The sequence below is a fragment of the Drosophila miranda genome (genome assembly GCF_003369915.1).
Source record: "Drosophila miranda strain MSH22 chromosome Y unlocalized genomic scaffold, D.miranda_PacBio2.1 Contig_Y1_pilon, whole genome shotgun sequence".
Taxonomy (NCBI): Eukaryota; Metazoa; Arthropoda; class Insecta; order Diptera; family Drosophilidae; genus Drosophila; species Drosophila miranda.
The window spans coordinates 4,425,805-4,497,893 of NW_022881603.1; the positions used below are offsets into that span (position 1 = coordinate 4,425,805).

At 46.4% G+C, this 72,089-nt stretch overlaps 1 long non-coding RNA gene and 1 pseudogene across 1 annotated transcript; both read left to right on the top strand.

Moving 5' to 3' along the window:
- The first annotated feature begins 26,820 nt into the window (after positions 1-26,820).
- Positions 26,821-35,312, top strand: LOC117190584. The gene is made up of 2 exons (XR_004473763.1): positions 26,821-27,639; positions 34,014-35,312. It is a non-coding gene; the product is annotated as an uncharacterized LOC117190584 (long non-coding RNA).
- A 164-nt stretch (positions 35,313-35,476) lies between these two features.
- On the top strand, positions 35,477-38,517 carry LOC117190583 (annotated as a pseudogene).
- Positions 38,518-72,089: the final 33,572 nt, after the last annotated feature.

Sequence of the window (72,089 nt, forward strand, 5' to 3'; positions counted from 1 at the left end):
TGGCCAGTGTGTTGTCGTGAGGTATTATAATACATGTTAAATAGAACACTGTGTTATGCCGACGGGTATTTTAAACTATTACTTAAGCATATTTCTGCAACTGAACATTCTCCCGGCCGTTGAAACTGTGTTCAACCATCGTTCAAGTCGATGGCAAACCGGTGTGCAAGGGGTATAGGGGTTGATGACATGGCTGGATCGGGGTTTGATGGCCTTGGTTTCCATAGTTGATACTTCTCCCGGAAAATGAAGGCAGTGATCAATAGAATTGATATTGCTAGGGCTGCATAAGCAGCGAGTTGATGGTGCTGCACGGTGGTGAGATGGTGTGGCAGCTCGTGATGATTGATGGCTGATAGTTGCTGGCGTAGATCATCAAGTTCTTGAAGAAAGTCTGATGTCTGGTTCTTCAGTTGCCACATTGGTGGCGAGGGTGATGTCTCCGGTGGGCTCACGTCACCAAACCGAGTGTAAGTCGATTTTACTTCGCTGATTGTGGTGCTGAAGGTGCTGATGCTTACTTCAGTATTGCGAGCAGTGCAACCAGGGGACATGGAGAGTAGACCAGTTCCTTCCAGTGTTATGGTTGACGGAACTCCGTTGCATACTGCTTGAAGTTTAGTTGTAGAATGCGTTGCGAAGATCCATTTATTTGGATGCTGAGTTTTTAGCCCCACCGTGTCAGCCTTTGTGTGTGTTACCTGACACAGTGTTTCTGTTTTATTGTTAAACAGTTGAAACTCACAGCGATTGTCCACATTGAAGATTGTCTGATGGTCAAAGCAGATGAACTCCTCGCTGTGTACTTTAAGACAACGTCGGAATTCCTCTTGGGTAGTGCCCATGAACTGGTCTCGGTGGATGTTCACCGTTACTATAGTGGTTCTGAGGTCAAATAGACTCCAGCTTGTTGAATCCCAAAACGGAATTGGGATGATGCTGAAGACTTCGAGCTGAGCTGTTGAGACCAGCGGTAGCGTCAGCTTGAAGATGACGTGTTTTGCAGTCAGGGTTCCTTCGGCTCGCATGATTCTGTATAGTTGAATCACCTCCTTCGTTGTGACCGGCAGCATTTGATCTTGTGGCAAATGATCCCGTATCTGGTCTAGTTGGTCTATTAGTTGCTCGGGAGACACCAGCGTGGGGCTTATTCTCCGATGATGAATACCGATTAGGACATCAGATATGTCGGACTGCATTCGTTGGAGAGTTGTTGTGAGTAGGGTTAATTGTGCTATTAGTCCTAAGTACGCTTGAGTCAGATGAACGCTGTGATATGACCCTCTTTCTCGGTTGATAGTAGCCATATGCTGTTCCAAAATTTTTAGGCGATTATCAGTTGTTACTTTGTCTTTTCTGACTACGTTTATTGTCGCGTCGACAATTGATGTTTGGTTTTGGAGCAGATGTAGTAGAAAGTCTTCATTGGTTTTCACTTTCTCAATTACTTGAGTCATCTCTTCTGCGTATTTTGCGTCGAGAACACTAAAAAGACTGCTTGCTACATTTCCTATGATGTCCAGCGGCGATCTGCGTTTTCGAGAGGTTTTCATTAAAACGCTTCCTGCTTGTAGCTCGTTATACACATGTTGAAAGTGTTGAACTATGGAGTTACATGCCGGAACATTTTTTAGTTCAGGGCACATGTATCGTAACTCTGAAATTCCAGCATACATTAGTTGCATATCCTTCCAATATGGGTCCAAGTCATAGTATACGATCATGGTCCACTCAGACGTTGCTATTCTTGATGTTCCAAGTTTCTCATAGAATATTCCAGGCTTGTTTGCGAATTGTGTCACATTTATTGACTGTGACAATGCTAATGGAAGCATGAGCAACAGCACCACTAATGTTGATGTTAATGTAGGTGACAATTTTGTTGTTCGCTGTGTGGGTGGCTCATCACTCTCCGTGGTGTCACTGATCACGTTGTGGGAACGTTTGATTGCCACATCTTCTGGAAAGAGCGGCGCTAGACGAGTGATCGGGAGCTTGTATACGCCAGATGCTGTCTTAACGTCAACCACTCGTACGTGGTTGTCCTGTCCAGGATATGTCTTAATGATGCGACCCATTGGCCACTTCATTACAGGAAGGTTGTCTTCCTTAACGAAAACTAATAATCCTTCAGGTACGTTTGGTGAAGCGGTCTTCCATTTATGCCGAGCTTGCAATTCTTGGAGGTATTCTGTACACCATTGTTTCCAGAATGAATGCTTTAGGCGCGATACCAATTCCCAGCGCTTGACCAATGTTCTTCCTTGATGATCAGTATTGACTTCAGGAGGCGTTGTCAATGGTTCACCAATCAAGAAGTGTTCTGGGGTGAGCGCTGTTGTATCAGTGGGATCATTTGACATTGGAGTGATGGGTCGAGAATTGAGAATTGCTTCAATTTCGATTATCACTGTGTTTAGTTCTTCAAATGTCAATGAGGCTGTGTTGGTGGTTGTTATCAACAGCTTTTTTGCTGATTTTACCGCCGCTTCCCAGAGGCCGCCAAACGATGGAGCCCTGGGAGGAATGAATTTAAAATCCACTTGTTTTTTGTTACAATGATTCGTGATCAGAGCACTTGCCTTTGAGCTGAATATAGTCTTCTAATTCTTTAAGCTGGTTGTTTGCACCCACAAAGTTCGTTGCATTGTCGCAATGAATGGTTTGGCACTTCCCACGTCTGCTTAAGAATCGACGCAGGGCGGCCAAGAATGCATCTGTGGTCAGGTCGCTTACCAGCTCCAGGTGTACTGCCTTTGTGGAAAAGCAGCAGAACACGGCGATGTATGCCTTATCTGGTCTTTTGCCTCGGATCTTATGGTGGATCGAGATTGGTCCACAGTAGTCGACGCCTGCATTAAGAAACGGGCGTGCTTGTGTGACTCGTTGTGCTGGGAGATTGCACATGATCTGGTGCATCAGCTTTGGTCTAGCCTTGGTGCATCTAACACAGCTGTGGATGATGCTTCTAGCCATTGTCTTGTCATTGATAATCCAATATTGTTGTCTTGCAATTGACCTTAATGCTTGAGCACCACAATGCATGTTCTCCTCATGTAGCTCCCGCAAAATCATTTTGACGATTGGGTCATTGTAAGGCAGCAAAACTGGGTGTTTTGCGTTGTATGGAAGTAGAGCTTCTTCAAGTCTACCACCAACTCGGATGAGCTCATCGTCTCCTAGGACTCGGTTTGTGAGCTCGACACCGAGGACTGCAGCACAAAGTTCTAACCGTGGTAGCGATTGTTTGGCTGTCGGCGCCACACGTGATTTCGAACAGAGCAGTCTTACTGACACTTGGTTGTTTTTGTATGTAGCGCGTACATATACTGCTGCGCCATATGCTCGTTCTGATGCATCTACAAACGTATGGAGTTCTTGGGTAACTGGAATTTTACCATCGTAGATATGCCGGGGAATTTGCATTTTGTTCAATGTTTGTAAGTCGTCCCGGTATTCTTTCCATTCGGTTTGGTGTTGTAATGGAGAAGTTGCTCATTGTTGGAGCACCACTTGCGCAATTTGAATCCGGACGGTAGCAATATCTTATTTAGTTCTTGTCGAACATGAATTGTCTCTGGAATCGTGTTTGCTCCAGTTACACACTCGTCAACATAGAAATCGGTTTTTAATTTTGTTGATCCTACTGGTAGTCTGCCTTTGTATTGTATTGCCAAATGATCCAGACATTTCGTTGCTAGGAACGGAGCAGCTGTTGTCCCATATGTTACTGTTTTCAGGCGAGAGTACCTGATCTCTTCGGATGGATTGTTTCTCCAGACTATCATCTGATGGAATTGATCCTCCGGATTCATCCACACTTGCCGGTACATCTTTTCTATGTCCGCTGTGAGTACGTACTTATGAATTCGAAATCGTAGCAGAATGGACATAAGTTCGCTCTGAACGGTGGGTCCAGCCTGCCGAATGTCGTTCAAAGATTTCCAGCTTGTTGATTTGCATGAGGCATCGAATACTACCCGAAGTTTTGTGGTGGTGCTCTCAGGTTTGAGTACACAATGATGTGGAATGAAGTAGTGCCTTTTGGGAACTTTTGATGCTGGCACAATCTTCATATGTCCTAGTCCTTCATAGTCTTCCATGAAGTCCACATAACTCTTCCAAGTTTCTGTTGAGCTTCGCCGCTCCAACGCTAGGAATTTTTTTGTTGCGGTTTCCAACGACTCCCCCAGGGCTGAAGGGTGTTCGGAAAATGGGAGCTTTACAATAAAACGGCCGTCTGAAGCTGTCTGAAGATTTTCTATAAAATGAGCTTCACACCGTGCTTCCACTGGAGTGCGTAGTTTGTCTTCCGTCTCTAGATTGTCCAGAGTCCAGAATCTTTCCATGAGCTCGTTTACTCCCGTTGCACAAATGGGTGAGGAATTGTGGGCAGATTTGACTTTTCCTGCCACAATCCATCCCAGTTTCGTGTTTTGTAGCAACGGGCCTCCTGTCCTTAGCTGCTGTTGATCTGGTAGCAGCAGCGAGTAGTAATGCTCGGCTCCGATTAGCATGTCGATTTTGCCTGGCTTATGGAAGTTTGGATCTGCCAGTGAGATCTTGCTTGGTATGTTTAAGCTATCTGAATCGAGTGCCTGAGCTGGTTGATCAGCTATTATCTGTGGTAATACGAAAGCTTCAATTCTTTGCGTAAAACCATTGTGAAGGGATTTCATGAGCACATTTACTCGTGCTCTGCTGGTCTTTGATTGACCTCCATTTCCTTCGATCCGTAATGTTGTGTCTTTTAGTCTGAGTGACAACATTGATGCCATTCGTTCAGATATCAAGTTTATCTGTGATCCTGAATCTAGCAGTGCTCTGAAATTAGCAACCTGCCCGTTGTTGGCTTCTACTGCCACCTTTGCTGTGGCCAGAAGATTGTAACTATTGTTACTTGCTGCACCAACCGTCGGGCCTCTTGATTCTGTAGCTGCGCCTGATGCTGTTTCCAAATGTAGAATCGTGTTGTGCTTCTTGTAACACTTGAAGCAGTTTCGACCAGGGCATGCGTTTGTTTTGGGATTTGTTCTAACGCACATTTTTTGTTTTTGTACCCAATTTAGTCGTTCTGATGGAGATTTGGAGCGAAATTCTTCGCATCCGTAGAGCTTGCTTTTTGCAGAATGTGCGTAAGGGTGCTCGCGTTCTCCCTGTGTTTGCTGATGCACATGTCGTGCCTTTTGGCTCTCTCCTTGATGCTGGTGGCTTCTTACTGGTTCCTAGAACCCGAATTCTTTGCTCCAAGAACTGAAGCATCGTATCCAGCGCCTGAATGTCCTTTGAGCTTCCCAATGATTGCTCATACAAGGCCTTATTTGTTACATCCAGTTTGTTTCTGATAGTGGCAATCAATATCGGATCCCATGTAGATATATTGATGCCCAATCCCTTTAGTGATGCAAGGGATTCTATGGTTGTTATATACAACTCTTTTAATGACTTGGGATCGTCATTAATTGTTTGGTGATTGAGGAAGCGGTTCAGTACCGTGTTCGAAACATCTCTGGGATTGTTGTATGCGTCAACTAGTATTTCCCAAGCGGCTTCATAATTTTCTTCCTTTAGATCGATATGTCGAATCAATCTTTCTGCCTCGCCGGTAACGGTGGTTTTAAGATACCACATCTTTTTCACCGTAGGCATGTTGGTCTCATGCCCCATGCATGAGAACAGATCGAAGAACTGGGTCCATTTTAATAGATCCCCATCAAACTTTGGGATGCTGATGCGTGGAAGATGCACGTTATCCGTGTTTGGTGTGGCTGATTTTGTCAATGCTCTTTGGACCTTACTTTCCAGTGTTAGGTAGGATTCCATGTCATATCCTCCTTCCACTGGGTCCTCGTATTCCTCATGAATTGTGAAGTGGACTTCCTGCGCTTGAGTCCATAATGATTTTATCAAACGATTGGGGCAATTTGACCTCCGCTATTGCTTTGGCCCGCCACTCAAATCCGCACTCCACGTCTCGCACTTCCCCCTTAGCTTCCGCCGGTAAATGTGGATCACCTCTTAGCTTAGACTCACTATGGGGGCAGGCGGGGCCTGTCTTCCTGGTGCTGTATTCACTTCACTGCACTTCTTCGAACCGTACCGGGTATCACTCTTACGTTTCGGCGGGGTTTAATTGTGCGCGCGCGATCCACGAAATAGATCTCGTTTCGTCGCTGCAGCCTCCTTTTATAACCCCGCCTTAACGGGACCCGGCTCGGCGTCGGTAATTTTCCATCGCCGTCTCCTGGTTTCCACGGCCTTCGTAACGGGGCCTGGCCGGTGGCGTGATCCCATTCCCTTATTTGGTCATGCGTCGGATCACTGCCGGCCCGATCCCGCCGTCTCCTCTGCCTCTCGCGTGTCTCTCTCTCTGAGAGCGGGACACTTCTCCTCTCGGGGCCCTTGGCCTCTTCGCCGCATCCGGATATCCGTGGGTATGCGGACTGACCTTCGCCTTATCCGGCTAGCCATCAGCCTTTATCCGACCGTTCCACAGCCTTATCCGGCTGTGCTGTGGTCGAATTCGGCCTGTGGGAACCGCGGTTCCTTACACCCCCCTCCTTCTTCCCGTAGCGGAATACTCCCGTTTTCCGCGACCTTGCGACGGAGTGTGCCTTCCCTATTCAAACGGCCCTATTCCGCGCGCGCTCTTTATTGCACCTGGGATCACGGCCGCCCTGGCGCCCTCTGGCGACTTTGCTCGGGCGGCGCAGCCAGCCACTTGTAGGGGCGTTTATGCGAAAATGAGTATTGGGGTATATTAGATTTGTGGTAAAAGTGGATGTGTGTAACGTCCAGAAGGAATCGTTTCCGACCCCATAAAGTATATATATTCTTGATCAGCATCAATAGCCGAGTCGATTGAGCCCTGTCTGTCTGTCCGTCTGTCCGTCCGTCCGTCTGTCCGTCTGTCCGTCCCCTTCAGCGCCTAGTGCTCAAAGACTATAAGAGCTAGAGCAACGATGTTTTGGATCCAGACTTCTGTCATATGTCACTGCTACAAAAATATTTCAAAACTTCCCCCCGCCCACTCCCGCCCCCACGAAGGACGAAAATCTGTGGCATCCACAATTTTAAAGATATGAGAAAACCAAAAACGTAGAATTGTAGAGAATGACCATATCTTTAAGACTGCGGAATCTGAATTGGATCGTATTATTATTATAGCCAGCATCAAGAAAACAATTTCATTTTTTCTCGCCCTGTCTCTCTCTAACACACACGTAGCATAGGCGGCTTTGCTTAGAGTAAAACATTAGCGCCTAGATCTCAGAGACTACAAAAGCTAGAGCAACCAAATTTGGTATCCACACTCCTAATATATCGGACCGAGATGAGTTTGTTTCAAAATTTCGCCACACCCCCTTCCGCCCCCGCAAATGACGAAAATCTGGGGATATTCAAAAATCTCAGAGACTATTAAGGCTATTAAGACTATTAGAGTAACCAAATTTGGTATCCGCACTCCTGTTACATCTTACTATAAAACGTGTTGGACGGTTTTCTAAGGTTTAAACTACAAAGAGAGTGAGAGCGCTCTAACTGCGATTGCCCACTCGGAGAACGGCGTCGTTTCATGCTAGGGCGGCGTAACCTCGTTTCCGATCACCATGAAGAGTCTTCGTTTGCGTTTCGACGAAATCACAACGACAATTAGCAGTTGCAGCCGGCCGCGCTTAAACCCGTATTACCCATTACATACATACATACTCTATACGCGATTAAGATTAAAGTTTAAGTTGATTGAAGTCCAAATGAATAAATCTCGAATTGTCTATTTCGTGTAGTACATTATTAAACGCAAAGATTCCCCAGAGCATTTCTGCTCAACATTGAAATCTCGTATCGAGGATTTCACAACATTTTTGGTGGCCCATGAGGGGAACCGCGTTTAATTCGTACTATACGCATATGATTCTACCTCGTTCCGCGTTCAGTTAAATGTACAAATAAAATCATATTTTACCGGCTGCAACTGTAAACGGCAAACACAACGCAAACCAACGGTTTATCCAACAGCCGCTATCTCTCGCACGAAGCAGGGACAAAGAAGACCAGACGATAGCTCTGTGCCTGTATAGTAGCACACAACAACAACACAAGCCGACGGTTAGACAGCAGCCTCTCTCTCGTGCAAAGCAGAGACCAAGAGACCAACGAGCGTTCTGTTGCTGCACATCATCTCTAGACACAAGGCCTCAACTCAACGCTCACAGTAGCACAGTTTCTGCTCTCCGCTCGGACAACACCAACAACAACGACTCGCAAGTTCTCTTAAGCTACGCTTTAAGCAAAGAGAAGCACTCCCGAGTACCAGAGTAAGTGTTTCGTTGTGGGTATTTTGTACAAGGTCAAAGAGAGTGCAACTAAGGGTGAGAAAGGTACATACACATATAACAGCAACATGTCAACAGCCGAGTCCCACGACCTCGAAGCCGATCCTCAGGTGGAGATCGACAATCTCAGTGTTATTCAGACAAATCTCATTGCGAGGGTTAATCAAACGGTGCGTAATTTCAGAAAGGATGGCGCAGATCGGAAAACAAAAGCTTATTTTCAAACGCGCTTACAAACTTTGCAACGGTTCTTAGGTGAATTTGAGCAAAATCATCAACGTTTGCTAATACTTCGATGTCCAAGTAAGAATAGTTATGTGTCAAGCGAAGTGGCCTTTCGCTTTGATGAAGACTACACAACGGCATTCAGCATCATATCAGAGGCCTACGAAAATGTATGTCCAAGAGCACCACCGGTACAGCAGAATCCGGAGCCAGCAAATCCATCTGTATCATCAGTGCAATTGCCCAAGCTACCTGTACCGACATTTACAGGCAAGTTTGTGGATTGGCCGGCATTTCACGATGCATTTGTTCAACTCATCCATAACAACCAGAAACTGTCCGACGTCCAAAGGTTTCATTTCCTGAAGCAAGCTCTTCCTTCGGATCGCGACGAGGATATTCAGCAGATGGCGCTTGCGGGAAATAACTATGCAACAGCTTGGAGTCTCGTCCTCAAGCGATACGACAACAAACGGCTGCAGTTTATGTACCATATGAACGGTTTGTATGACTTGCCACAGTTGACAAAGGAGCAGTCTGCTGATATAAAACATATGCTTAATGTTGCGACGGTTTGTCTCAATGCTTTCAAGAATCTAGATGTTCAGCATTGGATGGCTCATCATCTCACTTCCAGACTGCCAAGCACGACACTGCAAGCTTGGGAGCTCCATCTCGGTAGCTCTGCCGAACTTGCCACATTTTCTCAGCTACAATCATTTCTCAACGACCGTCTCGTCAGCATCGATGTGTTCGAAAATCGAGGCCACTCCACGACGCGGACACCTGTGCCGCAGCCTGTCAATCAAAGGCACCCGAAGAAGTCAGTTGGCAACGTAACATACAAGGGCAACAGTTTCCACGCCATGACTGCGGTTGCCGAACACACTCGCTGCCCTCACTGTAGCGACAGTCACAATCTTCGGCATTGCCCGGACCTTTTGTCCAAGGACTGCTTTGCAAGGAAAGCCATCGTCGATCATGCAAAGGCATGCCTCAACTGTCTGAGCCGTTCCCATGCACTTTCAAAATGTACCAGTAAAAGGAACTGCACGCAGTGTGGTCAAAGACACCATACACTGCTGCACTTCCCAACTCCTGCTCAGGTGGCAACACAACCTCACGCAGCCTCCCATTGCGCTCGTTCCGGTAACTCCTGGCAGTATACAACGAGCGACTCATCTGGCAGGGCTACACCTACGCAACACTACGCTAGGACCGCACTTCCTACTCAGAGCACTGCACAGCCTCTCCCTGTTGTTCCCAACACTAGTTCCGGTGGTCATCCACAGTCTGCAGCGACCGACTCGTCTGTGAGAACACACTCTGCGCAACTAGTCTCCGCTACGGCAACGCATCACGGACCCAGCACTGTCCTTCTGGCCACTGCCCTGGTCACAATCCACAACCCCCACACTGGCCAATCAGCAGTGGTACGTGCGTTAGTGGATTCAGGCTCGGAAGGAACCCTCATTACAGAGCACACAGTGCAGGCTCTCAACCTCAAGCGGCATCCAATTTCGGCAGAAATTGCTGGAGTTGGGACCACCTCCAAGAACAGGTGTACCTACACTACAGAATTGGCATTAAGTTCTTGTACTTCGCAGTTTACCATTGATACTGCGTTTATACTTAAAACGCTTACATCGCAATTACCTTCAAAATCCATCAAATTGCAGCAATGTCCTCATTTGAACGGAATAGAACTCGCCGATCCCAGGTTCTACAAATCACAACGGATTGATCTTCTGCTGGGAGCGGACGTAATCCCACAGATCCTGCTTTCAGATATCCGCAGAGGAAAGGAGAACCAACCAATTGCACAGCACACCCAGCTTGGCTGGATAGTCTTTGGTCGAGCCACTTCCACACGCTCACACGCTGTCACCATTAGATGTCACCACAACAGGCTAGAGAATCTCGTCCAGAAATTCTTCGAAATGGAGCATCTCGGTTCTGCAAAACAGCTCACACCAGAAGAGCGATGGTGCGAGGAGCATTTTAAACGAACTCACATCCGTCAACGAAACGGCAAGTATTTGGTACGGTTACCACTTAAGCGTTTGTTTGACCCTTCGCAGGTGCTAGGCAAATCACGTCAAATCGCGATTAATCGATTCCAAATGCTTCAACGAAGATTCCAAAGGCAGCCGCAGCTGCAAGCCAAATATTCGGAAGTCATGAAGGAGTACTTTCAACTAGGCCAGCTGACCAAAGTAACAACCAAGGAGCAGCAGCATTGCATCATTAGCAAAGAGAATGGAATCGAGTCCACATGTTGCACCTTGCCTCATCACGCAGTATTCAAAGAGGAAAGTGTCACTACTAAGGTTAGAGTAGTATATGACGCCTCCTGTAAAACGTCAAACGGAAAATCGCTCAATGACGTCCTATGCACCGGACCAGCGCTCCAAAACGATTTAGCCGGCGTGGTCCTGAATTGGCGTTTCCATCGTTTTGTTTTTGCTGCCGACATTCAGAAGATGTATAGATGCATTGACATGAATGCAGAGGATTCGCAATATCAACGCATCTTTTGGCATGACGAACACAACCAAGTAGCTGAGTATTATCTCAACACAGTTACGTTTGGAACCGCTTCAGCTCCTTACACAGCCATTCGTGTCATACATCAACTGGCGCAGGATGAACGCGACCGATACCCACTCGCGGAAAGGGTCCTTCGACAAAAAATATACGTTGACGACGTACAAAGCGGAGCTTCCACTCGCGAAGGAGCATTAGAAATTCAAAATCAATTGATCGGAGCCTTACGATCAGCAGGAATGGAGCTTCGAAAGTGGTCTGCGAATGACGCTTCTCTGCTACAAGAAATACCTCCAGACCATTTATCTCATAAGACATTATTAGAGTTTGAGTACCAAGATCCCGTTAAAACCTTAGGCCTCTATTGGCATCCACATCAAGACTATTTTGGGTTCAAGATAAATTTTGAAATCAGTCACGCACATACTAAACGTTCTTTACTTTCCACAGTCGCCCGACTGTACGACCCATTAGGTTTCATCACGCCCTGTGTCATGACCGCGAAGGCGATACTCAAGGACTCATGGATGGCCCGCATCAAACGCAACGATGGCAGCCTAGCACAACTGGACTGGGATGAACCGCTGCCAACCGAACTGCTTGATAGATGGCAGGGATTCATACAGAACTTGCCATATGTCGAGCAAATTCAAGTACCACTATGGCTGCGCTTCAACATCCACGAGCTTGCGTCATTACAGCTACATGTTTTCTGCGATGGATCATCACTGGCGTATGCAGCATGTGCATATATTCGTGCAGAGCTACCAAACGGAATGATTCAAACTCATTTGCTAGCTGCACGCAGTCGAGTCACACCCACGAAACCGATCACAATTCCACGAGTCGAACTTTCGGGTGCGCTGCTGGCAGTTAACTGGCAAAATGGATCCGGGACCAACTTCGCACTGCAGGACCACCTATGGCTACCTTCTATTGGTCAGATGCTACTATCGTTTTGTTTTGGATAAATGGAGATCCCCACCGATGGCAAACCTTTGTGTCAAATCGCGTTGGACAGATTTTGGAGCATAGTACATCAACTCAGTGGAGACATGTACCTACTGCGGTAAACCCAGCGGACTGCGCAACTCGTGGCTTAACACCACAAGAGTTAGCAGTACATCCATTATGGTGGTCTGGACCATCATGGCTACAGCAGCCGGAAAGCCAATGGCCGGCAAACGGAGTTCCCAGTCAGGACATCGACAGGACTATAATCGAGGTGAAACCATCAGTTTTGTTCCAAAATGCTGTGCAAGTCTCGGAGGCTCCAGAAGCCTTCATCCAAAACTCGTCCTCATACGACAGGTTAATATCAGTCATGGCATATGTTCTACGGTTTATACATGACATTCAAGCCAAAGGGGACAAACTGTCTGGACCACTGAGTGTGCAGGAACTCGACAACGCTTTAATTCATCTCGTTCGCAGCATTCAACAGGAGGTCTACGCGACAGAGATATTGAGGTTGAAGGGAAACAAGGCACTATCGGGCACACACAAGCTGTGTCAATTATCCCCATTTCTAGATGACCAACAAATTCTACGAGTCAGAGGTCGACTGCGAAATGCAATGCACCTTCCTATAAGCCAGCGACAACCAATGATCATTCCCAATCATCACCGTCTCGCACTCCACGGCGGCACCGAATTGACGCTGGCCACTATTCGACACAAGTTCTGGATAGTCAACGGAAAACAAACTGTCAAACGCATTCTTCGACAATGCGTCCGATGTTTTCGTCACCGACCGAAACCAGCAGCACAATTGATGGCCGATCTTCCCCTACATAGAGTCAATCCGCCAACTCGTGCATTCATCGCCACCGGAGTGGACTATACAGGCGCGTTCGAAATTCAAGCATCCAGATTCCGTGGACACACAAACTACAAGGCGTATATCGCAGTTTTCATCTGTTTGGCTACAAAGGCAATTCATCTTGAAGCGGTCACGGGCTTAACCACCGAACACTTTCTCATGGCCCTACAACGTTTCATCGCGCGTCGGGGCTACTGTCAACACATGTATAGCGACTGCGGCACGAACTTCATTGGTGCCGACCGGGCTCTTCAAACCTGGCAAATACATTTGAAACGAGAGCTACCCTAACTGTAATACCTGCTTTAGCGGCCCGAAACGTCCAATGGCATTTTAATCCACCGCATAGTCCTAATTTCGGAGGCCTTTGGGAGGCAAATGTAAAGTCTGTCAAAACACATCTCTATCGAGCCTTTTCAGGATATAAAATGACCTACGAACAACTTGCTACCGTGCTAACACAAATTGAAGCCTGTTTAAATTCCAGGCCATTATGTCCACTAAGCGCGGAGCCGGAGGACCTAGCTGTCCTCACCCCGGCACATTTTCTTATTGGAGATTCATTATTAGCACCGCCGGATGTAACGACAAGGGATGTTCCACTCACAGTCCAATTTCTGGAAGGACAGAAAATGATCCGGCAATTTTGGAAACGTTGGAGTTCGGATTGGCTATCACATCTTCAAGCCCGTCCAAAGTGGCGACATGAAACCGACAATCTACATGTCAGCGATCTAGTAATTGTCAAGGATGACCGACTGCCACCCAACGAGTGGAAACTGGGAAGGATAATAGAAGTTCACCCTGGAGCTGACAGTTTAGTCAGAGTCGCAACTGTTAAAACAGCATCAGGCGTATACAAACGATCGGTCTCTAAACTATGTCGGCTACCGTTGCCACAGACCTCAGAATAATCCTACCACCGTTGCTAGCTCTATTCGACCATACATGTACCATAACGAACACTTTATTTATTCACAGAGCATTCACATGTGACATCCTTTGGTTTCTAATACTGGTCCCAGTATTGGGGGCGGCATGGACGGTTTTCTAAGGGTTAAACTACAAAGAGAGTGAGAGCGCTCTAACTGCGATTGCCCACTCGGAGAACGGCGTCGTTTCATGCTAGGGCGGCGTAACCTCGTTTCCGATCACCATGAAGAGTCTTCGTTTGCGGTTCGACGAAATCACAACGACAATTAGCAGTTGCAGCCGGCCGCGCTTAAACCCGTATTACCCATTACATACATACATACTCTATACGCGATTAAGATTAAAGTTTAAGTTGATTGAAGTCCAAATGAATAAATCTCGAATTGTCTATATCGTGTAGTACATTATTAAACGCAAAGATTCCCCAGAGCATTTCTGCTCAACATTGAAATCTCGTATCGAGGATTTCACAACACGTGTATCTCAAAATTTCGCCCCACCCCCTTCCGCCCACACAAAGAACGAAAATCTGTTGCATCCACAATATTGCATCGAGAAAACTAAAAACGCAGAATCATAGATAATGACCATATCTATCAGATTGCTGAATCTGGATCAGATCAGATCATTTTTATAGCCAATAGGAACAAATCAATTTGCAGTGGCTACGCAGCGCCCGACGTCACGCTCAGACTGATTTTCTGTCTCTCTCGCACGCACTCTTTGTCGTGTCGTTCAATATTAGCGGCGTCTGCCGGAGGAGAGCCATACTGACTAAGTATCGGGTATAACTGTAGAGTTGCGGTGTCCGCAGCAACTCACAACGTTCCCCCTCGTTTTTGTTTTGATCTGTGCATGGAAGGTTATCTATTTATGGATTTGTTTTAGTTTCATATTCACTCTTCCTCTTGCCCTTCTTTTCCTACTCTATGCTCCCTCACTGCTGTTCTTCATTTCTGCATTTCTTTTTTATGTATATGTATGTAAACTTAAATAGCTGTTCTGCTTCTCGGTACTACTCTGCTTACTCTTATGTTAACTTATGTTACTTCACTCGGCTTATCGCCAGCCCCCTTCGGCTCCGTTGCTGGCGAGCGTTTTTATAGCTCGCTCGCTCTCCTATTGGGCTCTGCCTTTGCTGCTTGCGTGTTATCTCTCTCCCCCGCTTTCACTCTCTGCCTATGCGCGCATCACCTTTGGCTCCGCTCGCCCTCTTTATTTTTTTGGTGCATTACCCTTGCAGCTCTGAGTATTGAACTCCAACAACACACTAACTCTTCCCTTCCCTATGTACTGCGGATCTTAATTGGGCCTTGTTAACTGTATTTGCCATACGGCACGTTTAGGTAGGATTTGCGCTATTTTCCTCCTTTTTCTCCGTTCGTATTTCGCCGGTGCTGAACTTTCCGCTATCGCGGATTATCGACCGTCCCGCTTTGTGGCCGCCGCCTCACCGACGTCGATCCGGCTGCCCGCGAAGGTCTGAATTTTTTCTGCGTCTCTGCTCCCTCGCTCTGTGCTGCGACGGATCAGCTGCTTGGAGCGCCGCTGCTTCGCCAGCCCAAATTGCTAGGCGCCCAATCTAGTGCAGGGAGAAAGAACCGTCTAACGTATTCGGCCCCGAAAGATCTGTGGTATCCCACTTTTTGTTCCTCTTACCCGTCAATCTTGGCCCCAGTGGCCGACCTAGCTTCAGTTATCGTAGTCCCGCGACTTTTGCTTTGCTGCTGCTGGATACCACTCGCGCTTTGACAATATTCTTTTCTTGACTTTGGAACTTTTTCGTTAATGATTTTTGCTGAGCCTGTTCGGGGCGATGTTGGTCGCTCGACATCCAAATTCCAAAAGGAAGATGGACACGCTCCCATCCACTATGAGACCGGTCGGATCCGCTGGATGACGTTCGAATGTCATCGCTTTCTCCTCTTTCTCTTCACCTGCCATCAGCGTTAACTCACCCCCAGAGGGAGCCAACCTTTTTGGCATACTAAGCTGGAAAATATTAGGAAGATTGGGTTTCCGAGCTTTGGCGACAAAGCAAAAACAAGTTCTCGCAGCAGTCGGCGGTTAAAAAAATTCTGGGAGTCAGTAAAGTACATAAATAGCATTAGAAGAAACAAAGGGGACAAACTCCCTTATGCTGAAGTTGGTCTTCTGGATAATAAGCGAGTGGGTTTGCTCGATACAGGAGCTGCTCTGACTTGCATCGGAGGGAAACTGGCCAAAGAATATATTATCAGCAGGAAGCCGTTTAAAAAGGTGCTGTCCAAGGCATGCACCGCTGATGGAAGTCATCAGAAAATAGTTGTTAAATTTAGGACTAGTATAGAGTATAAAGGTATAAGTAAAGAATTAGATATATACATAATCCCTTCGTTAAGTCAGGATGTTTATTTAGGAATTGATTTTTGGATGTCGTTTGATCTTTTGCCCCCACCCTTAGAGGTGGCAGAAATAGCAGCCGCCACAGAGCAGCACGTTCTGACAGACATTCAGGAATTGAAATTGCAGGGAATGGTCCAACGTTTTCCATCATTTGCGACATCGGGTCTCGGGAAAACTTCGGTGTTGTCACACTCAATAGACACTGGAAACGCGAAGCCCGTTAAGCAGCGTCATTTTCCAGTTTCCCCGGCAATTGAGAAGTTATTGTACACTGAGATTGACAGGATGCTTCAACTAGGAGTGATTGAAGAATCTGAGAGTCCTTGGTCCTCGCCAGTAGTACTTGTCCGGAAACCGGGAAAAGTCAGAGTTTGTTTGGACAGCAGAATAGTGAATGAGGTTACGGAAAAAGATGCGTACCCCCTTCCCCAAATAGATGGCATTCTCAGCCGTTTACCGAAGGCAAAGTAGTCTCGACCTGAAGGATGCATATTGGCAGATCCCCTTGGATCCGGCATCTAGGGGTAAAACTGCATTCACGGTTCCACGGTCGTTTGGTCTCTGTAATGCCTCTCAAACCATGACACGCTTAATGGATAAAGTCATTCCTGCGTCGCTTAGAAACGAAGTCTTCGTTTATTTGGACGACTTATTGCTGGTGTCAGATACGTTTGAGAGACATTTACTCGTTTTGGACACCGTGGCCTCGCGGATTCGGGAAGCTGGCTTGACCTTAAATATCGAGAAAAGTAAATTCTGTGTGCGCTCTGTGAGATACCTAGGGCATATAATAGGAGAGGGTGGTATTCGCACTGACCACGAAAAAGTCTCGGCTATTTCGGATTTTCCATTGCCGACGTCGTTGAAAGCGTTGAGAAGCTTTCTGGGATTGGCAGGGTGGTATCGAAAATTCATAAACAACTTTGCGTCTGTATCCGCCCCGTTGACCGACCTATTAAAGCCGAAGCAAAAATTCGTGATGACAACAGAAGGCAAGGAAGCTTTTGAGCGGTTAAAGGGCATGATTTGCAGTGCTCCGGTCTTGCAAAGTCCGGACTTCAGCAAACCATTTTGTTATACATTGCGACGCCAGTAAAAGCGGGGTAGGCGGAGTACTGGTACAGAAGTCGGTCGAAGGGGAAGAACTGCCGATAGCCTTTGTTTCGAAGAAGCTTAACAAAGCCCAAAGAAACTATACGGTTACAGAGCAGGAATGTCTCGCTGCTCTGGTGAGCATAAAAAGATTCAGAGCCTATGTAGAGGGTCAGGAGTTCACTGTAATTACGGATCACGCCTCGCTGAAATGGCTCATGTCTCAAAGTGATTTGAATTCGAGGTTAGCGAGATGGGCTTTAAAACTGCAAGGTTTCCGGTTCAGTATCCAACACAGAAGAGGGAAGCTGAATGTTGTTCCGGATGCCTTGTCCAGGGTCCCATATGACCAAGTGGCTGCAGTGGATTTCAGCAATGGCTTGCTGGTGGACATTGAGTCAGCTCATTTCAAATCGGGAGAATATTTGGAACTGATGGAGGGAATTAAGAGCAATATGGCTCAACTCCCCGACCTTAAAATAGTTGATTCTCTGATCTATCGGCGATCCGAGCATGTAAAAGGAGACATCCTTAACGACGCGTTTGCTTGGAAGTTGTGGGTACCCAGGGGATGGTCAAAGAAGTGCTTAAGAGAGCACACGATGATCCGCTGGCTTCCCATGGTGGAGTCCACAAGACACCGGAGCGGATTCGGCGTTATTATTTCTGGCCCGGACTCGTCAATGACGTAAAAGACTACGTGGCAGCCTGCGAGCAATGTAAAATGTCAAAAGCTCCAAACGCTCCGTTACGTCCACCGATGGGAAAAGCGGCCGAGTCGCAAAGGTTCTTCCAGCGTCTCTATATTGATTTCTTAGGTCCGTATCCTAGGTCTCGCAGTGGAAATATAGGAATTTTTATTGTCCTGGACCATTATTCGAAATTTGTTTTCCTCAAGGCTGTAAAAAAATTAAATGCGGATGTTGTGCTGAGGTATTTAGAGGAGGAGTTATTCCATACTTTCGGAGTTCCAGAGGGAATTGTATCTGACAACGGATCGCAGTTTCGATCCGAGAAGTTTCAAGGCCTGCTCAGAAGGCATCGAGTAACGCACACGCTAACAGCTGTCCACGCTCCCCAAGCCAATGCTTCGGAGCGAGTCAACCGTTCGGTCATCGCTGCCATTCGGTCGTATATTCGCAGTGACCAGAAAGACTGGGATGAGAGTCTTAGCAAAATATGCTGTGCGTTGAGGTCGGCGGTTCACTCAGGGTTAGGATCCACGCCCTACTATATGGTTTTCGGCCAGCAGATGGTGTCTTCAGGCGCAACGTATTCTTTGCTGAGGAAATTGGGGATGTTAGAGGACAAGGCAGCGACCTTCACACGGGAGGATTCATTGGATATCGTCAGAAAGAGAGCGTGTGAAGTGATGCGGAAGCAATGGGAGCGAAATCGACGGCATTATGACCTGAGGGCACAGGAAGTATCGTACCAGGTGGGGCAGGAAGTGCTACGGCGAAATTTTAAACAAAGCAATTTTCAAGCCGGCTACAACGCTAAGCTAGGGCCAATGTTTCTTAAGGCGCGAGTTAGACGGAAAGTGGGGAACTCGATTTATGAGCTGGAAGATCTGCAAGGAAAGCTCATCGGAAGGTACCACGGGAAGGATATCCGGCAAGTGTAGCTACAAGCCTTGTGGATTCCTCAAGGCAGGCAATATCCCCAAGTCTGACTTTGGCAGGGGGGATTTTGTAAGAGTCTTGTAGCTGAGGGCGTAAACTAAATTGACCGCCAACGGCGTTGTATGGGCAGCCATAGTCTCGCTGCTACAGGGGGTTTTGGAGTCAGGGGCTCTTAAACGGTGCTCTGAAAGGTTGGCTCCCTCTGGGGGTGAGTTAACGCTGATGGCAGGTGAAGAGAAAGAGGAGAAAGCGATGACATTCGAACGTCATCCAGCGGTTCCGACCGGTCTCATAGTGGATGGGAGCGTGTCCATCTTCCTTTTGGAATTTGGATGTCGAGCGACCAACATCGCCCCGAACAGGCTCAGCAAAAATCATTAACGAAAAAGTTCCAAAGTCAAGAAAAGAATATTGTCAAAGCGCGAGTGGTATCCAGCAGCAGCAAAGCAAAAGTCGCGGGACTACGATAACTGAAGCTAGGTCGGCCACTGGGGCCAAGATTGACGGGTAAGAGGAACAAAAAGTGGGATACCACAGATCTTTCGGGGCCGAATACGTTAGACGGTTCTTTCTCCCTGCACTAGATTGGGCGCCTAGCAATTTGGGCTGGCGAAGCAGCGGCGCTCCAAGCAGCTGATCCGTCGCAGCACAGAGCGAGGGAGCAGAGACGCAGAAAAAATTCAGACCTTCGCGGGCAGCCGGATCGACGTCGGTGAGGCGGCGGCCACAAAGCGGGACGGTCGATAATCCGGAATAGCGGAAAGTTCAGCACCGGCGAAATACGAACGGAGAAAAAGGAGGAAAATAGCGCAAATCCTACCTAAACGTGCCGTATGGCAAATACAGTTAACAAGGCCCAATTAAGATCCGCAGTACATAGGGAAGGAAAGAGTTAGTGTGTGTTGTTGGAGTTCAATACTCAGAGCTGCAAGGGTAATGCCCCAAAAAAATAAAGAGGGCGAGCGGAGCCAAAGGTGATGCGCGCATAGGCAGAGAGTGAAAGCGGGGGAGAGAGATAACACGCAAGCAGCAAAGGCAGAGCCCAATAGGAGAGCGAGCGAGCTATAAAAACGCTCGCCAGCAACGGAGCCGAAGGGGGCTGGCGATAAGCCGAGTGAAGTAACATAAGTTAACATAAGAGTAAGCAGAATAGTACCGAGAAGCAGAACAGCTATTTAAGTTTACATACATATACATAAAAAAGAAATGCAGAAATGAAGAACAGCAGTGAGGGAGCATAGAGTAGGAAAAGAAGGGCAAGAGGAAGAGTGAATATGAAACTAAAAAAAATCCATAAATAGATAATAGATGCACAGATCAAAACAACAACGAGGGGGAACGTTGTGAGTTGCTGCGGACACCGCAACTCTACAGTTATACCCGATACTTAGTCAGTATGGCTCTCCTCCGGCAGACGCCGCTAATATTGAACGACACGACAAAGAGTGCGTGCGAGAGAGACAGAAAATCAGTCTGAGCGTGACGTCGGGCGCTGCGTAGCCACTGCAAATTGATTTGTTCCTATTGGCTATAAAAATGATCTGATCTGATCCAGATTCAGCAATCTGATAGATATGGTCATTATCTATGATTCTGCGTTTTTAGTTTTCTCGAATGTGCAATATTGTGGATGCAACAGATTTTCGTCCTTTGTGTGGGCGGAAGGGGGTGGGGCGAAATTTTGAGATACACGTTTTATAGTAAGATCTAACAGAAGTGCGGATACCAAATTTGGTTACTCTAGCCTTAATAGTCTCTGAGATTTTTGAATATCCCCAGATTTTCGTCCTTTGCGGGGGCGGAAGGGGGTGTGGCGAAATTTTGAAACAAAAATTCGTCTCGGTCCGATATATTAGGAGTGTGGATACCAAATTTGTTTGCTCTAGCTTTTATAGTCTCTGAGATCTAGGCGCTAATGTTTTTTTTTTTTTTTTTTTTTTTTTCATGTGGAAAATTTGTATTTTATTGTAAACAAGTTTACTGCTACCTTTCGTGGCAACTTAATCTAGTTTTACATTTAAGGGGAAAAACAATTGATCACAGGAGATACATACTTAAACTTAATGTTACATATATGGAGTAGGTACATACATTATTTAGAATATTTACAAAAAGTTAATGAGATGTTATAGGAGGGATCCTCCTTTTGAGTCTTCTTTTCCTTGGCGGGTTAATTAGACGTCTGGCTAGCGCATTAGGGTGACCACCAAGTCGTTGCAAGTACCTTGCTGCATGTAATTGTATAACATCGCCCACTTTGGGAACCTTTAGGTCCCTCTCGATGTCGCTGTTTCGTATGTACCATGGAGCATTGCATATTCGTCGTAGAATTTTTGACTGAGCAACTCTAATTTTATTTAAGTTGGTTTTTGACGCGATGCCGTAAACTTGAAGTGCGTATTTTCATATGGGGCTGAGGATGGACTTGTATATCGTAGCTAATGTTTTACTCTAAGCAAAGCCGCCTATGCTACGTGTGTGTTAGAGAGAGACAGGGCGAGAAAAAATTAAATTGTTTTCTTGATGCTGGCTATAATAATGATACGATCCAATTTAGATTCCGCAGTCTTAAAGATAAGGTCATTCTCTACAATTCTACGTTTTTGGTTTTTTTGGTGGGCGGGGCGAAGTTTTGAAATATTTTTGTAGCAGTGACATATCACAGAAGTCTGGATCCAAAACATCGTTGCTCTAGCTCTTATAGCCTTTGAGCACTAGGCGCTGAAGGGGACGGACAGACGGACGGACGGACAGACGGACAGACGGACAGACGGACAGACAGACAGACAGACAGGGCCCAATCGACTCGGCTATTGATGCTGATCAAGAATATATATACTTTATGGGGTCGGAAACGATTCCTTCTGGACGTTACACACATCCACTTTTACCACAAATCTAATATACCCCAATACTCATTTTGAGTATCGGGTATAAAAATAACAAGAACCAATATGTTTATAACCGAAATGCAACAATAATACACCCGAACCCAAAATATCATATTAACCACAGTTTTGCAGCAACCATCAGAAAGCGCTTTCGACGGTGGATCCGCAGTTAAAGTGAGTTTATTTACTAGGTATTTGATTACAATCATTTGGGCATGGAAGAAATTGTGTATTCCGACCAAATTGCCTCACCGTTTCGTAGCCCGTAAGAATCAACATTTATATTCTATCTTTAAATTTTAATCTTTACCATTGCACATTTATTCAAATACTAGTTTATAAGTTTACCTGATCCTAGTTCAAGGGAACCAGGCCCAGGTAGCCTATGGGAGGGAACATATACCCCGTATTTTTATGTATAATTTAGTTCCAATAAATATCATTATAATGTTTAACTAAACCCTTCTTATGATCTCCCCTTCCAAGCCCCTGTAGCGCGTGTCGGCACACCAAGGGGTCATGGCCGACAGATAGATGTATGGAATGGCATGACCAAGGTAGGGTGGGCAAGGGATCCTCGAAACAGCTGAGGATCGTCCGTCTGTCTTTTAGGTAATCGTCCGTGTTATGTGGTCATTTGTAGTGAACTCTGTCCGGTGAGGTGTATGGCTTGTTTTTTTCTTGCACGTTAAATTTAAAATAAAGAAAGTAAAGGGCCTCGGACTATGACAATAAAACAACTCCACCCCCTTGCTGACGAGCCAGCAGCCGGAAACAATACGTGCCGGTCATAGCCGAGTAATACCATCTCGCCCAAGTACTCGTTACCCATTACAATATTTAGGACTAAGCAATTACTACAAATCCAACAGTGGAATACTCCAAGGGTCAGATTTATGACGGTCACAATGGTTATCATGCAGATGGTGTGAGATTTGACCACATGCAGGTCATCCAGAATGTGTTTAATGATAGTGCTGTAAATATCTTAACAGTGTATGTACACAAGTGCATGCGGCTGTCCGTTGTATATTTATTTAGGTCAGTAGTGCATGTCACATATTTATATTTAGCATAGCTCGCAAACGACGGTCAACACTTTTTCCCTTTGCTGTCTCGTCACTGACAAAACCGAAAAAGACCACGAAGACACGGTCTCTCACTGAGCAGAACACTTTTTGTCTCTTCGCTTGTGTTATGTGTTTCGGGTTTTCGGGTGGGCCCGACACACGATCGTGTCTCACAATAACAACTTAGAAAGACACTTTGGTCAAGCGCTCACAGCAAAAGTGTCTTTAGATGAGCAGAACCAAAAAAGTGTCTGAGTAAAGTGTTTTTAGTTTTTTTTTCGTGTATATGTTTATTTATTCATGTTTTCCGCATCTTTTGGGCTATTGTATTGTAATATGTATATTTATTTGCAAAATTGGTGTTGGAATACGCCTATTCCCACTTTCAAATAATAACATTAAATACTATTAAATAATACTATCGATATATTAAGTATTATTATGTAATGTTAGTCTGGTCACACCTGAAGTGTCCACTTCCTCTTTCTTTTCTGATCTCGAATCGAATGTACGTGGTACTTTGTTGCAGTGAAAAAGTAATCAATAAATACATAAATAATCTTTAAAGAAAAATATAACTTGCTACTGTCATTCGTTTACTAATTGTCATAGCTAGTTATCCAATAGGTTATGGGCCCAGTCCACGCCAATTTAAATAAATTAAATTAGTAACAAATAGTTGTGAAATTAGTTCCGCGTGCGTTCTTGTGTAGTTTTTATACCCGATACTCAAAATGAGTATTGTGGTGTATTAGATTTGTGGTAAAAGTGGATGTGTGTAACGTCCAGAAGGAATCGTTTCCGACCCCATAAAGTATATATATTCTTTATCAGCATCAATAGCCGAGTCGATTGAGCCATGTCTGTCTGTCCGTCTGTCCGTCCCCTTTAGCGCCTAGTGCTCAAAGACTATGAGAGCGAGAGCAACGATGTTTTGGATTCAGACTTCTGTGATATGTCACTGCTACAAGAATATTTCAAAACTTTGCCCCGCCCACTTCCGCCCCCACAAAGGGCGAAAATCCGTGGCATCCACAATTTCGACGATACGAGAAAACTAAAAACGCAGAATCGTAGAAGATGACTATATCTTCTAGAGTGCAAAATCTGAACCAGATCGTATAATTATTATAGCCCGAATCAAGAAAACAATTTCATTTTTTCTCGCCCTGTCTCTCTCTAACACACACGTAGAATAGCCGGCTTTGCTTAGAGTAAAACATTAGCGCCTAGATCTCAGAGACTATAAAAGCTAGAGCAACCAAATTTGGTATCCACACTCCTAATATATCGGACCGAGACGAGTTTGTTTCAAAATTTCGCCACACCCCCTTCCGCCCCCGCAAAGGATGAAAATCTGCGGATATTCACAAATCTCAGAGACTATTAAGGCTAGAGTAACCAAATTTGGTATCCGCACTCCTGTTAGATCTCACTATAAAACTTATATCTCAAAATTTCGCCCCACCCCCTTCCGCCCCCACAAAGGACGAAAATCTGTTGCATCCACAATATTGAGCATACGAGAAAACTAAAAACGCAGAATCATAGATAATGATCATATATATCAGATTGCTGAATCTGGATCAGATCAGATCATTTTTATAGCCAAAAGGAACAAATCAATTTGCACTGGCTACGAAGCACCCGACGTCACGCTCAGACTGATTTTCTGTCTCTCTCGCACGCACTCTTTGTCGTGTCGTTTAATATTAGCGGCGTCTGCCGGAGGAGAGCCATACTGACTTAGTATCGGGTATAACTGTAGAGTTGCGGTCTCCGCAGCAACTCACAACGTTCCCCCTCGTTTTTTTTTGTAGTGTGTGTGTGTATAATATATACATACATAGAAAATGGACAGAAATAAGCAACATATTAAGCCTTTTTGTGGCGAGAAATATTCTATATGGAAATTTAGAATCAGAGCTTTGTTTGCTGAATTAGAGGTGCTCCAAGTAGTCGATAACATAATGCCTAACGAAGTAGATGATAATTGGAAAAAGGCAGAGCGATGTGCGAAGAGCATTTTAATTCAATATTTAGGCGACGCATTTCTAAACTTCGCGGCAGGCGACATTTCGGCACGTGATATCCTGAAGAATTTAGACGCCATATATGAGCGTAGAAGCCTTGCGTCGCAATTAGCTGCACGTAAACGTGGAATTGTGCGGCTGCACAATGGACACAATATCACACTGGAGGTGGTGTCTCCATATCAAAAAATGGAGTAATTGTTGTTAAATATACAGGTATGTTGGATATACCTGTAGTCAAATTCCAAGCATACAGTGTAGATGCTAGGAACAAAAATAATTATCGATTATGGCATGAGAGGTTGGGGCATATAAGCAATGCAAAATTGCTTGAAATAAAGAATAATAATTTATTTAATGACAGTAATCTTCTTGTTACTTTAAAAATATCAGATGAAGTTTGTGAGTCATGTTTAAATGGGAAACAGGCTAGGTTGCCATTTAAGCAATCTAAAGATAAAAGTTATATAAAACGACCCTTGTTTGTAATACATTCAGATGTATGTGGCCCCATTAAACCAGTTACACTAGACGATAAAAATTATTTTGTGATCTTCGTAGATCAATTTACACATTATTGTGTAACCTATTTGTTAAAATATAAATCAGATGTATTCAATGTATATAAAGATTTTGTAGCAAAGAGCGAGGCTCATTTTAATTTCAAGATTGTCAATTTGTACATTGACAACGGTAGAGAATACCTGTCGAATGAAATGCGTGAGTTCTGCGTTAATAAAGGAATAAGTTATCATTTGACAGTGCCACATACACCTCAGTTGAATGGTGTTTCGGAGCGAATGATAAGAACCATTACAGAGAAAGCTCGTGCTATGGTAAATGGTGCAAAATTAGACAAAAGTTTTTGGGGTGAAGCTGTGCTAACTGCAACATATCTAATCAACAGAATTCCAAGCAAAGCACTTGGTGATTGTAAAATGACCCCATATGAGCTGTGGCACAATAGAAAGCCCAATTTAAAGTTTTTAAGAGTGTTCGGTTCAACCGTGTATGTGCACAACAAAATTAAAAAAGGTAAATTTGATGAAAAATCATTCAAAGCTATCTTGATAGGGTATGAACAAAATGGACTCAAATTGTGGGATGTCATTAAAGGAAAAGTTATTGTTGCAAGAGATGTTGTCGTAGACGAGACTAATATGCTTTCTTCTAGAGAAGTAAAATTTGAAACAGATTTCCCGAAAGAGAGTAAGGAAAGAAGTCAACAAGAATTCCTGAATGAGAGTAAGGAATCTGATCAGCTTAATTTCCCGAATGATAGTACGGAATGTGGAATCCTGAATGAGAGTAAGGAATGTGATCAGTTTTATTTCCCGAATGATAGTACGGAATGTGGAAGCCTGAATGAGAGTAAGGAATGTGATCAGTTTAATTTCCCGAATGAAAGTACGGAATGTGAAATCCTGAATGAAAGTATGGAATGCGAAAAGCTGAATTTTCCGAATGAAAGTAGGAAAAGAAAAACGGATTTCCTGAATGATAGTAAGGAATTATATATCCCGAATGAGAGTAAGGATTGTGAAAAAGCTGATCAGCCAGATAATTGTCGTGAAGAAAATAAGGATACTATTATAATTAGTAGAAAAAGTGAGAGGTTAAAGTCTAAGCCGAAGGTGTCTTATAAAGAACATGATGAAAGCTTTAACAAATTTATATTAAATGCCCATATAATGTTTGATGAAGTTCCAAATTCTTTTGATGAAATAAATTTTAGGAATGATAAATCTGATTGGGAGGAGGCAATAAATACAGAGTTAAATGCCCATGAAATTAATAACACCTGGACAATTATAAAGAAGCCAGAAAACAAAAATATTGAAGGAAGAAGATCTGGATTTTCCATTAAATATAATGAACTAGGAGTCCCAATAAAATACAAAGCTAGACTGGTTGCAAGAGGATTTACTCAAAAGTACCAAGTAGACTATGAAGAAACATTTGCTCCCGTTGCTAGAATTGCCAGTTTTAGGTTCGTAAAATCATTGGCAGTCCAGTTTAATTTGAAAGTCCATCAGATGGATGTTAAAACAGCTTTCCTCAATGGTACATTAAGTGAGGAGATATATATGCGGCCTCCTCAGGGCGTATCATGCGGTGCTGGGCATGTATGCAAACTGAACAAAGCCATTTATGGGCTCAAACAAGCAGCTAGATGCTGGTTTCAAGTATTTGAGCAAGCATTGAAAGAATTCGATTTTGTAAACTCTCCCGTGGATCGTTGCATATATATTCTTGATAGAGGTGACATAAAGAAAAACATATATGTATTATTATATGTTGATGATGTAGTAATAGCGACAAGGGATATGGATAGAATGAATAATTTCAAAAAGTATTTAAGCGAAAGATTTAGAATGACTGACTTAAATGAGATAAAACATTTTATCGGTATCAGAGTAGAAATGTTTGAAGAAAAAATATATTTGAGTCAAGCTGCATATGTGAAAAGAATAGCAATTTAGTCAGTACTCCATTACTAAATAAACTAAATTATGAGTTACTTAACTCAGATGAAGACTGCAATGCTCCATGTCGTAACCTTATTGGCTGTTTAATGTACATAATGCTGTGTACACGACCAGATTTAGCTGCCGCTGTAAATATCTTGAGTAGATATAGTAGCAAGAACAATGCTGAGTTATGGCAATGTTTAAAAAGGGTGTTCGGAGCAGAACCCAGCCGATTAGCTGCTTGCCAAATAGCACCTAATTCTTGGCCCTCAGCCGCTTATTTTGTTTGTTACTTATGTCTATGTCACTCATTTGTTTGTTAAAGCTCTGCGCTTGCTTGCCCTGCTAAACGCTCTCTGCCAGCTCGCTCTTCGCTATCTCCGCTTTGCGTCTGCCTACCGACGTCGGCCGAGCGAAGCTGCGCTTAGCGATCGGAGCGGCAATGTAAAGGGCAGGCAAGCCACACTTGCAATTTGGATGTCACGCATTAAAGAACATATCGTAATTTTATTTCTGCGCCGAGTTTTATTTAATTCGAAATAATTAGTCGGCCGATTGGGGATAAAAAACATTATCTCCACATAAAATTTGGTGACCCCGACGTGATCTCTGAGTTGCAGTGTCAATTAATAATCATTCGCGATCGACATTCGCTAGCCCTAGCAAATTTTCGGCGGTTAAGCACAATTCGGTGCTAAAACACCCTTACATACTCCTACATACACGCATTGCTGGCTATTAATTTCTCTGTCGCGACAATTCGGTCAGTGCAGTGCGGTAGGCAGTGCAGCGAACTCACTAATACACACAAGCGGAGTACAAAGCGGAATCGGACAGCTCGCACAGCCGCACAGCTAAAGGCATTAGCTGTAATCCCTTTGCTTTCGGTTCCCACGCTTATACGTATACAGGGTGTCTTTTTCGGTCGTGCTGAGTGACTCTTTTAAAACCTCAACATGGCAGCACCTGAGCCTACCAATGTCGCGAACGCAGCAATGCCGAGTGATGTAGATTTCTACAAGCACAAGGCCGAGTCCATCGCGCGCCAACTAAAGGCCATGGATCGCTTTCTCACCAAGGGAGAGCTTGCCGAGTTAGATGAGGCAGAACTTCAAGCTCGCTTAGAGCAGATCGAGCGAATGAATGCGGATTTCGATGCCGCTCAAACGAGCCTTGAAAGGCTGGATTTCCTGCAGTTAGCCCATGATGCCCGGCTAGACTTTTCGAATGTTTATGTCAAGGTTAGGTCCAGGCTGTCGCGGGAGTTGATGGCTGCTCGCACGGTAAATGTTGCCAATTCAACGGCTCGGCATACTCTCGAGGGGAATTCGTCGTTGTTCGCCTATAATAGTACAGGCCGTTCTCGAATGCCCGAGTTGCAGCTTCCGCGATTCAGTGGGAGCTACATGGATTGGCCAGAATTCCACGCGATGTTTTCGACAATGGTGCACAAAGACCATCGTATACCAATCATCGAAAAATTCCAATATCTTCGTGGATGTCTAGATGGTGCTGCGCTGGATACGATTCGTTCCTTGGAACTTTCTGAGGAGAATTACGACAAGGCGTTGAATTTACTAATGTTGCGATTCGATAATAAACTGTTACATTTTCAGGCACACGTCAAGGCTATTTTCGGGCTGCAAGGGGTGGAGAAGGGCTCGGCTATCGGCTTGCGCGCGCTCAGCGATAAAATCAATTCGCACTTGCGTGCACTTCAGACCTTGGCGACCCCGCAGGAGATTTCCGATGGGTTGCTGATCTTCATCATAGGCACGAAATTGGACCACAAGACCAAGGAGAAATGGGAAGAGAACTTGCCGACGTCAGGATTGCCTCGGTGGTCAAGCATGGCCTCATTCTTGGAAGCAAGATGTCGGATGCTGGAAAATTTGGGATCGGCTATGGTAACAATTCCTAGCCAGCAGGTGGGAGAAAGTAAACCTAGCACCCTAATCACCTCCATTAACGATCATAATAGCTCAACATGCAAGTATTGCAAATCCTCCGATCACTACATATCCCGATGCCAGGCATTTATAGATCTCCCTGTTTTTTCTCGATACAAGGAGGTGAAGAAGCGCCATTTATGTCTAAACTGCCTCAACAAAGGCCATTCATTACAACGCTGCAAGTCAGGGGCATGTAGAAATTGCCAAGCCAAGCATCACACACTGCTCCACATGCAGTCGGGCGCTGACGCTGAGTTGCCGTCGCCGAGCACGGAATCGACCCAGCATGATCCTGCAAGTGCCCTAGTAGCAAGCAAATATATTAGCCCTCCCCCTCGAGTCAAAAATCTCTGCCTAGCCAAAACGTGCTGCTAGCTACTGCAATCGTATATGTCAGGGGCCGTTTTGGATCGCTTATTCCATGTCGTGCCATTTTAGATTCCGCTTCTCAGGTTAACTTTATAACATCGAGACTCGCCAATCAGCTGCAGTTAGATCCTCACCCGTCTCACGTTAAAATCGCCGGTATTGGAGAGTCAATTCTACCATCCAGCAAGGCTGTGGACATCGTCCTGCAATCTCAAGACGAAAGCTATCGCGGTTTCCTCTCTGCAATTATCACTGCCTCAATCACAGGAATGCAGCCTAACTTCGGCCTAGACGCAAAGGATTGGCCAATGCCAAATAACCTAAAACTAGCTGATCCTAATTTCGCCAAGCCCCAGCGTGTCGATCTGTTGATAGGTGCTGGTTTGTTTTTCGAATTAATGTGCGTTGGACAGATTCGACTGTCAGACCAATTGCCAACATTGCAGAAGACGAAACTTGGCTGGATAGTGTCAGGAAGTATTAAAAACTCTGAGAAAGCCCGTGCGGCGCTAGCAGCCGTTGAAGATCCCCCTGTCATCTCCGCTTGCGAGACTAATTTGTGCGATATTGTAAGGCGGTTTTGGGAAGTCGATGGAGATTATTCGCCCTCATCAATTTCGGAGGAAGATGTTCATTGCGAACAGCATTTCGTCACAAACTGCATTCGCCTAGAGTCCGGAGCTTACTCCGTGCGTTTGCCAACCAAATTCAGTCTAGAGGAATTAGGAGAATCGTATCAGCAGGCGCTACGTAGATTTCTCAATTTGGAGAGGAAGCTAGCAAAAAATGCACAGCTTAAGGAAAAATATATGGAGTTTCTTCAGGAGTATCGTGATTTAGGACACATGTCGCCAGCTTCGCGGCAGTCAGACCTCCCGCAGTACTTCTTGCCTCACCATTGCGTCCACAAGCAGGATAGTACAACCACCAAATTACGCGTAGTGTTCGATGGATCTGCCAAAACAGCGTCTGGAGTATCACTGAATGATGCGCTTATGGCTGGACCCACCATCCAACCTAAAATTCTGATAACTCTGCTTCGTTTCCGCTTTTTTAAAGTCGCCTTGTGTGGCGATATCTGCAAAATGTACCGCTGTGTACGCGTTTCCCATCCCGATACGCACGTGCAGTGCATCCTATGGCGCAATGACCCGAAGGAGGAGATTCAGGTGTTCAAGTTGGAGACTGTTACTTACGGAACCAAACCTGCCGCTTTCTTAGCAATTCGTGCTATGCATCAATTGGCAAATGATGAAGAGTTGCGTTTTCCGCTTGGCGCTGATGTTGTTCGAAGAGATTTCTATGTCGATGATCTCATATCTGGAGGGGACAGCATTGATTCTGTCATCAAAATTCGTCAGCAGGTAAAGGAGCTACTTTCGAAAGGATGTTTTCCCATACGTAAATGGTGTTCCAATGAACCCGCTGCTTTGGAAGGCGTATCGGAGGCGGATCGCGAAAAGTTCCTTACCTTTCATGACGGGACTGAAGTAACCAAGGCGCTTGGTCTAGTTTGGGATCCCACCACGGACAATCTTCTGTTTAGCTTCGCTCACGTCGGAACCGCTGCAGGCCCAATATCGAAGCGTTCGGTCCTGTCTACACTAGCTAGGTTCTACGATCCTCTAGGGCTCATCTCTCCCATCATCACAAAAGCTAAAATATTTATGCAGTCGCTATGGAACGAAAGCCTAAAATTGAATTGGGACGAAAGCCTGCCCCAGGATCTACATACGACTTGGATTGAGCTGACTTCGCAGTTGTCGATGGTTAAAAACTTTAAGTTTCCACGTTACGTGCTTCGGCAGCAAGCCAGATTAGAAATGCACGCGTTTTGTGATGCGAGCCAAGCAGCATATGGCGCCTGTGTATACATGCGTTCGGAAGCTCTTGGCATTGTGCAAAGTCATCTCTTATGCTCTAAATCCAGAGTCGCGCCCTTGAAAAGTATGACTATCCCCAAGCTTGAGCTGTCCGTTGCCCTCGTATTAGCCGAACTAGTGTCCACCATAGTTAAGGGATTATCAGCTCCATGCCAAATACATTGCTGGTCGGATTCGTCCATAGCCCTTGCCTGGATTCGAGAATCACCATTGAATTTTAATATATTTGTTTCTAATCGAGTTCAGCGGATTCAGGAGCTCACCGCTGGAATGACTTGGCATCACGTGCCCACAAAGTTGAATCCTGCCGACATCATATCACGTGGAGCCACGCCCGCTGAACTAATGGATAGCAGCCTTTGGATCTCTGGACCACCATTCTTGCGTCTTGAGAGCTCAGAGTGGCCTGCAGGCTTGCAATTGCCGACCGATGTACCAGAACGTCGTCATGCAGCATTGGTTGTTTCAAGCGAAAGGGATGTATCGTACGATTGCAAATTTCAAAACTCATTCGGATCCATGCAGCGCGTCTTTGCTTACATATATCGATTCTACATTCTCAAGGACAAAGGCATAGCGCGGTCGAAGGGTCAACTTACCGTAATCGACATCAAAAATGGTACGCATTTGCTCATAAGGGCAATACAGCAGCAACAATTTTCGGAAGAGATAAGGGCCCTCGCCAGCAAACAGGCCCTACCCCCAAAAAGCACAATGGCCTCACTGAATCCATTTCTGGATAGCTTTGGATTGCTGCGTGTTGGAGGCTGCCTCCAAAATGCCGAATTGGACTACGACGCGAAGCACCCGATCCTGCTTCCTAAGGGACATCCTGTCACTGTCTCTATTATTATCTTCTTTCACGAAAGGTTTCTCCACGCAGGAGCTCAAGGATTGCTCGGACTGCTTCGGCAAAAATTCTGGCCTATTGGCGGACGCAAATATGTTGCGGGAATCATTCGCAAATGTGTTAGATGCTTTCGTTTGAAGCCAGTGCTGAGGGAACATATCATGGGAAACTTGCCTGCGGATCGCGTAAGGACTAATCCAGCATTCCACACAACGGGCGTTGATTTTTGCGGACCCTTTTATCACAAGTCGGAAGTCAGAAGCAGGCCTCCTATCAAATGTTACATCGCTGTCTTCGTATGCTTTAGTACCAAAGCAACTCATTTGGAAGTCGTTCGGGATCTATCTACAGAATCCTTTCTGGCAGCATTAAGGCGTTTTATAAGTCTACGTCCCAAACCTCGAATCATCTGGTCAGACAACGCTACAAATTTTGTAGGAGCAAAAAATGAGCTTTTGGAGCTTCGGCAAATGTTCCTCAGCGATCCTCATACGTCGGCTGTGTCACATCTCTGCGTTTCTAGTGGAATCGACTGGAAATTCATCCCCCCTCGCTCACCTCATTTTGGGGGTTTGTGGGAGGCGGCTGTTAAAGCAGCTAAATATCATTTTCATCGCATCGTCGGGACCTACATTTTTACTCTTGATGAAATTCAGACCTTGGCTTGTGAAATCTCTGCTTTGTTAAATTCCCGTCCGCTTTATGCAATTACAGAAAGTCCCGATGATCTAGATGTGCTCACGCCAAACCACTTTCTCAATGGAGCCCCGAAAGCTGCATTCGACGAGCCAGATGTGGCGCATCTCCGGGTCAACCTACTTAGTCGATGGCAGCGGCTGTGTCAAATGAAGCAGGCGTTTTGGAGAAAATGGAGCACGGCGTATCTTTCGATTCTTCAGGAGCGGAGCAAGTGGCGGTCATCGTCTCCAAACATCAAGCTAGGAGCGCTCGTCATGATCAAGGAGGAAACGCTGCCACCATTAAGGTGGCCGCTTGGCCGCATTGAGAGCGTCATCCCAGGAAAAGATGGAACCATCAGAGTAGCCGTCATCCGCACTCAAAAAGGCCTTTTCAAGAGGGCCGTTGGAAAAATAGCGGTTCTGCCCCTTCAGGATGGATCTGTTGAAAGCCTTTGCCTTCCAACGGGGGGTGAATGTTCGGAGCAGAACCCAGCCGATTAGCTGCTTGCCAAATAGCACCTAATTCTTGGCCCTCAGCCGCTTATTTTGTTTGTTACTTATGTCTATGTCACTCATTTGTTTGTTAAAGCTCTGCGCTTGCTTGCCCTGCTAAACGCTCTCTGCCAGCTCGCTCTTCGCTATCTCCGCTTTGCGTCTGCCTACCGACGTCGGCCGAGCGAAGCTGCGCTTAGCGATCGGAGCGGCAATGTAAAGGGCAGGCAAGCCACACTTGCAATTTGGATGTCACGCATTAAAGAACATATCGTAATTTTATTTCTGCGCCGAGTTTTATTTAATTCGAAATAATTAGTCGGCCGATTGGGGATAAAAAACATTATCTCCACAAAGGGTTATTAGATATTTAAAGGAACTATTGATATGAAGCTTATATTTAAAAAGAATACATCATTTGAAAATACATTAGTTGGCTATGTAGACTCCGATTGGGGTAGTAATGAGATTGATAGAAAAAGTACAGCGGGTTATTTGTTTAAAATGTTCGATTCCAATTTAATTTGTTGGAATACAAAAATACAGAATTCAGTGGCAGCTTCATCAACTAAAGCTGAATATATGGCCCTATTTGAAGCTGTAAGAGAAGCTTTATAGCTAAAGTCTCTTCTAAATAGTATTAATCTTAAACTCGACAGACCCATTAACATTTATGAAGACAACCAAGGCTGTATTAGCATTGCAAATAATCCCTCATGTCATAAAAGAGCAAAGCATATTGATATAAAATATCATTTTTCAAGAGAAGAGATAGAAACTAATGAGATTTCTCTTGAGTATATTAATACAGACAACCAACTTGCTCACATCTTCACGAAGCCACTACCTGCTGGAAGATTTGCGGAACTGCGGAACAATTTAGGACTACTACAAGAAGAATGATTCCAATTTAAGGAAAACATGAACATGATGCTTTATTAACAAATTTATTACATTAATTCATTTTTAATTTTTTTTTTATTTTTTGATTTGAACCAAAAGAACCAATGAATTGTTAAAGTAATTTAATTTTATGTTAATCTAATTTTAAAGTGATCTGATCGGGTTTTTCTGGGTTTAGAGCAAATGCTAGATCACATAACACTTCCCAGAATGCACACCAACCACATTAGAATAACAATAGAATGTTACCTTTTTGATTTAATGATGAAAAAATTTTTTTTTATTTTTATGATTTTGATGATTAATGTTATTTTTGAGGGGGGCGTGTTGGAATACGCCTATTCCCACATTCAAATAATAACATTAAATACTATTAAATAATACTATCGATATATTAAGTATTATTATGTAAAGTTAGTCTGGTCACACCTGAAGTGTCCACTTCCTCTTTCCTTTCTGATCACGAATCGAATGTACGTGGTACCGGTGTTGCAGTGAAAAAGTAATCAAGAAATACATAAATAATCTTTAAAGAAAAATATAACTTGGTACTGTCATTCGTTTACTAATTGTCATAGCTAGTTATCCAATAACTTGCAAACGAACATTTTTGTTTTGCTTTTCACGATTCATTTTAAGCTTCAATAGTCTAACCGTATAGAATTCACAAAAATTGATAGTTGCCATAAGCATCACACGTACAAGCACGCATACATACGCAAAAGACACTTTGTTCGTTCACTCGCGACAAGATGCTCAGTGAAAAACAGGAACAAAAGAGAAGTGAAAAAATCGGTCTTTGCTTGAGCGAAGAGCGAGTTGAGCAAAAACAGATTTGATCGGGTCTTTTCAGTCCATTTGCTCAATGTGTCCGTCAATAAGAGGTTTTTATCAGACACGCCGAAAGTGTCAACAGCTATTTGCGAGCTATGATATTTAGAGCATATTATCGTTTATTTATTTAGGTGGCTGGGAAATCTTAACCTTTTATGGCTAGCTATTTGTCTAGGTCTAATCATACGATTTTGTATTTTAATTGAAATTGTACACCCCCTTTGACCGATTTTGCTAAAACCGTATTTTGTAAGCAATGCAATAAAGATGAAAACGGAAATTTAAACGGTCTTGTAGGAAATTGATGAAGTAATTGGATAATAATACGAGTATTCGACGAGTATATATATCAGACGTCATACGTATATTTCGGTATTTTTCTGTGGGTCGGACGGTATATTTGAGCGATAAGTCCGCGGTCACACTGCAGACGCGCGTCGCATTGCCGCCATTTGAAAAAAACGACTGGAGAATCGAGAAAAAAAGGAATTTGTTAAAATTTGTGTAGATTCTCATTTGTGCCAAATGGATGACATGTTGGATATAATGCAGCCGCTGTCGCGGCTGCAGCTGGAACTGGAGGCAATCCGGAAGGTATTTTTTTCGGCTGCAATGGACATAGAACACGGCGATCAATATGGCGGGGCGTTTGTTTTTTTTGCAGGCTCACTTTAAAGAGCTGGAAGAACTATTCTACGGCGTCAAGACCAAAGATGCCAAGGCTGCGGACAATGCCCCGGAGCAGAGCGAAACCTCCGCGGTGACACCACAGCAGACCAAGAAGCGTCCCAAACGGCTGACCGCTCTGACTGAGAACACAGATGATTCCGAAGGTGAGTTGTGCTGTGGGCCAAAGGAGACCAAGACTCACCTTGCACTCTCCCCAGATGCCCCGATGTCACGGCAGAGTCCTCGGGCCGCCAAAGTGCGCGGTTGAGCAACTCCCAGCTCTTGGCCATTGCCGAGGTGGAGAACCTGAAAAGCACAGCCTCGTTAATGCCGCCGCCACCGGCACCGACTCTAGCCGACACCACCATGAGCTCGGGCCGGCCGCAGCGGGCTGCCAAATTGAAAACGGTAAAGCTGCTCAAGGAGCACTCTCTCATCCGAAAGATGCGTCGCCCCAGCGAAGAGGATTCGATCCGGGTGAAGGTGGAGAGCGAACAGCGCGTCTCGCAGATCAACGGCAGGACGCACAACATAGCACCGGATCCCAAACCGTCAGTTGTGGAGGAGACAAAGCCACAGGAGGCACCACCAACACTACCAATAGAGCCCATCAAGAAGCCAGCCGAAGTCTTCGCCTCCAAGAATGTGTGCGTCAAAGTCAAGCGGGAGAAGTTTACCGGCGAGATGCCGCCGCCCCTACCGGCCACAGATACCACATCCACAATTTTGGAGACGGATGCTACCAGGTCGGATGAGACTGCATTCAGCCATACTACAACGGCATCCGAGATGTCCAAGAAGGGGCGAAAGAAGAAGAAGGATGGCGCCTGCCATCGGCCCATCAAGGTGGAGCAATTTAGTGAAATTGATCAAAACTCGCCCGTCTCCTCGCGGACACGGAAAAACAGCACCGAGTCGCGCAACCAGTAGCGCTCCATCTACAAAGACGCCCTCGAGGGGCCGCCCATCGAAGAACAGCAGCAGCAGGCTTCTGCTGGCGCCGCCATTAATGAAACGAACACCTTGTCCAACGCCACAATGGTGCTGGGTCCGGATCCCACCGATGAAAGTCCCAACATTGCACCGGCCGACGCCACCTTGGAAGTTATTACTAGCAGTCTCCTGACAGAGGATGAGTCGCTGGACGACAGGGTACCAGTGGCGAAATTTCTCTCAAATGTGAAGACCATGAAGCTGCCCGGCCGCACCCATGAGCTGTTTAAGTGAGTATGAGTAAAATCTGGAGACTATTTGAATTGAAGCATCAATACTTCCCTTTTGACCTGCCCACAGTCCGCTCTTGCAGAGTCCAGTGAAGATGCGCGTGGAGGCCTTCGAAAATGCGGCCATTGCCCAAAACAACTTACGCTCCCAGCGAGCCAAGGATACGGTAAGAGTGCAGTGCTCTCCCTCGTTTGTTCGGGAATTGATGATTGATGATCCTTTTTCAGGGCACGAACACGAGCAACACGCCCAAGATTGGCAAGTTGCAGCCACCGACTGTGGGGCGCTTTAATACGCCCACTCAGACCTCAAGTCTATTGCCCGTGAGCTCGGCCCAGCCCAAGACGGCCCCCATGAGTGCCTCAAAGGCAACGACGCTGCTGAAGACTGCCACCGGGACCAACCTGAAGTCCACCAGCTCTGCATCCACCAAGAGCCTGTTACGCTAGAACAGCGGCGAAGACTTCCGCAAGGGTCTGCACAGCCTGGCCGAGGAGCGCAAGAAGCTGCGTGAGCAAAAGCATCAGCACGCCGCCCAGCAGCGAGAGGCAAAGGAGCGGGAGCGAGCCGAACGCATTGCCAAGCAGACCGCGGAACGCGCCAAGAAACAGGAGGAACGAAAGAAGCTGGAGGAGCGCAAGCGGCTGGAGGTTGAGGAGCTGAATCGTAAGATGCGCCAGCAGGAGGAGGCCGAGGCCCTCAGGAAAGCCAAGATCCGGGAGCTGGAGAATCAGAAGCTGGCACAGTTGACCGGGGCCAAGAAGAAGATGCTGCCACCGCCGCCGAAGACAAAATACACATGGGACATGCTGCACGAGGATGACTCCACCGATGACGAGGGCAAGGTCACCCACAAGCGTCCGCCAGCACCCACCTGGAGTCGCAGTAAGTTAGCGTTTTGTTTAGCCAGTGTCTGATCTAATCTGAAATTTTGTGACCCATTTTCAGGCCATGTACGCGGCGAAGCGATTGCCATGCAGAGCCACTGTCCCACCGATGTCATCGACAGCTTCTTCTCGGTGGCCCCCACCACTCCGGACCTGAAACTGATTTTCCCCAACATCGATCCCAGCCAGCTGAAGCGCAACTCCAGCGTGCTCTGGTCCACGCCCCCACGCAACTCGGAGATCCCAAAATACTAATTATACACAAACATACGCATGTATATAAAAAAATCACCTGTTTTTCTTACTGTTCTATGGAAATATAAATGAAGTTTAAATTAAATAAATTTATTTGCGAAAAGTAATGCAAGATACCGCTCGATACAACTTCCTTTCCACTTGATTCCCACTGACACTAATACCCAACTGCTTAAGAACTATTAAAGCCGCCGGCGTGCTCAATTAATGGTCTTCTTGGTGTCTTGCCAGGGGGCTTGATGTTTTGATGCCCCGAGGTGTTTCCATTAACAATGAAGGTGCTATTGTTGTTTTTGCTTCTGCTGCTGCTGCTGTCGATTTGTGAAAAGTAGTCTAAAAAGTCTGAAAAGTAACGCAATTGAGTATGGATGTAACGAAATTTTTTACATTTTGGTGGTATTTGTTGCTTGTCAACCGGCGTCTGGACATTTTTATACTTTATTTTGCTAATTTCAAAGATAGTGTTAATGTGTGTGTGTGTGTAGGAAGCTGGGTTGCATACGGTACATAAACCGTCTACAGTTTGGTCGTCTTTTTTTTTTTTCATGTGGAAAATTTGTATTTTATTGTAAACAAGTTTACTGCTACCTTTCGTGGCAACTTAATCTAGTTTTACATTTAAGGGGAAAAACAATTGATCACAGGAGATACATACTTAAACTTAATGTTACATATATGGAGTAGGTACATACATTATTTAGAATATTTACAAAAAGTTAATGAGATGTTATAGGAGGGATCTAGTAGGGAGATCCAGTGGATGACTCCTTTTGAGTCTTTTTTTCCTTGGCGGGTTAATTAGACGTCTGGCTAGCGCATTAGGGTGACCACCAAGTCGTTGCAAGTACCTTGCTGCATGAAATTGTATAACATCGCCCACTTTGGGAACCTTTAGGTCCCTCTCGATGTCGCTGTTTCGTATGTACCATGGAGCATTGCATATTCGTCGTAGAATTTTTGACTGAGCAACTCTAATTTTATTTAAGTTGGTTTTTGACGCGATGGCGTAAACTTGAAGTGCGTATTTCCATATGGGGCTGAGGATGGACTTGTATATCGTGACTTTGCTGTACAGCGATAGCTTATTTCTTGGTGCAAGTAGCCACGCCATCTTTCCCGCTTTCGCCATCACAGACTGTCGAACCATGGTAGTATGGGTTTTGAAATTTAGTGACCTGTCGAGTACAACACCCAGGTATTTGTACGAGCTCTTGTGCGTAAGTGTGGAGCCCAGCATATTAATGCCTCCGCAAGAAAGTGTTCTCGTAGCAAAAGTAACATTAGCACATTTGCTGCTGTTGATGCCTATGTTCCATTTCTGAGCCCAGACCTCAAAGCTGCTCACATATTGTTGCAGAGCTTCCGTAGCTAGATTTATGCTTGGACTTCTGGTCAGCACTGCAGTGTCATCCGCGTAGGTTGCTATCAACACATCGTCCTCGTCCAACCCAGTTATTACCCTTGAGGAAGGCATATCGGCTGTATATAGGGTATATAACGTTGGTCCAAGAACGCTGCCTTGTGGGACGCCTGCACAGATTGGGCGCTTCGATGATTTTGCTCCATTTACAACAACTCTAAAACTTCTGTCCATTAGAAAGCTACTCACCAGCTGGAATAGCTGCGGCGGCAATATGTTTCTCAGCTTAAAGAGGAGGCCATCATGCCACACCCTGTCAAACGCTTGTTGAATGTCCATAAACACAGCTACCGAATACATTTTTTGATCCATTGCATCAAGCGCGAAGTTGACCACTCGATGAAGTTGTTCTGGCGTGCCGTGACCTTGTCTAAATCCAAACTGCCACTTTGGAATTCTTTTCTTTACAGGTTCAAGCTGCATGATGCGGTTCAGTATCATTCTTTCCGCCATCTTCCCTAGCGCTGAGAGCAGGCTAATTGGTCTGTAGCCATCGACTTCTGTGTGTTGTTTTTCTGGCTTAGGTACCATGGAGATTAGCGCCATCTTCCAGCAGGTAGGAAAGTGTCCTATCCTAAGAATGCTGTTGAGGAGCAGCACTATAAATAGCAGCGCTTTTTTAGGCAGAAGTTTTAAAGTCCTGTTGTCCAGCAGGTCCTCACCAGGGGATTTTTTGGCCTTCAGCTTCTTAATTTGCTGCACCACCTCTTGAAATGTGACTGGGCTTGCTGGCAAGGACATTTGAAATGGCATTTCCAATTGTAGCTCGACGGCCCTTCGTGTAACAGCAGACGTAAGATTAAATGGCTTAAATCTTTGCTCTAAACTGTCTGCGAAGATATCAGCCTTTTGCTGACTGGAGTAGCACCAACCGCCTGCTGGATTTTTAATTGGCGATTTAGGCATGACTACTCTTTTAAATCGGCTTGTAAGCTTCCAGAGAGTATAGTTGAAAGATGCATCGGGGCCAGCTTTTTCTAAAATGTTATCAATGCTCGTCTGCTTGACTTTTGCAAGTACCTTTTGCAAACGGTTTGATAGTCTCAAGTAGATTTGATGAACTCGAGTATCACCCGTTCTCGCATACTCTCTTCTTACTCTTCTTTTCAGGCGCAGGAGAGCTACGGCACTTGGGGGAAGAGTATCTTGTCGTCGTTGGCTTGGTGAACATTGGTTTACAGGCGCAGCAGAAGATGCAGCCAATATTACGTTTCTCATAAATATCGAGATTGCATCTTCTATATCATCGGGACTTTTTATTTCCGTGTTGAGGTTGATTCTACTATCTAGTTCGGCTTGAAATACTTCAACGCAAGAGCCTCGAGGGAGAATTTGTTGCTTCATAGTTTTGATTTGAGGAGAATGATGCAATGATGCTACAATTGGCAGGTGATCCGAGGAGAGTTCATATTTAGTTTCGACTGACAGCTTGTTTTGCGCAATCCCGTTGACAATGAAAAAGTCGAGAGCAGAAGGTGTAAGGCGAGTGTTGTATGAGAAGAAAGTTGCCTCGCCAGTGGCAAGGATTTCGCATGTGCTACTGACGATGGCCTCTTGCAATCGCTTCCCTCGACAGCATGATCTGACGTTACCCCACCATGGGTGCTTTGCGTTAAAGTCACCGCCTGCGATGAATCTGTTCCCCAGGCTAAGAAAAAGTTGCTCAAAATCAGTTGTACTCCAAGGTTGGTTGGGTGGCAGGTATATTGAGGAGATCTTGATGCATCCAACATTAGTCGGCACACTCACGCTGGCAACTTGTATGTTTATCCTGGACATAGGTTCGTTCTGAGTATGGGCAATGGACGATCGTATGAACAGAGCAGAGCCACTTTTCGATGTTCCGCTGGGATGATCAGCGTAATATTGATCGTATCCTGGTACGAATGCTCTCCGACCAGGGCGCATATGTGTCTCTGTTATCAACATTACATCGATTTTATTAGCATTAAGGAAAAGTCTAAGTTCTTCAATGTTCTTGACTAGCCCTCGTGCATTCCATAATCCGATTTTTAATTGAAGCTTGTTCATTTTGAAATAAGCTTCTGTACCAGGTCGCGGAAGGCTTTGTTTGCCTCCATCGTATCCTGTATTAGTTTGAACATTTGATCCATTCTACTATTAAGGTCGTTTATAGCTTTTTCTAATATTTTGAATTTGTTACTTAAATGTTGATCTTCAGCACCATTAAACAACCGGGAGCTGTCATGTAATGTGTTCACGTTAATATTTTTCTCTGCACGCGGTCTTGTTATGTCTGCATAGGAGAACCCACTCCTCACATTGGCATTTGAGATGACTTGCGATCCGACTGGGTGATTTTTATTTTTGCTACTGGCAGGCATTCCATCTTCTGGTAGTCTGGCTGTCGGCTTAAGCTTCTTGCTGAGTTCAATTCGGACTGAACAACTTTTATAGCTAGATAGGTGATCTTCGCCGCAGTTTGCACAAATGGATTTGTTACTAAGACTTAGTTCGCACGATTTTGATCCAGTATAGTGGTCGCCAGAGCATTTTCCACAGACTGGCTTTTTAAGGCAGTAGTTTCGCGTATGTCCAAAATCTTGGCATCTAAAGCACTGCACCAATTCTTTACTGTGCTTTGCCTTAATTACTGTTACTCTGTGCCTTCCAATTTGAGTAATCTTAAGTGCCTCTGCAATATTTGGTGTTTTCTTTAGGTTCACGTAGAACATACTCTGTCTTGTTTTTAAGTTATTTATTTCATGATCATCCTCTTCATTTATTTCAATATTACGCCAGTTTGGCTTCCTGGGGCAGTAGATGTTCATGACTGTGAAACCCTTGTCGGTGAAAGTGTGGTACATTTGGATGGATATCTCGAATAATCAATCTGTACGGCGTATCCTCTCTCAACTGATGGTGCCAGAATTCACAGTTTTGCTTCGTCAGCATATCAATAACTGTTCGAAAAGCTTGGGAATTTTTTGCATATATACGCGAAACTCCAAATCTGGATGTGCGAATGTCATACTGATCAGCTGGAATTACAGAATTGAGGGCGTCTTCGAGTTTGTCCATTTTATTCACTTGCGGCACGCAAATAGCTGGAGGCTTAGGCACTATGCTTGGCTGCTGCTCATTGCTAGCTTCGTTTGCTACTAGCCCATGTTGCTCTTCTTCGTCCAGTTCCATGACAGATTCAGCTTCTTCAGATAGCGCTGCATAGCGATTATTTAGAAGTGCTACTGAAGGGGTAGTAACAGGTGTAAAATTTTGGCGGCCCTTGAATGTGTGATTTTTTGGAATAGCTGGGTGTGTAGTTTTTTTTAATTGTTTTTGAGACTTTATCAGCTCTTTTTTGCTTTTTACTAATAGAGACCATCGGCATCTGAAAGCTACAATCTTTTCCTTGGGATACTTTTTTGGCTAAGCTTGAAGTAGACGCCTCAGCTCTCGAGGTGCTCGGTACTGAACATATGCTGCCAGTTACGGTATTTGCCATTGAGTAATTCGCTGGACATTTCCCTGTTGAAAAAGATAGTGTGCTCGTGGTAATAGTGCTTGTAGTCGTTGCGATCAAGCTACTATTGTAGTTAGGCGTTCCAATTGCCTTATATAGGTCTTTAGCCAAGCTGGCACGGAATTCTGCAGGTGCACCAGCTATTTTCCTCATTTTATCAGTCGCTGAAAGCTTATCACTAAGCTGGGAATGATCAGGTGAGTCTACGTCCATTTTTTGGCACTTCACGAAATTTGCTTGTTACAAATTTGTGATTGCCTAGCATCAAGAATTCTTGCTACTAAGAAAAGTTGAGCTTTTGTTGCCCTTCGTTTGCGGCTGCGCGCAGGGCGGGGGCAAAAGCTTGCCCGCTGTACGACAGCTTACTTCGCTTACTGTTCTTTGTTGTTCTCGTGTTACCGACACCGCTACGCAGTGTCTAAAAATAGATTCTCGTGCGAGATAAGCACACAGAATGCTCTTTGCGATTATTTAGAAACTTCAATGCGCGACACGTCCGTCTTCGACGAATGTATGGAAAGAACTGAGTTTGGTCGTCGCAACTAGAACTTGAACCAGTTGGACTGCGGAGTGGGTATCCTACGGTGCGCAAGGGAGGTTCTGAAGACACGGCGACAGCCTCTGATGATTGCGATGGAAGATGAGTGACAGGCAGTTATGGTACTGTTTCTGATACTGATTATATTGATAAAACTGATTCTTATTTATAGGTAATAAAAGGTACAAAAGTGCTGAGTCTGTCAAATATATGTTTTGTGTATTATGGATAATTTTAGTGTCTGGTGGGCAATTGCGATATTTTGATGGCCTGGACTGCCCCGCTGTCTTCGCCCTCTGCGGAGAGAGTGCATTGTCAGCAGAAGTCACTGCAGTGGCCAGTGTGTTGTCGTGAGGTATTATAATACATGTTAAATAGAACACTGTGTCACGGTGCCACTGTGTTATGCCGACGGGTATTTTAAACTATTACTTAAGCATATTTCTGCAACTGAACATTCTCCCGGCCGTTGAAACTGTGTTCAACCATCGTTCAAGTCGACGGCAAACCGGCGTGCAAGGGGTATAGGGGTTGATGACATGGCTGGATCGGGATTTGATGGCCTTGGTTTCCATAGTTGATACTTCTCCCGGAAAATGAAGGCAGTGATCAATAGAATTGATATTGCTAGGGCTGCATAAGCAGCGAGTTGATGGTGCTGCACGGTGGTGAGATGGGTTGCCAGCTCGTGATGATTGATGGCTGATAGTTGCTGGCGTAGATCATCAAGTTCTTGAAGAAAGTCTGATGTCTGGTTCTTCAGTTGCCACATTGGTGGCGTGGGTGATGTCTCCGGTGGGCTCACGTCATCAAACCGAGTGTAAGTCGATTTTACTTCGCTGGTTGTGGTGCTGAAGGTGCTGATGCTTACTTCAGTATTGCGAGCAGTGCAACCAGGGGACATGGAGAGTAGACCAGTTCCTTCCAGTGTTATGGTTGACTGAACTCCGTTGCATACTGCTTGAAGTTTAGTTGTAGAATGCGTTGCGAAGATCCATTTATTTGGATGCTGAGTTTTTAGCCACACCGTGTCAGCCTTTGTGTGTGTTACCTGACACAGTGTTTCTGTTTTATTGTTAAACAGTTGAAACTCACAGCGATTGTCCACATTGAAGATTGTCTGATGGTCAAAGCAGATGAACTCCTCGCTGTGTACTTTAAGACAACGTCGGAATTCCTCTTGGGTAGTGCCGATAAACTGGTCTCGGTGGATGTTCACCGTTACTATAGTGGTTCTGAGGTCAAATAGACTCCAGCTTGTTGAATCCCAAAACGGAATTGGGATGATGCTGAAGACTTCGAGCTGAGCTGTTGAGACCAGCGGTAGCGTCAGCTTGAAGATGACGTGTTTTGCAGTCGGGGTTCCTTCGGCTCGCATGATTCTGTATAGTTGAATCACCTCCTTCGTTGTGACCGGCAGCATTTGATCTTGTGGCAAATGATCCCGTATCTGGTCTAGTTGGTCTATTAGTTGCTCGGGAGACACCAGCGTGGGGCTTATTCTCCGTTGATGAATACCGATTAGGACATCAGATATGTCGGACTGCATTCGTTGGAGAGTTGTTGTGAGTAGGGTTAATTGTGCTATTAGTCCTAAGTACGCTTGAGTCAGATGAACGCTGTGATATGACCCTCTTTCTCGGTTGATAGTAGCCATATGCTGTTCCAAAATTTTTAGGCGATTATCAGTTGTTACTTTGTCTTTTCTGACTACGTTTATTGTCGCGTCGACAATTGATGTTTGGTTTTGGAGCAGATGTAGTAGAAAGTCTTCATTGGTTTTCACTTTCTCAATTACTTGAGTCATCTCTTCTGCGTATTTTGCGTCGAGAACACTAAAAAGACTGCTTGCTACATTTCCTATGATGTCCAGCGGCGATCTGCGTTTTCGAGAGGTTTTCATTAAAACGCTTCCTGCTTGTAGCTCGTTATACACATGTTGAAAGTGTTGAACTATGGAGTTACATGCCGGAACATTTTTTAGTTCAGGGCACATGTATCGTAACTCTGAAATTCCAGCATACATTAGTTGCATATCCTTCCAATATGGGTCCAAGTCATAGTATACGATCATGGTCCACTCAGACGTTGCTATTCTTGATGTTCCAAGTTTCTCATAGAATATTCCAGGCTTGTTTGCGAATTGTGTCACATTTATTGACTGTGACAATGCTAATGGAAGCATGAGCAACAGCACCACTAATGTTGATGTTAATGTAGGTGACAATTTTGTTGTTCGCTGTGTGGGTGGCTCATCACTCTCCGTGGTGTCACTGATCACGTTGTGGGAACGTTTGATTGCCACATATTCTGGAAGGAGCGGCGCTAGACGAGTGATCGGGAGCTTGTATACGCCAGATGCTGTCTTAACGTCAACCACTCGTACGTGGTTGTCCTGTCCAGGATATGTCTTAATGATGCGACCCATTGGCCACTTCATTACAGGAAGGTTGTCTTCCTTAACGAAAACTAATAATCCTTCAGGTACGTTTGGTGAAGCGGTCTTCCATTTATGCCGAGCTTGCAATTCTTGGAGGTATTCTGTACACCATTGTTTCCAGAATGAATGCTTTAGGCGCGATACCAATTCCCAGCGCTTGACCAATGTTCTTCCTTGATGATCAGTATTGACTTCAGGAGGCGTTGTCAATGGTTCACCAATCAAGAAGTGTTCTGGGGTGAGCGCTGTTGTATCAGTGGGATCATTTGACATTGGAGTGATGGGTCGAGAATTGAGAATTGCTTCAATTTCGATTATCACTGTGTTTAGTTCTTCAAATGTCAATGAGGCTGTGTTGGTGGTTGTTATCAACAGCTTTTTTGCTGATTTTACCCCCAATTCCCAGAGGCCGCCAAACGATGGAGCCCTGGGAGGAATGAATTTAAAATCCAATTGTTTTTTGTTGCAATGATTTGTGATCAGAGCACTTGCCTTTGAGCTGAATATAGTCTTCTAATTCTTTAAGCTGGTTGTTTGCACCCACAAAGTTCGTTGCAAGTGCATTCTGCTTAAGAATCGACGCAGGGCGGCCAAGAATGCATCTGTGGTCAGGTCGCTTACCAGCTCCAGGTGTACTGCCTTTGTGGAAAAGCAGCAGAACACGGCGATGTATGCCTTATCTGGTCTTTTGCCTCGGATCTTATGGTGGATCGAGATTGGTCCACAGTAGTCGACGCCTGCATTAAGAAACGGGCGTGCTTGTGTGACTCGTTGTGCTGGGAGATTGCACATGATCTGGTGCATCAGCTTTGGTCTAGCCTTGGTGCATCTAACACAGCTGTGGATGATGCTTCTAGCCATTGTCTTGTCATTGATAATCCAATATTGTTGTCTTGCAATTGACCTTAATGCTTGAGCACCACAATGCATGTTCTCCTCATGTAGCTCCCGCAAGATCATTTTGACGATTGGGTCATTGTAAGGCAGCAAAACTGGGTGTTTTGCGTTGTATGGAAGTAGAGCTTCTTCAAGTCTACCACCAACTCGGATGAGCTCATCGTCTCCTAGGACTCGGTTTGTGAGCTCGACACCGAGGACTGCAGCACAAAGTTCTAACCGTGGTAGCGATTGTTTGGCTGTCGGCGCCACACGTGATTTCGAACAGAGCAGTCTTACTGACACTTGGTTGTTTTTGTATGTAGCGCGTACATATACTGCTGCGCCATATGCTCGTTCTGATGCATCTACAAACGTATGGAGTTCTTGGGTAACTGGAATTTTACCATCGTAGATATGCCGGGGAATTTGCATTTTGTTCAATGTTTGTAAGTCGTCCCGGTATTCTTTCCATTCGGTTTGGTGTTGTAATGGAGAAGTTGCTCATTGTTGGAGCACCACTTGCGCAATTTGAATCCGAACGGTAGCAATATCTTATTTAGTTCTTGTCGAACATGAATTGTCTCTGGAATCGTGTTTGCTCCAGTTACACACTCCTCAACATAGAAATCGGTTTTTAATTTTGTTGATCCTACTGGTAGTCTGTCTTTGTATTGTATTGCCAAATGATCCAGACATTTCGTTGCTAGGAACGGAGCAGCTGTTGTCCCATATGTTACTGTTTTCAGGCGAGAGTACCTGATCTCTTCGGATGGATTGTTTCTCCAGACTATCATCTGATGGAATTGATCCTCCGGATTCATCCACACTTGCCGGTACATCTTTTCTATGTCCGCTGTGAGTACGTACTTATGAATTCGAAATCGTAGCAGAATGGACATAAGTTCGCTCTGAACGGTGGGTCCAGCCTGCAGAATGTCGTTCAAAGATTTCCAGCTTGTTGATTTGCATGAGGCATCGAATACTACCCAAAGTTTTGTGGTGGTGCTCTCAGGTTTGAGTACACAATGATGTGGAATGAAGTAGTGCCTTTTGGGAACTTTTGATGCTGGCACAATCTTCATATGTCCTAGTCCTTCATACTCTTCCATGAAGTCCACATAACTCTTCCAAGTTTCTGTTGAGCTTCGCCGCTCCAACGCTAGGAATTTTTTTGTTGCGGTTTCCAACGACTACCCCAGGGCTGAAGGGTGTTCGGAAAATGGGAGCTTTACAATAAAACGGCCGTCTGAAGCTGTCTGAAGATTTTCTATAAAATGAGCTTCACACCGTGCTTCCACTGGAGTGCGTGGTTTGTCTTCCGTCTCTAGATTGTCCAGAGTCCAGAATCTTTCCATGAGCTCGTTTACTCCCGTTGCACAAATGGGTGAGGAATTGTGGGCAGATTTGACTTTTCCTGCCACAATCCATCCCAGTTTCGTGTTTTGTAGCAACGGGCCTCCTGTCCTTAGCTGCTGTTGATCTGGTAGCAGCAGCGAGTAGTAATGCTCGGCTCCGATTAGCATGTCGATTTTGCCTGGCTTATGGAAGTTTGGATCTGCCAGTGAGATCTTGCTTGGTACGTTTAAGCTATCTGAATCGAGTGCCTGAGCTGGTTGATCAGCTATTATCTGTGGTAATACGAAAGCTTCAATTCTTTGCGTAAAATCATTGTGAAGGGATTTCATGAGCACATTTACTCGTGCTTTGCTGGTCTTTGATTGACCTCCAATTCCTTCGACCCGTAATGTTGTGTCTTTTAGTTTGAGTGACAACATTGATGCCATTCGTTCAGAGATCAAGTTTATCTGTGATCCTGAATCTAGCAGTGCTCTGAAATTAGCAACCTGCCCGTTGTTGGCTTCTACTGCCACCTTTGCTGTGGCCAGAAGATTGTAACTATTGTTACTTGCTGAACCAACCGTCGGGCCTCTTGATGCTGTAGCTGCGCCTGATGCTGTTTCCAAATGTAGAATCGTGTTGTGCTTCTTGTCACACTTGAAGCAGTTTCGACCAGGGCATGCGTTTGTTTTGGGATTTGTTCTAACGCACATTTTTTGTTTTTGTACCCAATTTAGTCGTTCTGATGGAGATTTGGAGCGAAATTCTTCGCATCCGTAGAGCTTGCTTTTTGCAGAATGTGCGTAAGGGTGCTCGCGTTCTCCCTGTGTTTGCTGATGCACATGTCGTGCCTTTTGGCTCTCTCCTTGATGCTGGTGGCTTCTTACTGGTTCCTAGAACCCGAATTCTTTGCTCCAAGAACTGAAGCATCGTATCCAGCGCCTGAATGTCCTTTGAGCTTCCCAATGATTGCTCATACAAGGCCTTATTTGTTACATCCAGTTTGTTTCTGATAGTGGCAATCAATATCGGATCCCATGTAGATATATTGATGCCCAATCCCTTTAGTGATGCAAGGGATTCTATGGTTGTTATATACAACTCTTTTAATGACTTGGGATCGTCATTAATTGTTTGGTGATTGAGGAAGCGGTTCAGTACCGTGTTCGAAACATCTCTGGGATTGTTGTATGCGTCAACTAGTATTTCCCAAGCGGCTTCATAATTTTCTTCCTTTAGATCGATATGTCGAATCAATCTTTCTGCCTCGCCGGTAACGGTGGTTTTAAGATACCACATCTTTTTCACCGTAGGCATGTTGGTCTCATGCACCATGCATGAGAACAGATCGAAGAACTGGGTCCATTTTAATAGATCCCCATCAAACTTTGGGATGCTGATGCGTGGAAGATGCACGTTATCCGTGTTTGGTGTGGCTGATTTTGTCAATGCTCTTTGGACCTTACTTTCCAGTGTTAGGTAGGATTCCATGTCATATCCTCCTTTCACTGGGTCCTCGTATTCCTCATGAATTGTGAAGTGGACTTCCTGCGCTTGAGTCCATAGTGATTTTATCAAACGATTGGGGCAATTTGACCTCCGCTATTGCTTTGGCCTGCCACTCAAATCCGCACTCCACGTCTCGCACTTCCCCCTTAGCTTCCGCCGGTAAATGTGGATCACCTCTTAGCTTAGACTCACTATGGGGGCAGGCGGGGCCTGTCTTCCTGGTGCTGTATTCACTTCACTGCACTTCTTCGAACCGTACCGGGTATCACTCTTACGTTTCGGCGGGGTTTAATTGTGCGCGCGCGATCACTCATCCACGAAAAAGATCTCGTTTCGTCGCTGCAGCCTCCTTTTATAACCTCGCCTTAACGGGACCCGGCTGGGCGTCGGTAATTTTCCATCGCCGTCTCCTGGTTTCCACGGCCTTCGTAACGGGGCCTGGCCGGTGGCGTGATCCCATTCCCTTATTTGGTCATGCGTCGGATCACTGCCGGCCCGATCCCGCCGTCTCCTCTGCCTCTCGCGTGTCTCTCTCTCTGAGAGCGGGACACTTCTCCTCTCGGGGCCCCTTGGCCTCTTCGCCCCATCGGGAAATCCGTGGGTATGCGGACTGACCTTCGCCTTATCCGGCTAGCCATCAGCCTTTATCAGACCGTTCCACAGCCTTATCCGGCTGTGCTGTGGTCGATTTCGGCCTGTGGGAACCGCGGTTCCTTACACCCCCCTCCTTCTACCCGTAGCGGAATACTCCCGTTTTCCGCGACCTTGCGACGGAGTGTGCCTTCCCTATTCAAACGGCCCTATTCCGCGCGCGCTCTTTATTGCACCTGGGATCACGGCCGCCCTGGCGCCCTCTGGCGACTTTGCTCGGGCGGCGCTGCCAGCCACTTGTAGGGGCGTTTATGCGAACCACTCGATATTCCCCCAAGTAAGTATTCCGCTTCTTTTCTTTTTCGTCTTCTCTTTATTCACTTTCCTTCTAGTTTCCCGCGTGTTTTTTTTTGTTGTTTTTTTTTTGTTTTTAGTTTCCTCTTGTTTTTTTTGCTACTTCTGCTCCCGGAACACCTCCGTGCGCGTGGCCGTCATCGCACCCTCTTCACCCTCCTCCCCACGAGGCGGATTCGGGTTTGTGCGCGGATCACCGCCGCCAGCCACTCCTCCCGCGGGACCGCCATCCAGTGGACCGTGGCTGCCGGTGCCGAGCTCTGCCGCTGCAGGGCCGGCCGCTTCGGTCCTGCACGGGGCTCTGGGCACGAGGCCTGCCGCTTCAGAGCGCTCAGCCGCCGTTGACTTCTCCGGTGCGGGCCACACCCACGGTCCGCACTCCCACGCCTCGACCTCCGCGGGTTCCACCGCCGTTGGTGCTATCGTCGGCGTTTCCGCGGTCCGCGACTCTGCTGCCGCCGTCGCTGTCTCTGCAGTTCGCTTCTCTGCAGCCGCCGTCCCTCGGGGGTCTGCCGTCTCCGCCTCCGCCGTCGCCATTTCTGCCGCTGCCGTCCCGCTGTGGTCCGCCTCCGCCGTCGCCATTTCTGCCGCTGCGGTCGTGCTGGGGTCTGCCGTCTCCGCCTCCGCCGTCGCCATTTTTGCCGCTTCCGTCCCGCTGGGGTCCGCCCTCTCCGCCTCCGCCGTCGCCATTTCTGCCGCTGCGGTCGTGCTGAGGTCTGCCGTCTCCGCCTCCGCCGTCGCCGTCGTCATTTTTGCCGCTGCGGTCGTGGGGGCGGGTCCGGGGTCTCTCCTCCGCGGGTCCCTGCTGTTGCTGCTGCGTGGAGTCTCCTCCCACACCCGGGCGCCTGCCTCTGGCTGGGCTTCGCACGGGGCGGGCCCCGAGGCCCACGTGATTTGCAGGGTCTTTCCATTCGGTTTGGTGTTGTAATGGTAATTCGTCATCCCAATCCAGTTTGAGCTCCCAAAGATGTTGCATGAAGATTTTTGCCTTTACTACCACCGGTGCAAAGAGTCCTAGTGGGTCAAAGATTTGGGCCAGTTCGGAACATACCACCCGTTTGGTGAAGCGTGTAGTCTGGCTTTTCTGTGTTCGTCCACACAATGTATCCTTCTTCGGCATCCAGATGAGACCCACAGTTTTCACGCTGAAGTGCTCTAGTGTCTCTCCTAGTTTTACATCGGTTACAATATCCTCTTTGGGGATTCCTTGGAGAAGTTGCTCATTGTTGGAGCACCACTTGCGCAATTTGAATCCGGACGGTAGCAATATCTTATTTAGTTCTTGTCGAACATGAATTGCCTCTGGAATCGTGTTTGCTCCTGTTAGACACTCGTCAACATAGAAATCGGTTTTTAATTTTGTTGATCCTACTGGTAGTCTGTCTTTGTATTGTATTGCCAAATGATCCAGACATTTCGTTGCAAGGAACGGAGCAGCTGTTGTCCCATATGTTACTGTTTTCAGGCGATCTCTGATCCCTGATCTCTTCGGATGGATTGTTTCTCCAGACTATCATCTGATGGAATTGATCCTCCGGATTCATCCACACTTGCCGGTACATCTTTTCTATGTCCGCTGTGAGTACGTACTTATGAATTCGAAATCGTAGCAGAATGGACATAAGTTCGCTCTGAACGGTGGGTCCAGCCTGCAGAATGTCGTTCAAAGATTTCCAGCTTGTTGATTTGCATGAGGCATCGAATACTACCCGAAGCTTTGTGGTGGTGCTCTCAGGTTTGAGTACACAATGATGTGGAATGAAGTAGTGCCTTTTGGGAACTTTTGATGCTGGCACAATCTTCATATGTCCTAGTCCTTCATACTCTTCCATGAAGTCCACATAACTCTTCCAAGTTTCTGTTGAGCTTCGCCGCTCCAACGCTAGGAATTTTTTTGTTGCGGTTTCCAACGACTCCCCCAGGGCTGAAGGGTGTTCGGAAAATGGGAGCTTTACAATAAAACGGCCGTCTGAAGCTGTCTGAAGATTTTCTATAAAATGAGCTTCGCACCGTGCTTCCACTGGAGTGCGTGGTTTGTCTTCCGTCTCTAGATTGTCCAGAGCCCAGAATCTTTCCATGAGCTCGTTTACTCCCGTTGCACAAATGGGTGAGGAATTGTGGGCAGATTTGCCTTTTCCTGCCACAATCCATCCCAGTTTCGTGTTTTGTAGCAACGGGCCTCCTGTCCTTAGCTGCTGTTCATCTGGTAGCAGCAGCGAGTAGTAATGCTCGGCTCCGATTAGCATGTCGATTTTGCCTGGCTTATGGAAGTTTGGATCTGCCAGTGAGATCTTGCTTGGTACGTTTAAGCTCTCTGAATCGAGTGCCTGAGCTGGTTGATCAGCTATTATCTGTGGTAATACGAAAGCTTTAATTCTTTGCGTAAAACCATTGTGAAGGGATTTCATGAGCACATTTACTCGTGCTCTGCTGGTCTTTGATTGACCTCCAATTCCTTCGATCCGTAATGTTTTGTCTTTTAGTTTGAGTGACAACATTGATGCCATTCGTTCAGAGATCAAGTTTATCTGTGATCCTGAATCTAGCAGTGCTCTGAAATTAGCAACCTGCCCGTTGTTGGCTTCTACTGCCACCTTTGCTGTGGACAGAAGATTGTAACTATTGTTACTTTCTGCACCAACCGTCGGGCCTCTTGAATCTGTAGCTGCGCCTGATGCTGTTTCCAAATGTAGCATCGTGTTGTGCTTCTTGTCACACTTGAAGCAGTTTCGACCAGGGCATGCGTTTGTTTTGTGATTTGTTCTAAAACAATTAACGCACATTTTTTATTTTCGTACCCAATTTAGTCGTTCTGATGGAGATTTGGAGCGATATTCTTCGCATTCGTAGAGCCAATGGCTTGCTTTCTTGCAGAATGTGCATAAGGGTGCTCGCGCTCTCCCTGTGGATGCTGATGCACATGTCGTGCCTTTTGGCTCTCTCCTTGATGCTGGTGGCTTCTTACTGGTTCCTAGAACCCGAATTCTTTGCTCCAAGAACTGAAGCATCGTATCCAGCGCCTGAATTTCCTTTGAGCTTCCCAATGATTGCTCATACAAGGCCTTATTTGTTACATCCAGTTTGTTTCTGATAGTGGCAATCAATATCGGATCCCATGAGGTTTTGATGCCCAATCCCTTTAGTGATGCAAGGGATTCTATGGTTGTTATATACAACTCTTTTAATGACTTGGGATCGTCATTAATTGTTTGGTGATTGAGGAAGCGGTTCAGTACCGTGTTCGAAACATCTCTGGGATTGTTGTATGCGTCAACTAGTATTTCCCAAGCGGCTTCATAATTTTCTTCCTTTAGATCGATATGTCGAATCAATCTGTCTGCCTCGCCGGTAACGGTGGTTTTAAGATACCACATCTTTTTCACCGTAGGCATGTTGGTCTCATGCACCATGCATGAGAACAGATCGAAGAACTGGGTCCATTTTAATAGATCCCCATCATACTTTGGGATGCTGATGCGTGGAAGATGCACGTTATCCGTGTTTGGTGTGGCTGATTTTGTCAATGCTCTTTAGACCTTACTTTCCAGTGTTAGGTAGGATTCCATGTCATATCCTCCTTCCACTGGGTCCTCGTATTCCTCATGAATTGTGAAGTGGACTTCCTGCGCTTGAGTCCATAGTGATTTTATCAAACGATTGGGGCAATTTGACCTCCGCTATTGCTTTGGCCCGCCACTCAAATCCGCACTCCACGTCTCGCACTTCCCCCTTAGCTTCCGCCGGTAAATGTGGATCACCTCTTAGCTTAGACTCACTATGGGGGCAGGCGGGGCCTGTCTTCCTGGTGCTGTATTCCCTTCACTGCCCTTCTTCGAACCGTACCGGGTATCACTCTTACGTTTCGGCGGGGTTTAATTGTGCGCGCGCGATCACTCATCCACGAAAAAGATCTCGTTTCGTCGCTGCAGCCTCCTTTTATAACCCCGCCTTAACGGGACCCGGCTCGGCGTCGGTAATTTTCCATCGCCGTCTCCTGGTTTCCACGGCCTTCGTAACGGGGCCTGGCCGGTGGCGTGATCCCATTCCCTTATTTGGTCATGCGTCGGATCACTGCCGGCCCGATCCCGCCGTCTCCTCTGCCTCTCGCGTGTCTCTCTCTCTGAGAGCGGGACACTTCTCCTCTCGGGGCCCTTGGCCTCTTCGCCGCATCCGGATATCCGTGGGTATGCGGACTGACCTTCGCCTTATCCGGCTAGCCATCAGCCTTTATCCGACCGTTCCACAGCCTTATCCGGCTGTGCTGTGGTCGAATTCGGCCTGTGGGAACCGCGGTTCCTTACACCCCCCTCCTTCTTCCCGTAGCGGAATACCCCCGTTTTCCGCGACCTTGCGACGGAGTGTGCCTTCCCTATTCAAACGGCCCTATTCCGCGCGCGCTCTTTATTGCACCTGGGATCACGGCCGCCCTGGCGCCCTCTGGCGACTTTGCTCGGGCGGCGCTGCCAGCCACTTGTAGGGGCGTTTATGCGAACCACTCGATATTCCCCCAAGTAAGTATTCCGCTTCTTTTCTTTTTCGTCTTCTCTTTATTCACTTTCCTTCTAGTTTCCCGCGTGTTTTTTATTTTGTTGTTTTTTATACCCGATACTCAAAATGAGTATTGGGGTACATTAGATTTGTGGTAAAAGTGGATGTGTGTAACGTCCAGAAGGAATCGTTTCCGACCCCATAAAGTATATATATTCTTGATCAGCATCAATAGCCGAGTCGATTGAGCCCTGTCTGTCTGTCCGTCTGTCCGTCCGTCCGTCTGTCCGTCCCCTTCAGCGCCTAGTGCTCAAAGACTATAAGAGCTAGAGCAACGATGTTTTGGATCCAGACTTCTGTCATATGTCACTGCTACAAAAATATTTCAAAACTTCGCCCCGCCCACTTCCGCCCCCACAAAGGACGAAAATCTGTGGCATCCACAATTTTAAAGATATGAGAAAACCAAAAACGTAGAATTGTAGAGAATGACCATATCTTTAAGACTGCGGAATCTGAATTGGATCGTATTATTATTATAGCCAGCATCAAGAAAACAATTTCATTTTTTCTCGCCCTGTCTCTCTCTAACACACACGTAGCATAGGCGGCTTTGCTTAGAGTAAAACATTAGCGCCTAGATCTCAGAGACTACAAAAGCTAGAGCAACCAAATTTGGTATCCACACTCCTAATATATCGGACCGAGATGAGTTTGTTTCAAAATTTCGCCACACCCCCTTCCGCCCCCGCAAATGACGAAAATCTGGGGATATTCAAAAATCTCAGAGACTATTAAGGCTAGAGTAACCAAATTTGGTATCCGCACTCCTGTTACATCTTACTATAAAACGTGTTGGACGGTTTTCTAAGGGTTAAACTACAAAGAGAGTGAGAGCGCTCTAACTGCGATTGCCCACTCGGAGAACGGCGTCGTTTCATGCTAGGGCGGCGTAACCTCGTTTCCGATCACCATGAAGAGTCTTCGTTTGCGTTTCGACGAAATCACAACGACAATTAGCAGTTGCAGCCGGCCGCGCTTAAACCCGTATTACCCATTACATACATACATACTCTATACGCGATTAAGATTAAAGTTTAAGTTGATTGAAGTCCAAATGAATAAATCTCGAATTGTCTATATCGTGTAGTACATTATTAAACGCAAAGATTCCCCAGAGCATTTCTGCTCAACATTGAAATCTCGTATCGAGGATTTCACAACATTTTTGGTGGCCCATGAGGGGAACCGCGTTTAATTCGTACTATACGCATATGATTCTACCTCGTTCCGCGTTCAGTTAAATGTACAAATAAAATCATATTTTACCGGCTGCAACTGTAAACGGCAAACACAACGCAAACCAACGGCTTATCCAACAGCCGCTATCTCTCGCACGAAGCAGGGACAAAGAAGACCAGACGATAGCTCTGTGCCTGGATAGTAGCACACAACAACAACACAAGCCGACGGTTAGACAGCAGCCTCTCTCTCGTGCAAAGCAGAGACCAAGAGACCAACGAGCGTTCTGTTGCTGCACATCATCTCTAGACACAAGGCCTCAACTCAACGCTCACAGTAGCACAGTTTCTGCTCTCCGCTCGGACAACACCAACAACAACGACTCGCAAGTTCTCTTAAGCTACGCTTTAAGCAAAGAGAAGCACTCCCGAGTACCAGAGTAAGTGTTTCGTTGTGGGTATTTTGTACAAGGTCAAAGAGAGTGCAACTAAGGGTGAGAAAGGTACATACACATATAACAGCAACATGTCAACAGCCGAGTCCCACGACCTCGAAGCCGATCCTCAGGTGGAGATCGACAATCTCAGTGTTATTCAGACAAATCTCATTGCGAGGGTTAATCAAACGGTGCGTAATTTCAGAAAGGATGGCGCAGATCGGAAAACAAAAGCTTATTTTCAAACGCGCTTACAAACTTTGCAACGGTTCTTAGGTGAATTTGAGCAAAATCATCAACGTTTGCTAATACTTCGATGTCCAAGTACGCATAGTTATGTGTCCAGCGAAGTGGCCTTTCGCTTTGATGAAGACTACACAACGGCATTCAGCATCATATCAGAGGCCTACGAAAATGTATGTCCAAGAGCACCACCGGTACAGCAGAATCCGGAGCCAGCAAATCCATCTGTATCATCAGTGCAATTGCCCAAGCTACCTGTACCGACATTTACAGGCAAGTTTGTGGATTGGCCGGCATTTCACGATGCATTTGTTCAACTCATCCATAACAACCAGAAACTGTCCGACGTCCAAAGGTTTCATTTCCTGAAGCAAGCTCTTCCTTCGGATCGCGACGAGGATATTCAGCAGATGGCGCTTGCGGGAAATAACTATGCAACAGCTTGGAGTCTCGTCCTCAAGCGATACGACAACAAACGGCTGCAGTTTATGTACCATATGAACGGTTTGTATGACTTGCCACAGTTGACAAAGGAGCAGTCTGCTGATATAAAACATATGCTTAATGTTGCGACGGTTTGTCTCAATGCTTTCAAGAATCTAGATGTTCAGCATTGGATGGCTCATCATCTCACTTCCAGACTGCCAAGCACGACACTGCAAGCTTGGGAGCTCCATCTCGGTAGCTCTGCCGAACTTGCCACATTTTCTCAGCTACAATCATTTCTCAACGACCGTCTCGTCAGCATCGATGTGTTCGAAAATCGAGGCCACTCCACGACGCGGACACCTGTGCCGCAGCCTGTCAATCAAAGGCACCCGAAGAAGTCAGTTGGCAACGTAACATACAAGGGCAACAGTTTCCACGCCAAGACTGCGGTTGCCGAACACACTCGCTGCCCTCACTGTAGCGACAGGCACAATCTTCGGCATTGCCCGGACCTTTTGTCCAAGGACTGCTTTGCAAGGAAAGCCATCGTCGATCATGCAAAGGCATGCCTCAACTGTCTGAGCCGTTCCCATGCACTTTCAAAATGTACCAGTAAAAGGAACTGCACGCAGTGTGGTCAAAGACACCATACACTGCTGCACTTCCCAACTCCTGCTCAGGTGGCAACACAGCCTCACGCAGCCTCCCATTGCGCTCGTTCCGGCAACTCCTGGCAGTATACAACGAGCGACTCATCTGGCAGGGCTACACCTACGCAACTCTACGCTAGGACCGCACTTCCTACTCAGAGCACTGCACAGCCTCTCCCAGTTGTTCCCAACACTAGTTCCGGTGGTCATCCACAGTCTGCAGCGACCGACTCGTCTGTGAGAACACACTCTGCGCAACTAGTCTCCGCTACGGCAACGCTTCACGGACCCAGCACTGTCCTTCTGGCCACTGCCCTGGTCACAATCCACAACCCCCACACTGGCCAATCAGCAGTGGTACGTGCGTTAGTGGATTCAGGCTCGGAAGGAACCCTCATTACAGAGCACACAGTGCAGGCTCTCAACCTCAAGCGGCATCCAATTTCGGCAGAAATTGCTGGAGTTGGGACCACCTCCAAGAACAGGTGTACCTACACTACAGAATTGGCATTAATTTCTTGTACTTCGCAGTTTTGTACTACCATTGATACTGCGTTTATACTTAAAACGCTTACATCGCAATTACCTTCAAAATCCATCAAATTGCAGCAATGTCCTCATTTGAACGGAATAGAACTCGCCGATCCCAGGTTCTACAAATCACAACGGATTGATCTTCTGCTGGGAGCGGACGTAATCCCACAGATCCTGCTTTCAGATATCCGCAGAGGAAAGGAGAACCAACCAATTGCACAGCACACCCAGCTTGGCTGGATAGTCTTTGGTCGAGCCACTTCCACACGCTCACACGCTGTCACCATTAGATGTCACCACAACAGGCTAGAGAATCTCGTCCAGAAATTCTTCGAAATGGAGCATCTCGGTTCTGCAAAACAGCTCACACCAGAAGAGCGATGGTGCGAGGAGCATTTTAAACGAACTCACATCCGTCAACGAAACGGCAAGTATTTGGTACGGTTACCACTTAAGCGTTTGTTTGACCCTTCGCAGGTGCTAGGCAAATCACGTCAAATCGCGATTAATCGATTCCAAATGCTTCAACGAAGATTCCAAAGGCAGCCGGAGCTGCAAGCCAAATATTCGGAAGTCATGAAGGAGTACTTTCAACTAGGCCAGCTGACCAAAGTAACAACCAAGGAGCAGCAGCATTGCATCATTAGCAAGGATAATGGAATCGAGTCCACATGTTGCACCTTGCCTCATCACGCAGTATTCAAAGAGGAAAGTGTCACTACTAAGGTTAGAGTAGTATATGACGCCTCCTGTAAAACGTCAAACGGAAAATCGCTCAATGACGTCCTATGCACCGGACCAGCGCTCCAAAACGATTTAGCCGGCGTGGTCCTGAATTGGCGTTTCCATTGTTTTGTTTTTGCTGCCGACATTCAGAAGATGTATAGATGCATTGACATGAATGCAGAGGATTCGCAATATCAACGCATCTTTTGGCATGACGAACACAACCAAGTAGCTGAGTAGTACACAGTTACGTTTGGAACCGCTTCAGCTCCTTACACAGCCATTCGTGTCATACATCAACTGGCGCAGGATGAACGCGACCGATACCCACTCGCGGAAAGGGTCCTTCGACACAAAATATACGTTGACGACGTACAAAGCGGAGCTTCCACTCGCGAAGGAGCATTAGAAATTCAAAATCAATTGATCGGAGCCTTACGATCAGCAGGAATGGAGCTTCGAAAGTGGTCTGCGAATGACGCTTCTCTGCTACAAGAAATACCTCCAGACCATTTATCTCATAAGACATTATTAGAGTTTGAGTACCAAGATCCCGTTAAAACCTTAGGCCTCTATTGGCATCCACATCAAGACTATTTTGGGTTCAAGATAAATTTTGAAATCAGTCACGCACATACTAAACGTTCTTTACTTTCCACAGTCGCCCGACTGTACGACCCATTAGGTTTCATCACGCCCTGTGTCATGACCGCGAAGGCGATACTCAAGGACTCATGGATGGCCCGCATCAAACGCAACGATGGCAGCCTAGCACAACTGGACTGGGATGAACCGCTGCCAACCGAACTGCTTGATAGATGGCAGGGATTCATACAGAACTTGCCATATGTCGAGCAAATTCAAGTACCACTATGGATGCGCTTCAACATCCACGAGCTTGCGTCATTACAGCTACATGTTTTCTGCGATGGATCATCACTGGCGTATGCAGCATGTGCATATATTCGTGCAGAGCTACCAAACGGAATGATTCAAACTCATTTGCTAGCTGCACGCAGTCGAGTCACACCCACGAAACCGATCACAATTCCACGAGTCGAACTTTCGGGTGCGCTGCTGGCAGTTAAACTGGCAAAATGGATCCGGGACCAACTTCGCACTGCAGGACCACCTATGGCTACCTTCTATTGGTCAGATGCTACTATCGTTTTGTTTTGGATAAATGGAGATCCCCACCGATGGCAAACCTTTGTGTAAAATCGCGTTGGACAGATTTTGGAGCATAGTACATCAACTCAGTGGAGACATGTACCTACTGCGGTAAACCCAGCGGACTGCGCAACTCGTGGCTTAACACCACAAGAGTTAGCAGTACATCCATTATGGTGGTCTGGACCATCATGGCTACAGCAGCCGGAAAGCCAATGGCCGGCAAACGGAGTTCCCAGTCAGGACATCGACAGGACTATAATCGAGGAGAAACCATCAGTTTTGTTCCAAAATGCTGTGCAAGTCTCGGAGGCTCCAGAAGCCTTCTTCCAAAACTCGTCCTCATACGACAGGTTAATATCAGTCATGGCATATGTTCTACGGTTTATACATAACATTCAAGCCAAAGGGGACAAACTGTCTGGACCACTGAGTGTGCAGGAACTCGACAACGCTTTAATTCATCTCGTTCGCAGCATTCAACAGGAGGTCTACGCGACAGAGATATTGAGGTTGAAGGGAAACAAGGCACTATCGGGCACACACAAGCTGTGTCAATTATCCCCATTTCTAGATGACCAACAAATTCTACGAGTCAGAGGTCGACTGCGAAATGCAATGCACCTTCCGATAAGCCAGCGACAACCAATGATCATTCCCAATCATCACCGTCTCGCACTCCACGGCGGCACCGAATTAACGCTGGCCACTATTCGACACAAGTTCTGGATAGTCAACGGAAAACAAACTGTCAAACGCATTCTTCGACAATGCGTCCGATGTTTTCGTCACCGACCGAAACCAGCAGCACAATTGATGGCCGATCTTCCCCTACATAGAGTCAATCCGCCAACTCGTGCATTCATCGCCACCGGAGTGGACTATACAGGCGCGTTCGAAATTCAAGCATCCAGATTCCGTGGACACACAAACTACAAGGCGTATATCGCAGTTTTCATCTGTTTGGCTACAAAGGCAATTCATCTTGAAGCGGTCACGGGCTTAACCACCGAACACTTTCTCATGGCCCTACAACGTTTCATCGCGCGTCGGGGCTACTGTCAACACATGTATAGCGACTGCGGCACGAACTTCATTGGTGCCGACCGGGCTCTTCAAACCTGGCAAATACATTTGAAACGAGAGCTACCCTAACTGTAATACCTGCTTTAGCGGCCCGAAACGTCCAATGGCATTTTAATCCACCGCATAGTCCTAATTTCGGAGGCCTTTGGGAGGCAAATGTACAGTCTGTCAAAACACATCTCTATCGAGCCTTTTCAGGATAGAAAATGACCTACGAACAACTTGCTACCGTGCTAACACAAATTGAAGCCTGTTTAAATTCCAGGCCATTATGTCCACTAAGCGCGGAGCCGGAGGACCTAGCTGTCCTCACCCCGGCACATTTTCTTATTGGAGATTCATTATTAGCACCGCCGGATGTAACGACAAGGGATGTTCCACTCACAGTCCAATTTCTGGAAGGACAGAAAATGATCTGGCAATTTTGGAAACGTTGGAGTTCGGATTGGCTATCACATCTTCAAGCCCGTCCAAAGTGGCGACATGAAACCGACAATCTACATGTCAGCGATCTAGTAATTGTCAAGGATGACCGACTGCCACCCAACGAGTGGAAACTGGGAAGGATAATAGAAGTTCACCCTGGAGCTGACAGTTTAGTCAGAGTCGCAACTGTTAAAACAGCATCAGGAGTATACAAACGATCGGTCTCTAAACTATGTCGGCTACCGTAGCCACAGACCTCAGAATAATCCTACCACCGTTGCTAGCTCTATTCGACCATACATGTACCATAACGAACACTTTATTTATTCACAGAGCATTCACATGTGACATCCTTTGGTTTCTAATACTGGTCCCAGTATTGGGGGCGGCATGGACGGTTTTCTAAGGGTTAAACTACAAAGAGAGTGAGAGCGCTCTAACTGCGATTGCCCACTCGGAGAACGGCGTCGTTTCATGCTAGGGCGGCGTAACCTCGTTTCCGATCACCATGAAGAGTCTTCGTTTGCGTTTCGACGAAATCACAACGACAATTAGCAGTTGCAGCCGGCCGCGCTTAAACCCGTATTACCCATTACATACATACATACTCTATACGCGATTAAGATTAAAGTTTAAGTTGATTGAAGTCCAAATGAATAAATCTCGAATTGTCTATATCGTGTAGTACATTATTAAACGCAAAGATTCCCCAGAGCATTTCTGCTCAACATTGAAATCTCGTATCGAGGATTTCACAACACGTGTATCTCAAAATTTCGCCCCACCCCCTTCCGCCCACACAAAGGACGAAAATCTGTTGCATCCACAATATTGCATCGAGAAAACTAAAAACGCAGAATCATAGATAATGACCATATCTATCAGATTGCTGAATCTGGATCAGATCAGATCATTTTTATAGCCAATAGGAACAAATCAATTTGCAGTGGCTACGCAGCGCCCGACGTCACGCTCAGACTGATTTTCTGTCTCTCTCGCACGCACTCTTTGTCGTGTCGTTTAATATTAGCGGCGTCTGCCGGAGGAGAGCCATACTGACTTAGTATCTGGTATAACTGTAGAGTTGCGGTGTCCGCAGCAACTCACAACGTTCCCCCTCGTTTTTTTTGTTTTTAGTTTCCTCTTGTTTTTTTTTTTTGTTAGTTTCCTCTTGTTATACCCGATACTCAAAATGAGTATTGGGGTATATTAGATTTGTGGTAAAAGTGGATGTGTGTAACGTCCAGAAGGAATCGTTTCCGACCCCATAAAGTATATATATTCTTGATCAGCATCAATAGCCGAGTCGATTGAGCCCTGTCTGTCTGTCCGTCTGTCCGTCCGTCCGTCCGTCCGTCCGTCCGTCCGTCCCCTTCAGCGCCTAGTGCTCAAAGACTATAAGAGCTAGAGCAACGAGGTTTGGGATCCAGACTTCTGTGATATGTCACTGCTACAAAAATATTTCAAAACTTCGCCCCGCCCACTTCCGCCCCCACAAAGGACGAAAATCTGTGGCATCCACATTTTTAAAGATACGATAAAACCAAAAACGCAGAATCGTAGAGGATCACTATATGCTTTAGAATGTAAGATCTCAACCAGATCGTATAATTATTATAGCCAGAATCAAGAAAACAATTTCATTCTTTCTCGCTCTGTCTCTCTCTAACACACAGGTTTCATGGTCGGTTTTGTCAATTGCAAAATATGAGTTCAAGGATCTCAGAACCTATAAGAGCCAGAGCAACCAAATTTGGTATCCACACTCCTGTGATATCGGACCTTGACCGTTTCGTGTCCAAATTTCGCCACACCCCCTACCGCCCCCGCAAAGAACGAAAATCTGGGGCATCCACAAATCTCAGAGACTATTAAAGCTAGAGTAACCAAATTTGGTATCCGCACTTCTGTTAGATCTCACTATAAAACGTATATCTCAGAATTTCGCCCCACCCCCTTCCGCCCACACAAAAGACGAAAATCTGTTGCATCCACACTATTGCACATTCGAGAAAACTAAAAACGCAGAATCATAGATAATAACCATATCCATCAGATTGCTGAATCTGGATCAGATCGGATCATTTTTGTAGCCAAAAGGAACAAATCAATTTGCACTGGCTACGCAGCGCCCGACGTCACGCTCAGACTGATTTTCTGTCTCTCTCGCACGCACTCTTTGTCGTGTGGTTCAATATTAGCGGCGTCTGCCGCAGGAGAGCCATACTGACTTAGTATCGGGTATAACTGTAGAGTTGCGGTGTCCGCAGCAACTCACAACGTTCCACCTCGTTTTTGTTACTTCTGCTCCCGGAACACCTCCGTGCGCGTGGCCGTCATCGCAATGCGGTACCGGGTACCCCGCTCGCTCACCAGCCTCTTCACCCTCCTCCCCACGAGGCGGATTCGGGTTTGTGCGCGGATCACCGCCGCCGGCCACTCCTCCCGCGGGACCGCCATCCAGTGGACCGTGGCTGCCGGTGCCGAGCTCTGCCGCTGCAGGGCCGGCCGCTTCGGTCCTGCACGGGGCTCTGGGCACGAGGCCTGCCGCTTCAGAGCCGGGCGCTCGGCCGCCGTTGACTTCTCCGGTGCGGGCCACACCCACGGTCCGCACTCCCACGCCTCGACCTCCGCGGGTTCCACCGCCGTTGGTGCTATCGTCGCCGTTTCCGCGGTCCGCGTCTCTGCTGCCGCCGTCGCTGTCTCTGCAGTTCGCTTCTCTGCCGCCGCCGTCCCTCGGGGGTCTGCCGTCTCCGCCTCCGCCGTCGCCATTTCTGCCGCTGCGGTCGTGCTGGGGTCTGCCGTCTCCGCCTCCGCCGTCGCCATTTCTGCCGCTGCCGTCCGCTGTGGTCCGCCTCCGCCGTCACCATTTCTGCCGCTGCGGTCGTGCTGGGGTCTGCCGTCTCCGCCTCCGCCGTCGCCGTCGCCATTTTTGCCGCTTCCGTCCCGCTGTGGTCTGCTGTCTCCGCCTCCGCCGTCGCCGTCGCCATTTTTGCCGCTTCCGTCCCGCTGGGGTCCGCCCTCTCCGCCTCCGCCGTCGCCATTTCTGCCGCTGCGGTCGTGCTGGGGTCTGCCGTCTCCGCCTCCGCCGTCGCCGTCGCAATTTTTCCCGCTGCGGTCGTTGGGGCGGGTCCGGGGTCCCTCCTCCGCGGGTCCCTGCTGTTGCTGCTGCGTGGAGTCTTCTCCCACACCCGGGCGCCTGCCTCTGGCTGGGCTTCGCACGGGGCGGGCCCCGAGGCCCACGTGATTTGCAGGGTCTGGTGGTGCCACACCATCCCCTGGCGCACGGAGGTCCGCACCTCCTGCGATACATAAGGGCCCATTACTGCCGCCTCCGGTCCCCTCCACTGTGGTTGCTGCTGCCACTGCCCCTGCTGCTGGTGATGCTGCTGCTGGTGCTGCTGCTGCTGCTGCTGCCACTGCCAATGCTGCTGGTGATGCTGCTGCTGGTGCTGCTGCTGCTGCTCTGGTGCACGGCGCTGCCTGTGCACTTCATCCTCGGCCTGCTGTCGCCGCCTCTCTGGGCCCTCGTCGTCCTCGGCCGGTGGCGTAGGCTGCCACAGCTCGTCTTCCTCCTCCTCGGCCTGCTGCAGCCGCCGCTGCCACTCGGCCTCGGGGTTCGTAGCCAGCTCGCCCGGGGCCTGGGACTGCGCCTCCTCGGTCTCCACCTCGTCGGTCCGGGGCTGCCTCCGACGCCTGCTCGCCCGCGCCGCCTCCAGCACCCGGTATATCCGGCGTTTTTCCTCCGACGTCCCCTCCTGGAACTTCCTCTTCACTGCCTCGATTCTGTCGCGCAGGGTCAGCGGCTTCTTTGTTCCCGGCTCCGCCCTTTGCTGTCGCCTCCACCTGGCCTTCTCTTGAGCGGTTGGGGCGCGTGGGCCGTCGGTAAATTGGACCTCGTCGTCGCTCTCCTCGGCGCCCTCCTCCGATGACACCGTCGGCGACACCGAGTCGTGTCCCGATGCCGCCGGTGACACCAACGGCGAGGCCAGCAGCTGGAGGAATTGGGAGCCATCGCACCAATCCTCCTCGTCGCTACGCGAGAGCCAAGACGTCCGTTGCTGACGAGAAGCATCGGCGCGATAGCCCCCTTCTTCTACGATCGCCTGCTGTTCCTCCAGGAAGGCCCGGAGATCCTCCATCTTCTTCTTACAATCCTCGTGGTCGAGCCCGCGTTTCATCTCCATTTTTATACCCGATACTTAAAATGAGTATTGGGGTATATTAGATTTGTGGTAAAAGTCTATGTGTGTAACGTCCAAAAGGAATCGTTTCCGACCCCATAAAGTGTATATATTCATGATCAGCATCAATAGCCGAGTCGATTGAGCCATGTCTGTCTGTCCGTCTGTCCGTCCGTCCGTCTGTCAGTCTGTCCGTCCCCTTCAGCGCCTAGTGCTCAAAGACTATAAGAGCTAGAGCAACGATGTTTTGGATCCAGACTTCTGTGATATGTCACTGCTACAAGAATATTTCAAAACTTTGCCCCGCCCAATTCCGCCCACACAAAGAAAGAAAATCTGTTGCATCCACAATATTGCACATTCGAGAAAACTAAAAAAGCAGAATCATAGATAATGACCATATCTATCAGATTGCTGAATCTGGATCAGATCAGATCATTTTTATAGCCAATAGGAACAAATCAATTTGCAGTGGCTACGCAGCGCCCGACGTCACGCTCAGTCTGATTTTCTGTCTCTCTCGCACGCACTCTTTGTCGTGTCGTTTAATATTAGCGGCGTCTGCCGGAGGAGAGCCATACTGACTTAGTATCGGGTATAACCGTAGAGTTGCGGTGTCCGCAGCAACTCACAACGTTCCCCCTCGTTTTTTTTGGTCATCCGCTGACTGAGATTATCCTCCCCGTCCCAGGATTCGCTTCCCAGGTTTGGGTGACGAGTTTCCTGTTCAGGTTTGCTGTGCTTTTCTTTTTATACGCGACACTCAAAATGAGTATTGGGGTATATTAGATTTGTGGTAAAAGTGGATAAGTGTAACGTCCAGAAGGAATCGTTTCCGACCCCATAAAGTATATATATTCTTGATCAGCATCAATAGCCGAGTCGATTGAGCCCTGTCTGTCTGTCTGTCTGTCCGTCCGTCCGTCCGTCCGTCCGTCCGTCCGTCCCCTTCAGCGCCTAGTGCTCAAAGACTATAAGAGCTAGAGCAACGATGTTTTGGATCCAGACGTCTGTGATATGTCACTGCTACAAAAATATTTCAAAACTGCGCCCCGCCCACTTCCGCCCCCACAAAGGACGAAAATCTGTGGCATCCACATTTTTAAAGATACGATAAAACCAAAAACGCAGAATCGGTGAGGATGACCATATCTTCTACAGTGCAAAATCTGAACCATATCGCAAAATGATTATAGCCAGAATCAAGAAAACAATTTCATTCTTTCTCGCTCTGTCTCTCTCTAACACACAGGTTTCATGGTCGGTTTTGTCAATTGCACAATATATGAGTTCAAGGATCTCAGAACCTATAAGAGCCAGAGCAACCAAATTTGGTATTCACACTCCTGTGATATCGGACCTTGACCGTTTCGTGTCCAAATTTCGCCACACCCCCTTCCGCCCCCGCAAAGGACGAAAATCTGGGGCATCCACAAATCTCAGAGACTATTAAGGCTAGAGTAACCAAATTTGGTATCCGCACTTCTGTAAGATCTCACTATAAAACATTTATCTCAGAATTTCGCCCCACCCCCTTCCGCCCCCACAAAGGACGAAAATCTGTTGCATCCACAATATTGCACATTCAAGAAAACTAAAAACGCAGAATCATAGATAATGACCATATCTATCAGATTGCTGAATCTGGATCAGATCGGATCATTTTTGTAGCCAAAAGCAAGAAATCAATTTTCAGTGGCTACGCAGCGCCCGACGTCACGCTCAGACTGATTTTCTGTCTCTCTCGCACGCACTCTTTGTCGTGTGGTTCAATATTAGCGGCGTCTGCCGCAGAAGAGCCATACTGACTTAGTATCGGGTATAACTGTAGAGTTGCGGTGTCCGCAGCAACTCACAACGTTCCACCTCGTTTTTTTTCGTTTTCTTTTTATTCTGACTAATTTTCCCCTTTTTTTTCCAGATTTCTCCAACCACGGTCTTCCTATTCCCTTTTTATACCCGATACTCAAAATGAGTATTGGGGTAGATTCGATTTGTGGTAAAAGTGGATGTGTGTAACGTCCAGAAGGAATCGTTTCCAACCCCATAAAGTATATATATTCTTGATCAGCATCAATAGCCGAGTCGATTGAGCCCTGTCTGTCTGTCCGTCTGTCCGTCCGTCCGTCCGTCCGTCCGTCCGTCCGTCCGTCCCCTTCAGCGCCTAGCGCTCAAAGACTATAAGAGCTAGAGCAACGATGTTTTGGATCCAGACTTCTGTGATATGTCACTGCTACAAAAATATTTCAAAACTTCGCCCCGCCCACTTCCGCCCCCACAAAGGACGAAAATCTGTGGCATCCACATTTTTAAAGATACGATAAAACCAAAAACGCAGAATCGGTGAGGATGACCATATCTTCTACAGTGCAAAATCTGAACCAGATCGTATAATGATTTTAGCCAGAATCAATTTGTGGACGTTGACATGCAATGACTGCATCTTTCAAGAGGCGATGCAGTTACTGCACCGTCAAGTGGCCCGTGTGACACCAGCAGAAGACTGTTACGCGCGGATCCCAGGCAAAACGCAGCCCTCCTCCCGCCCAACCGACCGAGGGGCGCTGCCGCATGACGCGCGGTGCGTAGCCGAACCAAACGCGAACATGCAAGAAAGATAGCTATTAGACTAACATTCGAGGAAAATTAGTACTAAACTTACTAAGAAACTAAGCATGCAATCAAAGTACAAATACCACTACAGTTACTAATTAATAGAAAGGTGTGTAAGGATTAATAATTTAATAAGAGGAAGAGAATTAGTGGTGGATATAATATGGTAGAGGGAATTATAATCCGAGCATAAGACCCTAAACGGTTCATCAAGGAATAATTCGATCTACAAAGTGGAAGGAACAACGGTATAAAATTTCTAGTCAGTCTAATAGGAATCGTGAAGCTTATGCGTCTCAACAGATCAGGGCTGTCTATGTCACCCCTGATCAAGTTGTGCATAAATATCACACCAAGCATTTTTCTACGGTTAACTAAGGATGGGAGGTTTACTAATAGTAGTCTACTAGAGTAAGATGGGAGTCTTACACCCGCATCCCAGTTAAGGCCCCGCAGAGCAAAGAGTTAAAAGATTTTCTGTACTGATTCTATACGGTCCTGGTGTACTTTGTACTGAGGGCACCATACACAGGAGCCGTATTCTAAGATCGGACGAACAAGCGAGGTATAGAGAGTCTTTGTTATATAGGGGTCGTCAAATTCCTTTGACCACCTCTTTATAAACCCAAGCACGCCCATGGCCTTATTTACCATGGTAGAAATGTGTTCGGAAAACTTTAACTTGGGGTCTAACATAACACCCAGATCATCCACCAGGGTAATTCTCTCAAGAGAACCACCAAATAGGGTGTAGGGAGCCAACAAAGGGCTAGAACGATGAAATGTCATAACTTTGCATTTCGAGGCATTAAGGTGTAACAAGTTTGCACAACACCATGACTGAAAGTTATTGAGATCGGATTGCAAGCGAGAATGAAATGAAATGTCCTTGTACTGGACTCAGAGTTTAACATCATCCGCATACATAAGTACTCGAGAGTATGTTAATACTGAAGGTAAGTCATTAATAAAGAGTGTGAAGAGTAAGGGGCCTAGATGGCTGGTACTCCCGAAGAAACCTTTACTGGTAAAGAGAGGGAGTTTTTGAAGAGGACTCTTTGAGACCTAGAACAAAGATAGCTAGAAATCCATCTCAGGAGGTTGGGCGGAAACCCTAAAAGGTCAAGTTTATGCGCTAAAAGGGAATGGTTTACAGAGTCGAATGCTTTACTAAAGTCGGTGTAAATAACATCCGTCTGTAAGTTACATTGAAAGCCTTTAATAATGAAAGAGGTAAACTCTAACAAGTTCGTGGTGGTTGATCGCCGCCTTATAAATCCATGCTGAGTTGGAGATATAAGTGACTTGCAGAGATGTTGCAAGTGCGGAGTTAAAACCTTCTCAAACATTTTAGGAATAGCGGATAACTTTACTATACCTCTATAATTTTTTGCATCAGACTTGCTACCTTTTTTATGGAGAGGAATTATAAACGATTCCTTCCAGATCGGGGGAAGCAAGAAGAATCAATGGATAGGGTGAATAGTTTAAGCAAAGGTCCACACAGAGCCTCGGCGCAGTACCTGAGTACACAACCTGGAACCCCGTCTGGACCCGGTGAAAACACCGGCTTAACTAGTCGAAGATCATGAAGTAGGGAACATTCATTTAACAAGGGACTGAAAATGCCGTTCGACCTCGGTAAACAGTATGGGTACGGATGACCAGAGTAGCTCTCCTCAGAATAGGTGGTTTGGAAAAATTGGGCAAAAAGATCGGCAACTGCCTGATCATTATTTGCCGACGTATTACAAAATGATAGCGAGGATGGGTGTGCGGACGTTCTACGCTTTCTGTTTACGAAGCAGTAAAACTGTTTAGGGTCCTGAGAAAAACGTATCCTGCATCGAGATAGGTAGTTCTTATAGCATTGAGCATTAAGAACTGAAAAGTTTGACCGAGCTAATACATAGCGAGAGTGAGAAGTAGGAGATCCCACTTCTTGAAATTTTTTATAAAGTCTTGATTTTAAGTTTTTTAGACTGGATAACTCTTTGGTAAACCAAGGGGGTTTTCCAGATCTAGTCGGACAAGAAAGCGGGACACAAGAATCAAAAAATGTGCCAAGATCATTGTAAAAAATGTTTGTGCCTTTTATGATATCAGTGCACAAGTACAAAGCGGACCAATCAAAATCCCTAATGAGGTTATTAAGCTTCGCAAAGTCGGCTTTACGAAAGCAGCGGACACGTTCGGGCAGCCTACTCGACCGATCCAATACAGTTGGTCCTATATCTAGCGACACCTCGAAAGTAGGGTGGTAGACGTCTTCAGGTATAGTGAGCGGAAGGGCTCGGGTTAACAACACTATGGTCGGATCCGATACAGAGCACAGATCAAGCAATCGACCCAAGGAATTTTTCACATGGTTGACTTGAGACAGGGATAGGTCAAGCAAGCCGTCAACAAAGTCATGTCGTGACATGGGCACTAGGATACTAGACTCGTTTACCGAAGACCAAACAGTTCCTGGCAAGTTGAAGTCACCAAGAACTATCATACGATCTTTATCAGATAGCGAGGAAGAAACAGCGGTTAAAGCGGACAAGTGCTGCTCATAAATTGAAATATCCGAAGAAGGTGGGATATACGAGCAAGTAATGAATATAGCGAAAGCGGGAAGAATCAGTTTTACACACAGGAATTCCAGTTCCTGTTGAACTTGGACTGTGAAGTGTTCCGACGTGAAGTAAGAGTCCACTGCAATTAGAACCCCCCTGCCCGTCGAGACGAACGGTCCTTTCTAAAAGTTGTGTACCGACCTGCCAAAACCTCGGAACTAAGAATGTCCGGCTTTAACCACGTTTCAGTAAACACAATAACGTGGGAAGCAAATGCAACACTATCCCGGAAAAGAATGCTGAGCTTACTACGCAAGCCT